The sequence below is a fragment of the Lontra canadensis genome, unplaced genomic scaffold (assembly GCF_010015895.1).
Source record: "Lontra canadensis isolate GAN:19392208 unplaced genomic scaffold, GSC_riverotter_1.0 scaffold71, whole genome shotgun sequence".
NCBI lineage: Eukaryota > Metazoa > Chordata > Mammalia > Carnivora > Mustelidae > Lontra > Lontra canadensis.
This window is the reverse complement of record NW_022631065.1, coordinates 2,683,821-2,755,909: the sequence shown is the minus strand read 5'-3', so window position 1 is coordinate 2,755,909 and position 72,089 is coordinate 2,683,821.

Here is a 72,089-nt window from a genome sequence, read left to right as displayed (position 1 = left end):
CCATTATTTATTTTGTACATCTGGATGGTAAATGCAAGTATCTATAGCCTGGGTTTCTCCAGGCTGTCTTCAAACAGGTTTAATAGAGGATTAGGAGTTTAAATAGGTTTCCAACTGTTAAAAGTAGTTTTCTCATTTTTCATGTTGACATTCTCAAAACCAATTTATCTTCTTGACCTTCTGGCTTGCTGCTCCCTCTGGAGTGGGAGGCTGGCTCCAACCGGAAGGAAGAAGAGACTGTATGCCACTCTGTGATCTCCAGAACATTGACCCGCCGGATACTTATTAAATACCTACTACATACACAGAGCTGGGATAGGCACTAAAGAAAATTCAAAGAGTGTTGTCATTTTGTTGGGAAAAAAAAAATTCCATGTGACATAATTGAGCTTCATTAGAGGAAACAAAGTAAGAGAAATCAAAATGTTTTGTAAGATATTGTGGGAGAGAGAAGAATGTGGAAGTTAGCCAAAGGAGAAAAATGTGAAAAACTATAAGTGGTTCTCAACCCGGGCTCCCCATTTCAATCACCCAGAAAGTTCTTAAAACTTTCCATACCCGGACCATACTCCAAACCAATTAAATCAGAATTTCTAGCAATGGGACTTTTCCATAAATACATATGTTTTAAATCTCCCAAGATGGTTCCATTGTGCAGCCAAGATGAAGAACTACTAGTGCAGAGCAAAGATAAAAGATCCCCTGAAGGTCTGGAGTTACGACCATTAAGTGAGGCAGGGTTGGGGGTGGAGGGAGGGAAGAACAATCCTGATCTGAATACTAAATGCATTTTATTATTCTGACAGTGAAAAATCATTCCCTATAGATCAGGAAATACAGGTAACTTCTTGGGTTGAAGAGCCCTGCAGAAAATACCTGGATTCCCATGATTACAGAGTAAGGCTGATACCATGGTAACAAACATTTCTAATGCACTGTTCACAGTTGGATACATGTCTACAGAACTTAACCATTCCTGGTACTCCAAAAGTTGTCTTCAGGGAGAGTTACTGCTGGGGATTCAGTACACCTGTGACCATCTGAACAGAATCAAAGAAGAAACCTCATGGCAGTTTAATAGATGCAGGGAAGAGAAGGTATAAGGGCTTGTCGATCACCGTGGTAGAAGATGCTTATAGTGAGACCGTGGAGAATTAAAGGAATGCTCGTGTCACAGGAATTCATCTGCCCATCAACGCCTCCTACCTTCCCTTCTCCACTACCTAAAATGCCACCACTCAGAGTGTTCCTCTTCTCTTTATATACTCATGGAAAAAGCCACAGATTGTTATAATTGGAAAACAAGTTGGCAATATCTGATAAAGGCACATATCCTGTGATTTAGAAATTCCACTAAAATACACACACTAGAAATAAGTAAGTAGCAATATTCTGGGTATACACTCTACATTATATGTGATAGTAAAGAATGGGGTGGTGGGTTTCCACTCTTTGAGATACATAACACAGTATATTTGTACATGGAATAATATGTAGCTCTTATAAATAGATAATATGGATAAATTTCAAAAATATAATTTTAATTGAAAAAGGTGAGTAGCAAATAATATGTGCAAGGTATACTATTTAAGTTTTAAAAACATACAAAGTAATACAATCTAAATGTTTATGACTTAATATGTACATAGCAAATGCATTAAATATTTTATAGCAAATGAGAGAGAAAAATGTAATTAGGTTGAATATGAAGGAAGTTCTAATTACAACTTGTAAGATACTGGTTCTTAAAAAACTAATCTGCAGCAAATATGATAAAATGTTAACCACTATCACATCTGGAAGATGGGTATGTACTTAACACATTTAATATTTAACAGTAAATAAATGATTAGGGAAAGTCTCAGTATAATTTCTAGTAACTCAAACCAGCAATCCAAAACTAACACATAATATTTCCTATGTGCTGTCTGCTGCCAGTTGTGCATTCAACACATTTTGTACAGCACTTTGGGTACTCTTGCTAATTTTGCATTGTGAGTACAATTGGATGGATACCATAATGCACATTTCACAGTGAAAAAAAATGAAGCTCATGAAAAGCAAAGGACTTTTTCTAGGTCTGGGTGCTGGGAACCAAAAGGTATCTTCTGACTATTCCTTCTTCCGGAAAGTTCCTTAGGAAACTGCTGCTGGAGCATGAGGAATGCCTTTTTACATAGAAACAATGTCATCAGTGGTGAGGTTTCTGAAGAAGCCCATTTACCTCTGGCTTAGAGAGAAGGGCAGTGACCACCCAAGAGCAGTGTTCTCCAGAGTGTGGATGCTCATGGGTTGATTTTATGGCATGTGGCTAAGGAACTAGACACCCTCTTACTCCCACTGTCAGAGTCATTCTTTCTCAATTTACATCTGAGTTTTCCGATCATTTATAAGAGAAAGTATTAATTTAGTACATATATGTTCTTGACACCTTCTGAGACTTGCCAAATTATCTTTTTAACTAAGAGGGCTTAGGTCTCAGACTTTGAATTTCAGCAGGCAGCAGTGTCCAGGTTGAAATTAGCAATAAGGTTCGGTTTCCAAGGTTTATTTTTATCCTTATTTTCTGATTTTTTGGCAAGACATACTGGTTTTCCATTATGGTAGCAAATACACAGGTTTTTTAATTAATGTTTTTTAAAAGTACGTAAATTAAAAAACATTAATAGCACACAAGTGGTACATAATAAAAATGTTTAAGTAGTACTTGAAGCTTGAACATCACTGTCCTAAGTAATGTACATCCTCTTCTTGGTTCCCTCTCTATGCTTTACTCCCATCCCTGTGTTGTCCCTTCCTCAATCCCCGGGGCCTACCAACATATGGATGTTGAGGGATGGCAGTCTACCAGCAGCCATCACTATCCTAAAAATACTCAATTTCTTGTCTCCTTTCCCTCCTTCTTTACCTCCAAATCCCCAACTAAATCTCTAATTTCTTCAGTGGAGTTGGACTATTTCATAAGTAGATGTGAATTTAATCACTCATTAATTCACTCATCTATTTATTCAAATAAGTAACTCCTGAGCCCTTACAGCTTTGTTGGGTATAATGACAAATGGGAAACACTGAATGAAAAGCTGATTAGTTAAATAAGATGAGGCTATATGCATTGTTAATAGGTATTTGAGCAAAGTACTATGGGGGGAGGAGGGAGTAATTCTGCTTAGTATGGGAAGGAAAAGAGTAGGGATGTTACAGGGGAGGTTGTATTTGAAAGGACGTTTTCAGGCAAAGACTAGAAAAGGTAAGTTGAACAGTAGGCGCAGGATATGCAAAGGCCGTGCTTTGAAAGGGTTCAACATGCTTAAAGGATAAAGAAGAGTTTACAGTGCAAGGACACAGAAGATGAATGGGAGGGGGCGGAAGGCTAAGCCTGAGGCTTGCGTGCAGGGCCAGGCAGGTGGAGAACCTCATGGTCCTGCTTCTTACAGCACTGGGCAGCCCTTGCAAGTTTTTGAAGAAATAAGTCGCATCATCTGACTTGTGCTCTGGAAAGGTAACAATGTGGATCAGAAACATGAGTAATTAGAGATGGAAGTACTGGTGAATAGTTGGACTGACCGTGACTTTTCCACGACATAGTTCTTCCATGGAAATCAAGGGAGCATTAGGGCTCATTGAAATTGACAATGAGTTTTGCTCTTCTCCGTGCGCCTCCATGGGCCAAATCTATGCTACAGTCAAAATCCCTTTGGTGCTACTAGATCAGGAACAGCCTTCATGGCTGTAATTCATGAGACGGCCACTGACAGGTTCTTCACCCGTGTGCAACCTCTTGATCCATTCTCCACTGTTCCCTGTCCTGCTCTGTGCCAAGGGAACAGACATCTACAAGTCTGTATCACCTGGCTTTCATTTGACTTTTTTTCTGTAAGAGGTCCAGCTAGGAGATCAGAGAGGAGGAAAAGAGAGGTTGGGTATTTATTTTCCTGACTCTCAGACTGTCTGTGGTTTGGCAGCAGCTGTATCCCCCTCCATAAATCCATACTTCCTCTTGAATGGCCCCTCTTCAGTGGCTATAACTCTCCCTAGATGCCAAGAAAAGCTCCTTATGGGTCGTGCTTAAAATGTGTTTGGAACTTGTTTTAAGCAGGTATTATAAGACATGTGGACATGGAAATAACTGTCCACATATATAATATATATAATATAATAACGGGGAAGTTTATGCTCACAGGTCCTTAGAAACAGAAGGCAATGCACACCACATAGGGCCATATAGGGAAAGAACCAGAATAGGTCAGCAGGCAGAGGAGAGGGAAGGCAGATAAGATGGCGCAGAAACTTTACTGGGGTTTTCACGGGAAGCTGGAAGCTTGAATTTGAACTTGAATAATTTCAACATGTTCGAAGCTATAGGGGTAGTCCTTAGTTGTTTATTACCTGGCCCTGGAATGGGGTGGATTTCAGGGAGGGGAAATATGGCTTGCTGGAAAAAAATGGCTTGCTAAGTAAGAATTTAAGTTGATGGTTGTATACAAACTGGATTGGTTTGTGTGCATATCAAAGGCAGGAGAGTCTTTTGCTGTCTCTACAAATTAGCCCTTGGAGGTGCAGTCTCTACAGGATCAAGGTCCCAGATGCCAGAACATCAAGAATACAGAAAATATAGTCAGGTCTCTGTGTGGCACTAATTTCCCATTAGTCCTTAGGTATGTCACCATCTGCCCATCTCTTGTGGGTTTCCTTAACCCTGTGCGCACCCGTATAAATAATTCTTTCAATAAACTCCTGAGTTAGCCTTCCAAGTGGACTGTCTGTTTCCCACCAGGACCCTGACTACAACTGCTAATCCCCACTGCACGTTAGGCCACATAGATACTATTATGACACTTAATTTCTCAGATCATAAAACTGTTCTCATTACAATACTACAGTTTTTTTGACATGATACAGCAGTATTTTCATTTAGGATGCTAATCCCACTCTGTTTATTAAAGTTAGTTATGAAAAATGCAATCAGCCATAACTAATTTTTTAGTATTTTCAGTGTAGTCCCTTGGTCTTTTTTTTTTTTTAAGATTTTATTTGCTTATTTGAGAGAGAGTGAGAGAGAGAGAGAGACAGAGAGAGCATGAACAGGGGGGAGAGGGAGAAGCAGGCTCCCTGGTGAGTGGGGAGCCCAATGTGGGGTTCCATCCCAGGACCCTGGGACCATAACCTGAGTCGAAGGCAGACGCTTAACCAACTGAGCTGCCCAGGTACCCCCTTTGTCTTACTTTTAAACACCCCAAGAGTCAACAATATAATAAAAACTAGTGTTCTATGATTGAAAATTTGAAGCTTTTTTTTTTCCTTCCTGGAAATTCTGTCAAATTTTTTATTGACAGTTCATTGCATGGATTCCAATCAGAAAGGAGAATAATCATCTCAGCTCAACCTCATGCTAGGAGGATGGGAGCCTCTGAGAACCCCAAGGCCATGTCTTTCCCCTGCCCTCACCAAATTTCAGCCTCACTAGGCTTGTTTCAATTTCTCAGATAGGATAATCTCTGTTTCAGCTTTGGAATGAGCTAGTTGCTCTGCCTAGAATGTTCTTCACCCAAGTTCTCAATCCCCTTACTCAGTAACTCCTACTTATTCTTCAGTTCTCAACTTAGACATCATTTTCTCAGAGAGGGTGCTGATGAAATCACGGGTCCTGCTCAGATTGATCTGTTCTTTTTCTTCCTCACACTGCTTCTTAGTTCTGTCTGCAGTCTACTCCTGTAGTTATTTGAATGGTCACTGTTTCCCCCACAAAAGCATGAGCTCACAGGGCAGAAACCACCATCTGTTGTCCTACCACTGCTTCCATGGGCTCAACACAGGGGTCAAAGTCTGAATTCCCAGTGAATAGAAGTGGAATGGATACTGAAGCATTAACAGTTCCCTTCAAAGATGGCTCTATGTTTTACCAGCTGCAGGGCAATATTTTGGGGAGGGGGGGTAAAATCCTTTGTTTATGGATTTCTCTTCACACTGAAAGGTATATTAATTAACCAAAGATTATGACCTTCAGTAAGTTGCTTAATTTCTCTGGGCCCATTTTGGGAACTGAGGTAATATCTGGCTTTTTTCTATTTCTCTTAGATTGTGGTAAAGGTCAAATGCCATGATAGATGTATAATCACTCCACAAATGTAATGGGATGCAGTAATTATTTTTAATTATCTGGACAGCGAACTCCACTATTTAGCTCTGAAACTCAGCCTGCCAATCCTAGGAACCCATGAGATGAACTTCCAAGTCAGGCACCCTCAGAATGTGAAAGAGCTTCCATCCTCATGTATTTGTTTATTGATTCATTTACTAAGCACCTCCAATGGGGTAGACTCTGTGAGAAATGTTGAGACTATAAGATAAAGGCTCACAGTCTTTGAGAATTTGAGAGGGAGAAAAGGTTAGTGCTCTAAAGTCCTCCAGGCACTACACAGAGGGCACAGTGGGGTCCTGTACTCCTGTAAGACATATGCAAAGAGAACTTCTAACAATGAAACCATTTGCAGAGTTTGGGGCAGGGTTAAGAACATCTACAAGGAATGTTGAGGGACCCAGGACTAGCAAAGTTACCACTGTAGGTTTAGAGAATCAAGGGGAGGAAACAATATTATTAGACCCCAAGTGGGAGCTAGATCCATGGAAGAAGGACCAACTGACAAAAGCTATGGTTGTAAAGGAGGATATCACAGTAAAAACTTCAGAGCAGCATGAAGGGAGCCAGAGGAAGAAATTCCCCAATGCCTTCCTCTTTCTTCCTCTTGAATCTCCTGATAGACCTCCCATTGACCAACCCAAGTGGCAGCCAGAGAGCAAAGGAGTTAGGTGATACCAGTCATAGATGTTGGCATCTCAAGAGATAAAACAGAGCACAGAGGTGCAGAGAATAATGCGGATCGATGTAAGGAATAGATGGGGGACCCTCCACCAGAGTCCACAGTGGGAGCCTCAATTCCAAGATGAGGTGCAAAGTATACGTTTTCCTGAGCTTAGGGAGAAATACTTTGATTTTAAAATGTTGAACTGTAGGCTGACCTGCAGCACCCAGAGAAAAGACGTACCCCTGAGTACAGTGGGAAAGCTGGCACATCCCAGAGGCTGATCAAAGATAACAGCACTGGATCAGGGTAAGATCTCAGCAAGCACAGAGAAAAGTACTGATGGTTCTCCTCAGATTCATTCTCATGACCAACCCTACAGCACAATGCAATAAGAACAAAACCATATTAAATTTTTCAGGCTACATTTTCCTAGTGATGGTTAGATGGAAGGTATGAGGTTGAACATAAGCCAAAGTATTTAGTGCATTTGTTAGAATTACAGCACAAATACATTTCCCAGTGTCTAGTGGAGTGTGTCCATAGAAGAGCATGACATTTAGCCAGTTTCCAAACTGTGTACCTTGGAGACTTGGCCATGGCCTGGGAGGCAGAAGAGAGTAGAAGAAAGTATGCACAGATGATCAAGGGGAGAGGTGGGCTTCCATGTAAAACTGTGTGTTAACAAAGCACTACAATGACACTTATGTAGAGAGTGAGTCACCAAAGACGGTTCTACTATAACCTCTGTCACTAGAAATTCTGTAACCACAGATGACTCACTTTACTTCTTTATGATGCTCAGATTTCATGTAGAAAGGGGGAGGATTGGACAGTTATAAAAAAAAAAAAAAGACTCTGTAAATATAACAGCATTACCTAAAGATAAAATGTTGTCAACATTAGCATCGTCAACATCATCATCATCATTACCATAACCATTGACTCAATTTGGCATTTAAGACTTACTTTTCTTTGGCTGCCTTTCCTAATTTCACTATTTCATTTTCCATTACTCCCTTTATCCATAAGTTTGGTTTCCATGCACATAACTATAGATCATTTACAGATCCACTTTCATATCTGTTTGCTGGCTTATCTAAAGTTTGTCACTAGACCACAGTACCCAGAACTCTGCTGGTTTTGTTCACTGCTGCATACCCAGTTTCATAATGCCAAGAACAGAGTAGATGCTAAGCAAGTATTTACTGAATAAGTGAATAAACAAGTGAATCTAGTATGGTCTGGAAGTGGGTGATTTATAACCAGTTTCTAGGTTAGTGATCTTAGAAATCAAACCACAAGAAACTTAATTGAGTTTCTGATACTCTGAATGGCACTTTGATATCTTGAAAGGCCTTTGATCATCAAAATAAATAACCACAAGTGCCAGCACTAATAGTTAGGGTCTCCTAACTGGTTTCCCAGTATCCAATCCTCTCCTCTGCCACTAGAGATGATCTCCCAAGGGAAAAATTTGTATATGTGCCAGTCCCCTTTTTAAAAATCCTATGTTCCAAGCACTAATTTACATATTTATTAATTTATTCATTCATAAGAGAGAAAGAGAGAAAGGAAGGGAGAAAAGGAGGAATGGAGGAAGGAAAGAAGGAAGGGAGGGAAAGAGAACTTTTTAAAGTGTTAGAGATATGTGGATGACAGACTGTCAGACTAACCAGCTTGGTTAGACAGTGTCATTGAGGTAAAACTTTAGGAAAGAAGCCATGAAATGAATGAGTACATCCAGACAAGGCCACAGGAGGTTAGCTCTCCTGGCAGGTAGGCCAGCTGAAAGAACTGTAGCCTGATTCCACAATGCAGGGGAGGAACCCAAAAGGTATTTTTCATGAAGGACCATCACTTGTAGAATTTTCAAAACTCTTGAATGTGAATAACTCACATATCTGGCAGTTAGCTTTCAGAGCAGTCTTTGTGTTTTTCCATGTTTGAATGAATGAATTAATGAATAAAATGCTGGCTGTGGTGAAGAAAATACAAACAGAGGATAAAGGGCTCATCAGAATTAAATAAAAAACCAGATCTAAAAATAGAAATCAAAAGGGCAAAGAAGTAAGAAATTGTGTGAGGGGAGGGGATAAAATAAAATATGAAGCCAGAAATCCTCATTTTAGATGATTCACTTACCAGCGGAGTGACCTTGGATATATGGCCAAACTTGGAACTTGGGTTTCCCTTCTGCACACTAGTGGAGGTGATCCCATGTCCCTACCATGCACTGTTGTGGTTGTTTGAGGAAATGATGAGATAATGTATATAAAAGCCCTTTGCAAACACTTCTCATTTTACCTTTTGAACATCTTTATTGAAGTATCTTTTACATATATGATTGACCTATTTAAAGTATACAGTTTAATAATTTTTGCATATTCACAGAGTTGTACAACCATCATCATGATCAATTTTAGATTTTCATCACCCCAAAAATGCCCTATAACTATTATCAGTCATTCTCCCATTCTCCTCCACCAGCCTCCCACCCCCACCCACCCACACAAACCCCAATACCACCACCCTAGCCCTAGGCAGCCGCTATCCTACTTTCTGTCTCTGGAGATTTTTTTCATTCTGAACATTTCATATAAGTGGATTCATATAATATGTGGTCTTTTGTGACTGGCTCCTTTCACTTAGCATAGTTTCCAAGGTTCATCCATGTTCTAGCATGCATTAGTACTTCATTCTTATCTAATTTATTATCTAATAATATTCTTTCCAGGGATATACCACATTTTCTTTAGCCATTCATGAGGTGATGGACATTTGGATCATCAGCACTTTTTGCTGTTATGAACAATGCTGCTATGAGTATCTATGTACAAGTTTTTTGTGTGGACTTACGTTTTAATTTCTCTTGGTTGCATACCTAGGAGTGGAATTATTGGGTCACATGGTAATTCTCTTTGACATTTTGAAGAACTTTCAATTTCATTTTCAGGCAGCCTCACCATTTTACAATTTATATTCAGAGTGCCCTTGAGGAATACCTCAAAGGCCAGTGTTCCTGGACAGAGTGGGCAGTGGGGGAGTAGAATCTGAGAAAGTCCCATAACAGGGGTCAGATAATGTAGGTCATTGCAGACCATTGGGATAATTTTATTTAGATGGTAAACTCCAGGCTTTGGGGAGCTACATGAGGGTACCAGGTACTCGAGATATGTGCTGGGGGAGGGGGACAGAGCAGGAGGAAGTGCTAACAGAATGAGCATTTATATAGAGATATTTGAAGCAAGCTTGGGTTCACTTGGGAAACTTGGAAGTTACCAGACTGACAGCCTCGTTATATCTACAAAAAGGATGAGGTCCAAAAAACAGAATTTTCCAAAACTCCAAGGTTAGTAGCTAAGCCTGGGCCAGAATGTGATCCAGTCTCTTTCCACTCTCACCACATGGAATAGGAGGTCAACCTCTCAAAGAAGGAACAAGCCAACAGGAAGTCAAGAAGCAACAAGGGTATTTGTCTCCATTCCATTGTTTCCTGGTTGAGGAGAGAGTCAAATACCTCAGGTTCCCTACATCTCCACAAGGTGCTGGATTGAAAAGAGAGAGAAGAGAGGAGGGAGGGAGGGAGTAAAGTACACTTGAGCCATCAATTACTTCCCCTTCTATAATTATTGGATCTTGAAAAATCTACCTACTTCCCCATGCCTCCCCTATTACCACCTTAAAAATAGAAGATCCCTTTAACTTGGAGACTACATCCAGCTGACACATATATTTTGATTTGCTGTGTTTGAAAACAATTTTAATTATTTGACAACATTTAGAAATCATGAAAGCTCATGTAAAATTTGGATTTCTGGGTTCCCTTGAGAAATGTGAAGATCTTGCAGCACTGGGCCAACTTGCTGCATGGTACCAATTATCTCTGTGGGGGTTACCACTCACCATCTGCCATCATCCTTATTTATTCACTTCTTCACATTGCCCACCTTGCCCCCAAGGGCTTCTCTAACATCATCTCTCACAGTTTCCCCATCTCTGAGGTTCTGTGAATTTGTGATGCTCTGATTCTCAGCATGGTCTTGGCAAATACACCTCAAGTAAGGTTAATCCACAAATCTGTCCCTCCAAATATCTCCTCCTCTATGTTAATTCAGGTCTAGCTGGTTTCTCCATTTTCCTATTGTCTTTGCACACCTCCTCTTCCTGAAGCCCTGGCTACTGGGTCTTCACAGTGCAATTCCAGAGCCTTTGCCAGTCACTTGAATGTTCTCTAGTTCTCCTAAGCTAAGTGGCCTGGCTTCTGGGTTCTGCTCAGTGTGGTTTGGGAAGGAGGAAGTAACAGACCTGGCTTCCCTGGCTCCCTGGCTCCCCCCTTCACTCCACAAACTCCAGGGTAGCAAATGAGTCAGCTACAGAGGGTGGCCATTGTATATCTAAGGAAAGGAGACCATGACACTAGTGGCTCAGCCTGCTACAGGGTCCTACAGTAGTGATGAGCCCATAAGCAGGGAATACATTCTAGTGCAAACAGAGGTTGGTGTCATCTGACAGAGCCCCAGGAACAGCCCTGCCCAGGGTATGGCATTTCACAGCAGTCTGAGAAAGTGTAAGGATCTGAAGAACATCCAGGCAAAGATAGGCAGACAAAAACACATCAGGAGTGTCAGGCTGAAGTAATTATCACAGTAAGAGAAAATTAGGTAATTGAGTTGAGTCCAGGATGATTAATTGATTATGAGAAACAAATCTTAGCTGTGAGGCCAAGGTACAAGGAGAAGTAGGCATATTTTGGGGTCACCTAGAAAACAGGTTGAGCTTACGCTTAGAGCCCAGCTGCCCTCTCAATGGGGAATTGGAAGACAGACCTGGCTAATGGTCTAATCTTCAAAAAAGCTTAAATCCAGTGAGAAGAAGGGCTTAGACACATTGCCTTTGTGGGACTGGGTATATGGGCAGGTTTGGAGCCTGCTTCACTTCTATGTCTTCAGTCATTAGGCACAAAGCATCCAAGACTAGACTTTGTATAGACACAACTTGCTATGTCCAACCAAGGTGCTGCTAGCATTAGGGTCAGGCTGGGTTTGTTTTGCTTTGGGGATTTAGGGCACTCCTCTTTGGGTAATCTTCATGAAAGCCAGGTGGAACTAGGGAAGACTGGGACTCCCAACTAGTAGTTCACTGAAGTCCTAAGTCAAAATTGTGTAAGGGGAAGATAAAAATCAAAACCACTAAACTACAACCATCTAGTCATGGGTATTGGCAGGCTGAGTCTCTGTAGGCCAGGTTCAGGAGAGGCCTTGCCTGATAGCCATGAGCTCTCCAGACCCCTCTGCTCCTAAGGGCTCTGTCCCTGTGTGAGCTAACAAACACACTGCACCAGGGAACTGGAAATAAGGGAGTGAATGTCAATGAACTGGCGGAATGTTGTTTTCTACACTAAAACTCCTCTTAGGTTCCCTCCTAACCTCTCTGAGAAGCAGTCTTGGGCTCTGGACCACCGTGCTCCACCCCTTCCCAGGGATACAGCCACCAGTAGATGAGCAGAATCAAGGTGTAACTCTCCCTTGCCTCATTTGGAAAGCTATGAATGGATCTTATGTGAGCACAGAATGTCAGGTAAAAAAAAGATTCAAGGGACAAACATTTATTGCATGCCCTTTAGGGGTCAGGCTCTGTTGGGAGCTGAGGTTACAAGGTACTGAATGAGATACAGATTCCCTGCCCTCAAGTTCGCAGGATGTCAGGTGAACCACTGTGTGCGCGTGTAATGACAATTCACTGGGATGAGGACTAATGGAAAGATAGGACTTAGCTTTTCTAGGGCAAGGATGAGGGGGAGTGAACCATGATGGGGAGAAGGTGAGTGGACAACAGAAGTCTTCATAGAGAAGGCAGCATTTGAGATGACCCTAAAACAGAAGTACAAGCTTTTCTGTGGAGGATGGAAGGAGAGGAAAATGAAGCATTCCAAAGAGACACAACAAAGGTGTGAAAACAAAGAAACAGAATTCTGAAGACAGTCCTATATCACTTGGATACTGTGGCTAAGCTCTGCATGAATTCTGTGACTTCTTAAACTTACCATGTTTCTAAACTAATCTCATATACATTCCTCCCCAGAACTGTTCCTTCCAGTGTGTTCTCCTCATGAATGGTATCCTCATCTTCCAGCTGCCTAACAGGACCATGGTTTGCCCTGATATTCCTTTTCATTTACCATAATATCCCCAACTTGTGCAAGTTTTCCCTTACTTGTATCTATCAAATCTGTTCCTCCTTTCCATAGTCTCTATTGTTATGAATTCAGTTTCAAGTTTCATCATTCCTTGTGTGAATTCCTCCATTAATATTCTGTGCCAGAATCTGCGCCAAATGCAGCCTGCCCTCCACACAGAAGCCTGAGTGAACTTTCTGAGATAAAAACCTAGTGTATTAGACCCTTGGCCTAAAACCCTTCCAGGCCCCACCCTGGTTTTTAGGAGAAGTAACCATTTGACTCCCTGCACCTGGAGCCTCTTTTTCAACTACTCTCCCATTTTCTTCTAATGGTACAAAATTGCTGGAACTCTAGGGTCCAGAGCCCTTCTTACTGCTATGCCTCCAAATGAAACACCTTCCATCCTTCACCATCGAGATGGCTCTTAACTTTTCTTCCAAAAGCTGCTCAGATTTCTCCATCATTAGGAACTCATTCCTGAAACCCCAGCCTGTGTTGGATGCCTTTAACACTTGGCCACGTTGTCCTATAATCAGTGTCTTCATTACTTGACTATCTTCCCCACAAGAATAGACAGTAGATAGTGCAGGTATGGTCATTTATCAAAATGGATGTCCTCTGTACCTATCACAGTATCTGGGTAGAGTAGGGCATAATTGTTGAATGAATGAATGAATAAAATGTCTGAATAAATGAATGGTTCAATCACCCCATCATCAGTCAATCTACTACTCCCCAAAGTCTCAAGCCTGCCACTGAATTCTCCATTAGTAGAAACTTATTCTGGGACCTTTATAAGGCACTTAAGAGAGCCAGCTGAATCAAATACAATCAAATTACTAATCAATTTATTCACTTATCTGTTCTCTAAAATTAGGAGCATGGGAATGAATATGTATGAACATGAGTAATTATAGACACTTACTCACATAAATTATCTGGCATGGCTCCTGGTATTATGCTCATAGGAGCAAGATGTTTATTTTCACTTATCTTCACTGTAGAGTTGCCTCTGAAGCACCATACTCTAAAAGGAAAGTGGCTAAAGACTCCCCACTCTTATGACTTATTCATTGCCTGTTCTTTGATATTCTGCTCTCAAATGCCTCAGAATTCTCCAGTGGCATTCCTGGGTGGGCTAGACCTATGGGATTAGGGAAGATGAGATGTGATACTGATGGCTTTGAACTTTTATCACATCTCCAGGAAACTAAGTGTTCATCTCACTGGACCTCTTTTCAAAGAATTAGTTGATGATACTTACTGAGTTATCCATTCCTTTGATTCCTAAAAAAGAGAAAACGGGCAAAATTGGGTTTCTTCCCCCCTCCTGTTGTCACATGGAAAGTCTGGGATCGGTACATTCTATTACTAAAAATAAACTCTCAAGAAACTCACGTCATGTGCTAAATTTGAATGCTGACCCTTCATCGTGGCTCAGCAGTTCCTGGTTGCTGTGGCCTACAGACCATGGGCAACATTATGGACTAATCCATCATACTGTTGGCAGAGAGTTCGGAAAGTATGTGCCCTAGTGTTGGGGGAAGGATATCTGTCACCTTTGTAGGAGCAATAATGTGAAAAGAAGAGCTTTGAAATGAAAAGATATTTGGTTCAAATCCCCGCTCCACAACTTACTAGCTGTATAGACTTGAACAAACTTAATTAACTTTTTGAGTCTCTGTTTCCTAAACCATAAATCAGGAAAAATAATAAATATCACAGAAAATTGCTCAAAACACTAAACACAATAGCATATATAAAACATCTAGCAAAATTCCTGATGTTTAGTGCATAATTAGTAATAGTCTCTTCCTCCCTTTTTCTCAGGCAATTATTAAGTTGAAAATAGGATCTTTGGTAAGTACTTGACTACGTCCGCAATTCCTAGAATTAAGTGATTCAGTGAAAGAATATGATCCACTTTAAACTAAATTTTAGTCCTATATAGAATAACAAAGCTTCCACATAAAAAGAACTTAAGTATTGGGACACCTGGTTGGCTCAGTTAGTTAAGTGTCCAACTCTTGGTTGGATCATGATCTTATGAGGTCATGATCTTATAAGTAGTGGCATGGAGCCCCATGTCAGGCTCCAGGCTCAGCGGGGAGTCTCCTTGAAGTTTCTCTCCCTCCACCCACTTGCTCTCTCTCTTTCAAATAAACAAATGAAACTTTAAAAAAGTATATAAGTACTATTAAGCACCAGGTTGTTAGCCTACTATAGGACCCGTGACATTTTCCTCCTAGGTTTGTAAGTCTTCTTTAGTTCTGTGGTGAATGATGGACAATCTTATAGTGGACTCAAGTTTGCAATGGTGAAGAATACTTATGACTACTGACCTCCTAAGTTAGTTATTAAGCATTAGTAGAACTTGATATTCAAATGAGAAATAGGATATTATAAGATTTTACCAGCAACTGTAATTCAGTATTCTGCTAAGTTTTTGCTCAGCAATTCTTGGCTATCCAGTGGAAATCCTAATGTCAATGTATGCAAGAAGATCTTCAGTAATACTATAAGAAAACCGTCAATGCACCACAGTGCTATCTTCAGTAAGGCATGAACCTCATTTGCTGAGGTTCTTGTTTTCCAGTTTTGAAATACTATGAGTTTTTTAATCATTATCAATATTATTATCATTGGCTATTTAAAAAAATCTATCATGCAAGTTGATATACATGTTTATCAGGATTTTTAACTATATATGATGTGTATAGCTGAAATAATCAGACTTTCAGTTATATACATTAGTACCCCCCTCTTATCTGCAGGGTATATGTTCCAAGATCTCCATTGCACAGTAGTTCCAAACACTATATATACTGTTTTTCCTGTACATACATACCTATGATAAATTTTAATTTCTAACTCAGGTACAGTAAGAGATTTACACTAATAACTTCCAATAAAATGAAACAATTAGAACAATATGCTGTAAAACTTATCTGAAAATGGTCTCTCAAAATATCTTATTGTACCATACTCACCCTTCTTGTGATAATGTGAGATGATAAAATGCCCGTGTGACCAGATGAAGTGAGGTACATATATAGGCACTGTGACATAGCATTGGGCTACTATTAACCTTCTGACAGTACAATATGTCAGAAAAGGGTCATCTGCTTCCAGACCATGGTTGACCGTGGGTGACTGAAACCATAGAAGGTGAAACCACAGAGAAGGCGGGATTACTACATATTTTCCAAGTAAAAGATAATGCATCACCTTCCCTCCCATTGCTAAGAGATTGTATACATTTCCCCCAAAATTTGCTTGTACAGTGACACTCCTTTATAATTAAACAAGGGTGATTTTTTTTTGCCTCCTTTTGAAATGGAGCAAATGAAAAAGGTCTTCGCTGTATTTTGTTTCTTATAAGTGAACACTTGACAAAAAAGTTTAAGAGCTGCTGGCTTCAGGGTGCCCATCTTGTTTGGAAATATCTAGGAAATTGGCCCATTCATCTCCTCCTTCAGAATGACTTAATTTCTCATGGGCTCCTAATGAGTTTACTTTACTATTCAGGGAGCAGTTATTCTATTCAGTGATTTACAGAATCCTGCCCTGAGAACCAGAATGAGAATAGGTTATCTATGACCAGGAACTCAGAAAGGATTCTACATCCTACAGCATAAATCCAGTCAGATTTATGGTTCATCAGGTGGCCATTTTGAAACCTTGCAAGAGGCATCATGGAATTATCCCATTAGCTATGTTGCCGATATAAACTTGAGAAATTGTGGTTCCATGTCAGTCAGCTCCAGAAAAGGATACTGTGAGGTCTAACACACTTTCTAGCTTCAACCAAAATGTGCCTTATAATTTGGTATGTGGATGAACTAAGATAGGCAACTTCCTCGTAATGAAAACGTCCCTTCAAAACCACAGAATGTATTGGGTTGCCAGTGGCAAACCCCATAATAAAGATGAAAGACCTAGAGGATACTTCTTTGAGGATGTAAGGCTACTATTTTGTCATAAAATCAAGGCTGTTAGATCTGGAAGAGACTGAGAGTTTATTTAATCTAATTCTCTCTTTAAAAAAAAAAAAAGAGTACTGAGATCCAAAAAAGTGAATTAATCCAACTAATAAATCATTTCCATTAGTAAACAATCAGGCACTTTGTACATTTGTTGTTTAATATACAAAATACCACTCCGAGATCTCTTCTTAACTTTTGATAATCACATGTGGTAGGCAAGACAAGTGGAATGATCATTTTCTGGGCTGGGGAATGAAAATTTTAGGGTTGACCATAGGGAATGAACACAGGGCTTCTGACCATGATAACAATAGTTTGGCATTTTACTGCTGCTACATACCACTTCCCCTAGTTAGTCACCAATAGGATCTAGGACTCACATCTGCTAGAATTAGCTAAGTGAGAATTAGGCTGTGTTATAGGACTAAGCAACCCAACCTCCTTTTTTTCCTTTTACTTTCTTTCTTTCTTTCCTTCCTTCCTTTCCTTTCCCTTCCTTCCTTCCTTCCTTTTTTTTGGGGGGGGGGGAGGTTGCTCTCATTTGGTGTACCAGTGTTGTAATAATTCTGCTCTATTCAAATGGAAACTGAATATGGAGAAGTAGTGAAATTTAGTAGTAATAGGTAACTTTCCTCTCTTGCGGGCTATAGCAAAATTAGAGCCTCCTTTCCCCTCCCCACCCCACCTCAAAAAACGTTAAGTCCCATCAGAAACTTGATTCATGATTTACATGATTAGTGATTCTTAGGAACCAGACACATGACTTGCAGACTAGACCCTTGGGATTTACTATGCCTCTCTGGATTTCGGTTTTCTGATCTGAGAATAAGGGGGGTAGGCCAGATAGGCACTACTGCTCTTCCTATAGTTTTAGGTGATTATGCTGCACCCTAGTGGTGGAATTTATACTTACTTCCGTGCGTGTCTCTGGCCCTACTTCATAATTTGACCTCCTGAGCAGCTCATCTGCATTACCCTACGCCTCCTGCCTGCGGACAAACTGGTCTTTTGAGTAGTCAGTTTAACTAACCAGTCATGGCAGAATGTAAGCTCTTTGACAATTTAAGTGATGATTTTACATAGCTTGGTCCCACCAGCCCCCATATTTACAGAAGTTCCTGAGAGTTGTCACTTAGAATAAAATATACTTTTCCCCTATCCCTACAAGGCTGGCCACTTTTTTTTCATTTGCTTCTTCTCAACTGAAATGTCACCTCCTCAGGGAGACCACGTTTACCATCTACTCAATGACCAAATTATAATCAGGTCACATCGTATCTTAATTTTTCTGCAGAATATTTACCAGCATCAGACATTGTTCTCATTCATCAGTTTATCTGTTTACTGACTGTCTTCTCCCTGCAAAGGCAGAACAAGATCCAGGACATTGTTAGACATGTAGTAGAGACTCAAGAAATATTTGTTGGCTGGCTAGATGCATGGATATCAGTACTGAATGGGATGTTAAAGATTATCCAACCAAAACCAAAGCAATAAAAGAGCTTGTACAAGGACTCACAATAAATCATTGGCTGAACAGGACAGCAGCCAGGAACTTCTGATCCCCAGTCTGAGTATCTTTTCACTATAACTTAAAAAGGAAGAAGATCTGTTCAAGAGCCCTAAGAGATCTGTAGAGAATCTCATTTACTATATACAGAACAAAGTGAAAAGGGAGGGAGGGATTGGTCACAGAGATTTATAGGTAGAAGGCAAAAATCCTAGGATATTGCACCATTCACCGGCTTAAAAATAATTTTGGCATGAAATTATTGACAATTAGCTTTGTTTAATTTTGTGATTTTGGGTCACTTTCTGAAAATCTATCATTTTAATTATTGCTACAATGGATTTTCTTCTTTCAGGGGAATAGACACTATTTTAATTTAATTATGGCAGGAGCTGAATAAATTACATGGCAAGGGCCATGGACACAGAAACGTAAAGAATTAGTAACGATAATTCAATCCACATTCAGATTAACAATATCCCCAGGTCTCTTCTGGGCTAACTGCATATTTTGTGTGTGTGTTTACTATTGCATTTATTCATGCTGTATTATAACTGTTTTGACAGTTGGTTTTCCCAGTTAATGAAACTTAACAATTAGCATTTTAGTGGGCACAATTTGCACCAACTAGGTCATTACAATCTTTGCAGATATTATCTCCTAGGTTTGTTTCCCAACAAACTTACATACTATAGTTATCTTGAATTTACATATGGGGGAAGTTGTAATGAGGTTTGTCCAAGCTTACAAAATTTAGCCTTGAGTCTCCTGCTTCAGGCTAATTACAAAACCTCTTGACTTCTTCACTAAACTATTTTTTCTCTTATTTGATTCAAATGAGGCTTTTATCTGATTTGCCTTTCATCCACCCAATGTTTATGGCAGAGCCTGGCACATAGCAAGAATTCAGTACTTGCTAATTGATTTCATTTATACCAGCTCTAACTTGTCTTTCCAGCATTCTCTTCTGCTTCTCTTCTAGGTTGACCTACTACTACTTCAGGATGACCTACTACTGCTCAATTATCATATGTCTCTGCCCCTCTTCCTGCCATTACTAATACTCAAACATTCAGTCACTGATACTAAATCACTCGTGTAGAATTCATTCATCCATCCCTAAATGAATGTCATAGGGACAAAACCTAGGAAATCAGATTGTGAAATACATTGTTGGGCCTGGTTCTATCCATGGCAGGGGTAGGTTTAACCATAATCTCTGAGTTTCCAAGGTGCTTAGAAGCCTTTATTGAATTCAGCTTGTCTATTAAGCGACAGGGAATGATACCAGGTGAGATGCATGTTTTATTTATGTAATGATCATTCTTTCCAAGATGACATAAGGACAAGAATCACATGCCATATTTTATAAACATGGAGGTTTTTCTATAATGGAAAAAATCCCTGTGTTTAAATGATAAGATCTGTATTCTGATACCCAGTCATAATCCTAACATTGCTTCCCTTCACTAATGCCCTCCATTCTCAGTTGTGTCATCTGCTAAGCCTAAGGATCATATGCTCCCCAGTGGACAGGATTACATTCTCCATGTGAAAGTAGCTAATATGTTTGTGTAAGCATGAACATACTTGGAAAGTATAAAACTCACCAGTTATTAAAGAAGCACAAATTATAATACATGTGTATCAGTATGTATACACAGTGGTTATATAAAGTATATATATGTGTGTATAAATATCATATATATATATGGGTTATACATACAATGTATTTATATACAAGGTACCATTTATTGTCAAGTAAATTTTAAAGGAGAAAAATTCTCAATTTTAGAAAGGTTGATTATACTTATACTCTTATAATAGCTAGTACTTTTATAATGGCTAGAGGCAATGTAAACTGACACAGAATTATAAAAAGTTAATTTGTCAACATAATTCTAAGGAAATATATTATATGTATGAGGATATTCCCTAAAGAGGAAAACACAAGAAATGATCTGCACAATATTTGAAAAAGGGTGATATTAATTTGGCACATACTTAACGTGAAATATTATTCAGTAATTGAAATCACAATTCTCTATCACATGGAAGACTGTGTAGTATGTAGAAACTCCATATCCATTAACTTCAATTTTTTTTTAAGTAGGAAAAAATCCTAACTACCTATGAAATTAGGTAAAATATGTATTAGGGCAGGTGTTGTGCTATCAAAAAATAATTTTCTCCAAATCTTAGTAGCTGAAACTAATAAAGCTTAATTTCTCACTCACATCACAGTCTAGTTTAGGTCAGTGGGCAGTGGTGAGTGGGTGGTCTCTACTCCACTCAGTTATTTAGGGATCCAGGATCCTTCCCACCAGTGTTTCCATCACCTTTTGGTTGCCTCATCCTCCCTATGTGAAAGGCAGATGGAGGGAATGAGAGGTGGAGGAGGCTTACCAGCCCTTAACTATCTCCACTTGAAAGTGACAGACATGGCTTCTGCTTAAGGCCATTGGCTGGAATAAGTCACATGGTCCCTGATGTAACCTAGATGAAGGGTGCTGGAAGATGTAATGCAGGTGAGGGCTCAGGAGGAAGAGAAGGTCTGTTGAACATCTGGTCAATCTGTGCCACAATATGTATATGAGTGGATAGTAAGGATGAAAAGAGTAGGTTTACTAAGGAGGTAGATTTACTTGCTCAGTATTATTAACTTAGGAGATAGGCAGTTTTCTTTGTTATTTCTATTATGCTGTATGTACGAGACACAAATATATAAAATTAAAATCAGCTTAAAGGACTGGAATTAGCTTAAATAATATTTAAGACCAATTCCACCTCTAATATCCAGTGGTTAATAATCACAGCATATTGAGATTTTATAATCCAAATCCATTTCTGTCCATACCTGTTCATGTCTTCTAAGAACCTGGACCTCAAGAAATATGGTCTAAATTTTGCACTCCATTTAATGGGAGATCTGAAGCATGGACACTCATTAATAGGATAGAAAATTTTAATTAAGTTCCATATGCAATTATAACTTTGCTGGTTATTAACACTGATGAGAAAAATTATACAGCTATGATCACTGGCAGAGCTATTAATGGGTTTCTTGATGACATAACATTTGTTTAATGGAAGTGTTTCCTTTTATGTACAAGTGCCATTTGAGGGCAATTGTCATTGTTATTAATTTAAGATCATTTGATCTGTCACTCAATACCAGGTTCAATTAAGAGGGAGAGTATGGTATAAGCCTCCACTGAGTATGCCTGCCAGGCAGAGAGATTTAATAACAAAAATAAAATTGGGACAAACATCAAAGTCTCTTTAAAGGGTCAGGCCCCTTAGAAGACACAAAAGACCGTAAGTGCTGTACAAAGAGGAAATTGATTTTTTTTTCCTTCCAGAAAGATGAAAGCTGTTTATGCAGCTTGGGCCATTAGTGATAAAATTCTTAGCATGCAAATTAAGGTGATCATTTCTTTCTTAAAATGAAATAATGGAAGTCATTTTGGGGAGAGTCAAGCCCAGCCTTGAATGTTCTTCATATACATGCTGCTACAGGGCCTTGATCAAATGAACACATAGGAAACATTCACTTTTAAATAAATTTCATACTGCAAAAGTAATTGTATTCATTTGCTAGGACTGCCATAACAAAATACCACCAGGTGGCTAAAACAACAGAAATTCATGTTTTCATAGTTCTGGGGGCTGGAATTTCAAGACCAAGGGATCAGTAGGTTTGGTTTCTCCTGAAACTAACCTTCTCTCCACAAGGCCAGATGGTTCCTCAAGCTGTGTCCTCACATGGACATACACACACCTTGTGCCTATCTATGTTCTTATAAGGACACCAGTCATTTGGAGTAAAGCCCCACCCATATGACCTGATTTAACCTTAGTCACCTCTTTAAAGGCTCTATTTCTTGGTGCCTGCGTGGCCCTCTGGGTGGCAGGGAGTTAAGCCTTGAGCTCAGGTCATGGTCTCAGGGTCCTTGGATCAAGCCCCGCATCACATCAGGCTCTCTGCTCAGCAGGGAGCCTGCTTCCCCCTATCTTTCTGCCTCTCTCTCTCTACCTCCTTGTGAGTTCGCTCTCTCTGTCAAATAAATAAATCTTTAAATAAATAAATAAAGACCTTATTTCCCTGTACAATCATATTGGATGTTAGCAGCATATCAATTTGGGGGAGACACAATTTAGTCAATACCAGTCATCATATTCACCTTTTAGTTCCAAACACATATGAAATGAAAGAGATTTCCAAACTCCCAGGCCTCCAGCTTATTCTGAATCTAGAAAGACAGGCAGAATAAATACACCTGCCCTCTCTTGCAAGGAAGTGTGTCCTCTTAATGACGACCACTTGCCTACCATACTTTCTCCTCTCATGCCCTCCTTCGAAGTCTTAACATTATCCCCAATTTGTGGTTGAAAAGATCTAGGAGAGAGATTTGCTAACTCTTCAAGGACACACAGCCTCCAATTTTAGTTTTTCAAATTCTCTCCAATATGGTAGTCTTTGTTGAAAGAATTTAGGAATGTGGTAGAAACAGAGAAGCACATAGGAGATAGAGAAGGTGGGCTTGGATGCTAGATATATGTGCCCTGTGGTCACATTTCTGCCTGAGGAGATGGCAAAACAATTCCCAGATGGAAAGTGGGAGTCTAGTGTGGCAGACTGGTGGACACTGATGCAATTAGTCAGGATCTTGACACAAGAGGAATGCAGATGTCAGGGCTAAAGCAGGAGTCCAATTCCAGACATGTTGAGTGAGGCACCCATGGTTGAACCAGGAAGAAGTGCTCACATCACAGAATCAAAGAGGAACACAATTAACTGTGTGCATCATTTGGTACAGGGGAGGAAAATTTATCCTCTACCCACCGTAGGCTCTTGGCTGATGCTCTATAATAAAAGACAGATTAACAAGAGAAAAACAAACAACTTTGTTAACATGTATATCTCGTATATACCTGGGAGAAACTCAGAGAAGAGTAACTCAAAGAGGCAGCTTAGAATTCAGGCTTAAATAGTATCTTCAACAAAAAAACAATAAATCTGTAGAGTAACAATAAGACAAAGGGAACAGTTTCTAGGCTTTCAAGGATGGCAAACTGTAGGAAGGTAAATATGTGGGAAACTGATAAAGGCTAATTAGTGAAGTTTATTATTCCTTTGCTTCCCATCTCCAGATTGATATAAACCCAAAGTTGTCTCATCTGATAATTTACTTTTGTCCTTCCTGGTAGACAAAAGAGGAGGGACACATTTGAAAATGTATGTCTCATTTTTAGGCACAAAGAGGGAGGACAGGGAGCTTTCCTTGAATCTGCTTCTTCTCAATGGCCTTCAGATCAATACATTCTTTATGCCATATTGGCATATTTTGCAGTGACATATTAGACTTTCCTTCTAGGGATCTAGAAGCTGGAGACAGGATAGGAATAATCACAGAGGAAAGTAAAGAGGGTAAAGAAGAGGGGGCAGTATACTGAGAAAAGGTATTTGGGTTGTACCTCCTTCTACCTTTCATGAGAGGTGGCATGGCCTATGTATAAGAATAAATGTCAGATGCAGACCGCCTGGGGCAGAGTTTTGGCTCAGCCACTTCCTAATGGGGAGAGGCTAAAAAATTTTTAAATTAAAAAAAAATTACCTTGACATCCTGTGGACTTGGTTTTGTCCTTCTCCTATGCCTTTTATTAAAGAAAAAGAGAAAGGAAAGAAAGAAAGAAAAAGAAAAAGAAAGAAAAGACTAATAGTATCTCTTCATAAGATTGTTGAAAGAATTAAGAGAAATAATTTAGAAGACATTAGGTAAATGTCTTCTACTTAGAACTAGCTTCCTACAACTGGGCAAGTGACTTAATCTGTTTCAAGTTCTTCATTTGTAAAATGGGGATAATAATCCTTAGAAAAATATAAATATTTTTTATTTATATAACTTTATTCATATATTTCCTTACTTAGTATAAATATATGATCTGCATAGAAATAGAATATTAACATATAGTATATAATATATATTATATACTGACAGCAAGTAATTTTATTTTTATATACATTTAATTTATCACTTTGGTGATATACTTTAAAGCAACAACAGTAATCTACCAAGTGGCAGCATGTGAATGGGACAGGATGAGAGAAAATCCTTACATAATAATAAAGCCACCACAAGTCAGTCTGCTTTCTCTTCTCACGAGGCCTGTGCACTGCTCACTGTGGTCAGTGATAAGCTGCCCCTCCCCTAGGCAGCAGACCACCTTCCCCCATATCATCACCGACACATGCTCCCGCCCCTGCTCCCTCTTAAGAGATGCTCTATACAGATTTGTTTCTCTAGTCAGTGGTAGGAGCAAAGAAGACCCTGGATAAGTATTAGCTTAACAAATATCAAATCTAATTTTGTATGTGGGGGTACTTGGTTTTAAAATGCACTCAGACACATTTACTCCTTTGGTAGTGTCAGGGCTGAGCCGCCCTGACTGAGATACATCCCAAGCTCACTGCACGCTCCCTTTCTGTTAGTACTTAGCACTGGCTGCCATGTGAATTTCCTGGAGAGCTGTTCAATAGATCAATGCCTGTGCCTCACTTTGGGCCAATTAAATAGGAATTTGGGGTTGGGAGGGGGGTGCCCTGTCACTGGTTCCTCAAGCAGTTCTACCCAGCGTTGAGAAGAGATGAGCCAGATGATATGGCAAGATGGTTGGGTGCTTAGTCCCTGGCATTGGACTCACAGGTATCTCTCCATACCTCATTGTTCTCATCTATTAAAAGAGGATAAAAGAACCCACATCAATGGGTTGTGGTCAGGTGTAAATGAGCTAATCCATGTAATGCATTTAGAACAGTTCCTGGCACACAATGATTCATAAATGTAGCCTTTTATGATGATAGCAGCACCTCTGCACGTGAATCTGGCAGGGTGCCATCACTGTCCATTACATTGATGAGGAAACAGGTGCAGAGAACATAGTTGCTGGGCCAGCCACAGAGTTTATGAGTGAGAAAGCAAGAAATCAATTATAGACTTAGGGTTATAATACCAATTTACCTTGAGATATATTAAATACCTACCTGGTATTGAGTTGAGGATATGCCTATCAAGCCTTCTATTGCATCTGAACCATTATTTGCCTATTATACATTTCCGGCCAGTATCACTTTAGACCCGGGCCAGCAGGATTCAGCTCTGCCCCCTCCCAGCACCTCTGTGTTTTGGAGCATCTTCCTCTATATTTCCCAAGTCCCTTTCTGGTAAGTGGGACTGGGAGAACCAGATCAGGGCAGCTAGATGGGGTACACTGGGTCTGATGGACTCCCATCCGAACTCCAGTTCCCTTTGGGACCAGAGTATTCCCACTCTACAAGGTAGTTTTCCTTTAATGGAATTGCAGAAGACTGAGCTGCAAGAATGGAGCTGACATGCGGATGTGGGGTGACTCCAAGTGTTTATACAGTCAGGAGCCCCACAAGAAATATTTTCAGCTCCACACACCTGCGAGGAATCCTTGGTTCCAGTGATCATAACAGTTCATTTTACCTTTAAACAAGCAAACATCTTCACTGGAGCTATTGATCATGGCATTTTCCTAAGTCTGCATGTTTCATTTATATAAGTCAGATGAAACAATCCAGTAAACATTATGCATATTCAGAAGCAAGGTCATAGTGCCATGCAGAAACAGCAACAGTGGGTAGTCTGGTGGGTACAAAAAGATACTCATGAATTTCATAAAACATATTCCTATAACCCATGACCACCCGGGGCCAGTGATGTAGATAAGTAAACACTGTCTGGGTGAATATCCCAGTTAATTCCACTTAATCTTTTGTTTTAAAGATTTATTTATTTATTTTGAGAGAGAGGGCAGGAGCAGGGGGAGGATCAGAGGGAGAGGGAGAGAATCTCAAGCAGACTCCCAGCTTCTGTGCTGAGCCTGACACAGGTCTCAGGACCCTGAGATCATGACCAGAGCTGAAATCGAGAGTGGGACCCTATACCCTCTACCCACTTAATCTTTAAAACTCAGTTTACTTATCTGTAAAATATGACTTAAAACAGTACCCACCTGATACAATTTTCGAGGGGAATAAATGAGATAAATAGGTAGTAAATAGTTTAGTTAACCAACATTAGTAACATTGTAATACTAATAGTTACAGGAATAACAACCTAAATGCCCACGAAATGCTGACCTCAGAGCAGCTTGTAACAAGTAGGATGATGAAGACCAACCATCTGTGCTGAGAAGGAGAGAAAGGCAATTGCCCCTGGGAGAACATGTTTTATAGGCTGGTCTCAGAAGGAAAAGCACAGTACTTCCATAGGATGAATGAGGATTTGGGAGTGGGGTGAGGAAGAGAAAAGAGAAGGTCCACAGAGACTGCCGCAAGCGAAGTTAGGAAGTGTTGGCCAACAGGACTGAGTGAAGGCTGTAAGGGTCAGGTCACTAGGTAAGCCTAAAAACCTACCAGTAAAATCCACAGACAAGCATGTCAACCCTTCCCTGACAAGTCTGCAATGACCCCAGAAGGCAAGGTGACTGCCTGATGACATTTGACACTTGCCATGTGTGTGATGAGCTCAGGATCATACTTCTGACACCTGAGACGGACATTACCACCCAAAAGGCAGTCTAGCTTCCAGATGACAGATTATGTAATAACTAGGAAACAAGGTAAAAGAAGGAAAAAGGAGCCCACTAAGTTGAGGCCCAAGAGCTAGTGAAATCTAGGTCTTTGTTACCTTCTGGTGCCTTTTCCAGCTCCTATAGTTTGTTGCCCTCTGCAGCAGGCCAGATCTGGCCTTGTCACAACAGTCTCAAATATAATGTGGTGAGCAGCAACCACAGGATCAGATGACTCTGAGAATCAAACCAGGGCCCTAAGGTTAGCCTCAGTTCCTGGGCTCTTAGGTTGATACCTGTCTTGAAGGACCAGCTAAGGCCAGGCTGTCCACTCACGAGGTGTGTTCACCTGCCCCGTGTGCCCTCTTGAATCATCCTGGGTGCATAGCTTCTGCACTGGGCCTCTTCCTCTCTAATATGGTGATCCTGCTCTTATTCTGTTTGCACTTTGTTTTTTGGGTTTTTTGTTTGTTTGGGGTTTTTTTTTGTTTTTAATTTAAATTTGTGTGTGTGTGTTCCCAAATTCATTGTTTATGCACCTCACCCAGTGCTCCATATAATACATGCCCTCCTTAATACCCACCACCAGGCTCACCCAACCCCCCACCCCCTGCCCCTCCATTTGTTTCTCAGAGTCCACAGTCTCTCATGGTTAGTCTCCCCCTCCAATTTCCCCCATCTCACTTCTCCTCCCCATCTCCCAATGTCCTCTGTGTTATCCCTTATGCTTCACAAATAAGTGAAACCATATGATAATTAACTCTCTCTCTTGACTTATCTCACTCAGCATAATCTCTTCCAGTCCCACCCATGTTGATACAAAAGTTGGGTATTCATCCTTTCTGAGGGAGGCATAATACTCCATTGTATATATGGACCATATCTCCTTTATCCATTCGTCTGTTGAAGGGCATCTTGGTTCTTTCCACAGTTCCGCGACTGTGGCCATTGCTGCTATGAACATTGGGGTACAGATGGCCCTTCTGTTTGCACTTTGGACATGAAGTGCCACCATCTCTGGGGAGCGGTCCCCCCACCTTAAAAGTAGCTCCCATCATATATGGACAGGTACCACTTACTCATGACCTCCAGAGTATTCAACTCTCCTCTCGATTTGCTTTTACTGTGCCTTGGTTAGATTTTCTGGAGCTGACCTTCCTTGCCTTTTGGTCTTTGTACTTTGAGCCTTCACTGTGACCCTCCTATGCAGCCCAGTTGCTTTCTTTTGGTTTTCTTGTCTCATGCATCCCACAACCACCCTTCTCACCCAGCCTAGTGGGGCTGAGTTTCCTGCCCACTTACCTGTGACTAACCAGATCTGACTAGAAGTTGCTAAAGCCAAAGCAGCAAAAGAAAAAGAAGATCAGCGTGTACATCTCAAGTAGCCTTCTCTGCTATAAGTTACTCAGCCTAATTTGGGCCACAGGTGGAGATTCGACAGGAGGTGCCAAATAATTATGACATGATACAGCAAGAATCTCTGATTATCACCAGGAGGATTCATCCCAGGTAGAGCTACAGATCAGATGCTACATCTCAGCATCTTGGTCCCCATTTCCAGCTGAGACTATCATTGTTTAGCAGGTCCTGCCAGTGATTAAATCACAGTCAGTGGCCACTGACCTTGCTTATACATGGAATCACTTGGGGAGATTTTAAATCTGCGTGCCCAGACCAGTTACGGTAGACACCCTCAGGGGATGGAGAAATGGAGGCCCAAGGCTCTGCAGTCTCTAAGCTGCCTGGGTGATTCACATGCAGCCAACATTGAGAACCACTGTCTGAGGTGGAAGAGAGAGCAGCCTCTGGAAACAACATTCTGTCTACAAGCCCTGACACCCCTAACCAGAGACTCTAAGCCTACCTGTCATACCTTGGCGGGGGGGGTGGAATAAACCCGTACCCCTCAAAAATGATCCTGAGACAAGAAACCAGATGAATGCTGCTCACTGAAGGAGAATTAGATGGGAACAGAGTCTTTGTTAGCAAAGAATGTGCCAGCCTCCGGGGCTTCAAAGGGGAGGCTCAGGCAGCTGCATGGGTGCACGTAGAGGAGAGACGTAGGGAGGCAACATGAACTTTGTTTCTTTCACACAGAGCCCCATATTCTTAGAGAAGGCAGCCAACCCACTACAGTCTTTGGAGAGGCACCTCAGTTTGAGCAGGACACCCCTCACTGGGAGTCCACAGACCCAAGGCTGTCCCTTAACAATGGTGTCATCTTGTGTAAGCCACTTCCCAAAAAGCATATTTATTGAAATGTTATACAAGTAAAAGGGTGAACAACTTGTAAGTGTGCAGCTCAAATAATTATTACAAAGTGAACACATGTGCATAACCACATGCAGATCCAGAAAGAGAACAATGACTGAGTCAGTCTTTTGTCTTTTTTTTTAATTGAAGTGTAATTAACATACAGTGTTATATTAGTTTCAGGTGTACAATATAATGATTCAACAATTCTATCAAGGCCAGGTCAGTTTTCATATACCCCAAGCATCCCTTTTGCTCTGGGGACCCATAAGGGGCTGCACACGCACAGGCAATGACACAGAAGGTCTCGGCCCTAAATGAGCTTCTGCTCTAGAGGGAGACCAATACATCAGCCGCACAACTTTACAATAAATACTGTTCAGGATACAAATGAGATTTAGAGAGTTCCCATGAGGGAATTATCTGTGTTTAGGTTTATTCTATAGAGAGCCTAAACTGTGTAGGAACGCCCCTTTGAGTATAGTAGGTAAGGCCATAGCTTAGAAGATGATGGTGGATCCAACTGATAGAAATGAAGAGGAATTAGGGGATCTTGAAAAGGAGAGGAGAGGGGGGATGGGAAAGGAAAAGAGAAAGGCAAAGAAATATGGGAGATGGTTCACTCTGCTGGAAAGTGACCAGTCAGAAATTCCCAGTGACAAGGTAACTGAAGAGCTTTTTAGAACAAGGACATCTCATAACCCACTTAAATTTATTTATGTTACTATAAATTATCTTCTCTCCTCTGCAGTGCTTCCATAAAATCTGCGACATTTTTAAATGCTTTGTATGCATGATTTGAGGGGAAGGCAAGGGGAAAGCACTGAGCTTTAGAGTTGGATAAGCATAAAACAGAAAAAACAGAACAGAGAAATGAGACTGAAGAAGGGTGAGGGCTCAGGGGCACAGGTGCTCTGATTCAAGAGTGCCCATGACGAAGGAACTCCCAGGAATTCACAGAAATCTTAGGTAGGGCACTGCATTTCCTACAGGATATTCAATGGGTGTCATCAGCTGACAACTGCTTGCCAGGGAATATCCTTGGATGACATATTTGTGTCCCCTGCCCCCCTGCCCGCCGTCCCGAATGTATCTGAAATGCATGCCATTTACTCTAGTTACAGTAAGTTTAGAATACATGAAATGCTGTAAGTACATATATTTCCAAGGCCTCTTTGAGATGCAAATAAGCCCTGAAATTTCCAGGTCTCCTCTGAGTCCGGTTCACAGTTGGCCATTCACCTGCTTCTACACAAAAATGGAAGCCTGCTTCTTCATGCCAAAGATCTCTGGTTTCCTGCCATCTACAATGCTTTTGGATTGTAGACAGGCAGGCAGACACAGGATAATCACAAGGCCCTTCCTGGACGTCTCACCAGGTGTGTTCCTCACAGCCTCCCCTCAAAGCATGGCATTCTCCAATTCCAAAAGGTGAGCAGAAAACTCATCAAGCTCAGCAGAAAACCCATCAAGCTCAGCAGAATAGGCTCTCCCTGGTGTACTGAGCAGGTTTCCAGGTGTCAGTGATCTGCATTGGCTGCCACTTTCTCAAACACAGAGGCCATGTAGCCATCCATTTGAAATATACATTAAAAGAATGTCAAGGGCAAATGTGAAGGAGGAAAAAGTCTAAGAAAGGCAGTATTTATTTTTGTTTGTAAGGGAGGTCATGGTCTGAATCTCAGCTGACTGAGACATATGCTGCTTCCCAGCAAAAGAAAAACAGAAAAATAGAATAAGAAAAAAAAAAAGCTGTTAGAATGGTTTATTCTATATAGTGCCAGAACAGAGGCCAACAGGAAGCATCTTTGGACTCAATTTAAGAATATTATAGTGGCTGCATCTGACCTAAGTAGGAAGACTTTCTTTATGAAGTCGTGGGAAGCTGGAGACTTGTGGGAATTCAGGAGTCTGAATTGCTATTTTTCAGATGTTCTCTGGGGAGGAGTTGGCCAGTGGCAGATACAAATCAGAAAGATGCAGGGGAACCTCCCATCACAGTATGAAGCAACTCTAACATTTTCTGAGCACAAGTCCCATCTTGGTCAACAGGATGGTCCTGAGGCAATAAATCCCATGGGATAAATCGAAGTGTTCTGCGGCTGTCTTAAAAGAGAAAATTAAGTTACTATGAACTGATTGTTCACAACGTGAGCCATGAAGAAACCGTGAGAAACACAACTGACTCGACTCCAGAGCTCTATGAGAAGCCTAAGATTAACTCTTAGCATTATCCTCCCAGGGAATCTTCTGCTCCAGGGACTCTGTGCCTTAACTGGAATCAAAGTTAAGCCAACGGGGGGAGATTCAGGGTAGGATAGCAGCCATCGTTTCCTAGGCACCCTTGAAATCACAAAACATTGACAACTCCTATGTGAGTGGCACAGGCAAATGACAGAGTAAGAAGTAACAAGGTTCAACCTGGCAGCTGATGATAGAGTAATAATAAAAATCTAGGCATGCCTATCCCAAAATCACTTTTTAACATCTTATATGTCAACTTTGTCAAATGTTAACTTTAAATGCTTTTAAGTAAAATATGCAAAGAGAGCCAAATTAAGGAGACAATATGCAGCAAAAAAATTCACCTCTAATTAGATTCTTCTCGTTCAATAGACTTGCCCTATTTCACCCTATTAACTTCATTGATTTTACTTTTAGAAAAGGAACAAAGACCCCCAAATATCTAAAATACTTTTGACTTGATTAAGAAGAACAGATCAAACTGCTGAGAAAAATGAGTCCAAAGGGAAGATTGATTTTTCCTCTAGCTTATAGCAAATCTATTAGCACTAACTTGGTGAAAGATTCCAAGACAAATACACACCCTGGAACCTTCATGATGCTCATTGAGTTCTGTTTGCTAGTGTTAGGGGTTCAATTGTGTCCTCCCAAAATGCATATATTGAAACCCTAACCCCCAGAATCTCAGAACGTGACTGTATTTGGAAATAGGGTTTTTAGAGAGGTGACAAAGGTTAAATGAGGTCAGCAACTGGGCCTAATCCCACGTGACCAGTCTCCTTAGAGGAAGAAGAGATTAGGACAGAGACACACACAGAAGGAATACCATGTGAAGACATAGGGAGAAGATAGCCTCTATGAGCCAAGGACAGAGGCCTCAGAAAAAAAACCAACCCTGCTTGGATCTTGAACTTCTAGCTTCCAGAATGATGAGAAAATAAACTTCTGTTGCATATGCCCCCCAGTCTGTTGGATCTGCAGCAGCTCCAGCAGACTAAGACAGGCAGTATTCCAGAAAAATCTATATTGTCATCTCTCTCCACTTGAAAAGAAGTCTCCAGATGTTGGCATACTATCAGGAGGAAAATGAATATTGTAAAACACCTGTTTCATTCATTACTATTTAATTCAATACATACATATTAAGCACCACTGTATGCTCACTATCAGTACTCTGTGAGGTGTCTCTGTTGGGTAGGAAAACAGAGAAATTTAAAACCAGTCTCTACCCTCAAAGACTTTACAACCCAAAAGGGGGAGACCTGTAAAAACTCAGATAGATCAACATTTAAGCCATGACACACCAAGGTGAGCTTGAACAAGGTAAGTCTCTAAGCCTCAGATTTCTCCTTTATAGATGGGACAATAATAACAACACATAGACATACTGTGGAGATAAATTAGATCATGTATGTAATACATAGTGCCAGGTGCATATTAAAGGCTCAAGCAATATTAACTATTGCTAGTGTAATAATTATAATTATTTTAGTAATGAGAAGTATAAACCAGGGCCAAAGAGTGGTCTAGGAATGAGACATTAATTAATGTGGGCTTGAGTCATGGGGCCATCCCCAAGGAAAGGTACTGTTCAGAAAAGAGACCTTCCAGTCCTTTTCAGGAGCGAAGACTTGGAGAAGGACAGAAAAGATGGTCGGGATGGACAGCAGAAGGCTCAAGAAGAGGAGGCCCTGGAAGCTTAATGCTGGGAGCAGACTGGAGCTGAGTGATCCTCGGGTTCCTGTGGGCCTGGATTAGGCTTAGGACAGAAGCTTTTGGCATCAGCACAGCGGTCCTGGACTTGATTATGTCTTCAGTTATGTCTTTTTCAATGTTTTCATCAATTCCCAGCTGTGCACATCAACTGCATGAATGACATTAGGCTGAAAGAAAATTAATTTCTTGTAATCCAGTTTCAAATGTCTCTTAACAGGCTAGGGTGATGAGCTGAATCTTACAAGATGTCATTTTTACAAAGATAAATGTAAATTCCTACAGTTGGCTCTACATAGTCTACTGTGCAAACAGGCTGGGGTAAGAATATGGCCCAGCAACAGCTAAAGAGAAAGGACCCAGAAGTTTTAGGGGATGGAGACCTCACTGTGGCTTATGGCTGCCATCTTCAATGGCATCAAGAGAAACACAATATTGAAAATTGGGAAATAATTGTTTTATTTTTAGCTAACATTGATTTGACCACATCTGATGTACTGTGTTAAATTTGAGCATCACACTTCAAGAAGGAAATAAACAAACAAGAACATAGTCAGAAAAAGATAACTAGACCTGAAGGAACATCAATTTGTATGCTTAGAAGAAGAAAAGGTAGAGAAGGCAGAATGTGAGCGGGATTGGTGAGATTAGACAGGAAAGGAAAAATGGGGGGAAAAGTTTGGAAATAAGGATGTATAAAGAATGTTCTTGGGCTTGTGAGAAATTTGGTCTAATTAGTGTGGATATTTAAAAAGCAGCTGTATCTTTTTTTTTCCTCTTCTATGGATATGCAATGGGTTATGCCTCTAGCACTTGAAGATAAATTTTGACCCCACTTCTAGATCCACCGAGCCCACATAACAACAATTTAAGAACCACCACATCAGTCAACTCACCAAGTAATGGAAAGATGTGAGAGACTCATTTTTGTTCTGTGAAAAGAAAAAAATCATTGTATCATCCAACATCTCTTAAGTTATTTGTGTGTGTGTACTGGAGCCCCCTTCCCTCAGATGAGCTGGTAATAAATGGACTATTCATTGGGAACCTCAGCTCTGGCCCTTCCACACTGGGTTTCTCTCCCCAGCCTCTTGCACTGACAAACCAATATTGGTGAATAACCCAACAGTGTAAGATCAAGATTGTCAACAAAGATCTGTGATGATTTTCCCAAGCCCCCTTCTCCTTCATAACCTTCTCCTTTCCAAGCAACACCAAGACAGAACCAAACAGGGAGTGTGTTGAGGTGCTTTCTGTAGTTCCCAGAGCCCCTAGCGGTGGCTGTACAGCACACGGTCCCCTCGTAGGCATGTCCAGAATCTTTCCTGGCTCCCGTCCCTTTGTCAGAAGTGGCCTGTCCTATTAAAACACCTACAAGAGAGGAAATGTTATTAACTCATCCGTGACAGAGGTGACAACAGCCAAATAAAGGTTTGATATATTCTGCAACTCAGTCTCATCTAAGGACAAAGGGTCCTTTATGCCAAACTCAAAGCTGGGAGCCTCTTTTCCCATTTCAGCAGACACGCGTACCTTGAGTCTGGACTCGAGTTCTTCAGGTGCCTCCGTCCCTGGGCACACAGAGGGTAGAAGCTTTTCAGCCAGTGCCTGAATCATCCTGACAGACAGGTCTCTCACACCACTGAAGCTTTAGACAAAGCATAAAATAATCTGAAACATAGCAGAAGCTACAAACTCTGGGCTAAAAGTTGTCAGGAAATATTCACTTGTTTTCCTCAGGCCACACCAAGAGGGAAAAAAGGTCACAGACCAAACAGATAAATAAGAATGATAAACCAAGGAACCAAAGGGTACTAAAAACAAGGCTATTTTTGCAAAGCTCATAAGCTCACCTTATGGCGCGAAGCCCATCAAAACAGATGACACCCCTATAAACTCCCACATAAAGGAGCAGAAAACCAAGATTAAGCCAAGACTGTGATGGGCACCTAGGGACTCCTGGGTTTCATGAAAGGCAGAAGTCAGGCAGTACCCTCAACTGCCTTCCAGAAAGAGTCATGTTTGGGCTGAGTTCAAAAAGTCAGGGTAGATTTTTCCTTTCTTCCCAGTGAGTCAGAAACTCTGCAGCAAATGTTAACTGTTTGCTGTCTGATAGCTGAGCCTAGGACTTCTGGGACTATGATAAATAACAGTGGTGAGAGTGGGCATCCGTGTTGTGTTCTTAACCTGAGGGGAAAAGCTCTCAGTTCTTCCCCATTGAGGATGATATTTGCCGCAGGTTTTTCGTATGTGGCTTTTATGACAGATGAATGGATAAAGAAGATGCTGTGTGTGTGTGTGTGTGTGTGTGTGTGTGTGTGTGTGTACACAGATATACACAATGGAATATTACTTGGCCATCAAAAAGAATGATACTTTGCCATTTGCAATGACATGGATGAAACTGGAGAGATAAGATTATGCTAAGTGAAATAAGTCAGTCAGAAAAAGACAACAATCATATGACTTCACTCATGTGGAATTTAAGAGACAAAACAGATGAACATAGGGGAAGGGAAGGAAAAATGAAATAAGAAAAATTGAGAGGCAGACAAATCATAAGAGATGCTGAACTTTAGGAAACAGACTGAGGCTTGCTGGAGGGGAGGGGGGGTGGTGGGTGGCATAATTGGGTGATGGGCATTAAGGAGGGCATATGATGTAATGAGCACTGGGCGTTAAATGGAGCTGATTAATCACTAAATTCTATCTCCACAGCTAATTAAAAAAAAAAAAAAATGTTAACTGTTTGCCCTGATTCTTGCTGTGCTTCCTTTGCATATAAAGGAATTCCGAAGCCCCAAGATTTAGGAATTAGGTGGATGCTAAGCATTCTTCCAGCAACCCCTGGGGCATTCTTCAACTTTTTGGAGGATTAGAGACCACTCCCTTTTATTCCTGCTGAAAACACTGGCCTCCCCCCTGCTCCTCAGCTCCATTCCTCTCATCCTTATGGAACAACACATAACCACCTTTTCTGCCAACAACATGCAATAATGGCAAGCAGAAAAAAGTACCACCTCCTGTCACCACCATATGACACTGTCCCCACCAACCGTGGCTAACACTTACAGGCACTTACCCTGTGCCAGACAACATTCTATTCGTGTTAAATGTAGCATCTCATTTAAAATCCACAGCAGTCCTACTTTGCAGGTGAGGCAAGTGAGGTACAAAAGGGTAACGTGCTTTGCCCCAAGTCGAATGACTAATAAATGGAGAAGCAAGGCCTCCTTTCAGCCAAGAAGCTCTGCTGGCTCCTGGTAGCTACACAAGCCGGTATCAGCACCAACCCCTCCTTTTGGCCTCTCTCTGTGCCATACATTCCTCTCCCCATCGTCCCCTTTCCGCCAATGTTCTCCTGTACCCCCAAGACATAGAGATAACACACTATGCTAGCGCTGTTATAGTGAAACAGTACTTTCACATTTTGCTGGTTGTGGTAAAAAATATATACATATAATCTTCTCCATGGTGAATGTAAATTAAGTCCTAATAAAATTAAGACTATGTAAGTTTGTGTCTGTAAATCACTTCCTATCAAAATTCATACCACTTTACCTGGTAATTTGATTTCAATAAATCTATACTAAGCAAATAGTCCCCTGAAGTGTTGTCCCACCCCTCTAAACCTACTGAAATCTATACATCTCTCAAGGCCCAGAACAATTTCCTCCACCTTTATGAAACTTTTAAGGCCACAAAGAGCTCTCTCGCCTTTGAATTTCTAATGCACTTGGTGTCTTTGTCTGTCCTGCCTGGCATTACTAGTTAGCAATGTGTTCAAATTCAGCCAGCTTTTATGATACCAGCAATGGACTGGGATCTATGTTAGTACTGGGAAGATAAAGCTAAGAAGACATGAACTATGATCTTGCTAGATCACCTCTTATCCTTTCTCCTTCACAGGGCTAGGGAATCCTTGAATGCAAAGACCATTGCCTATTTATTTTTTATATCTGAAGTACCTAATATAGAGTCTTGCAAAAATGCAGTAGGCACTCAGTTACTTAATAAACTTTTTGCTAAGAGAACCATTTAATGATACAGTGTGGTGTCATCAGTCCCAGAATCCTTATTGCAAAAGGTTCTCTCATGGTAGGCTAACGTTAGCTGAGGTTGTCCCAACCCTGGATAGTCTGGCCTTAATTGATGGATACTTGAGGAAGAACTTAATTTTCAGTATAAATATTAATCCATACTTCCTCTTCCTCTGTATATAAAATGAAGTCCCCCCAAATTTTTTTTCACTAAGGAAAATATATCTCTACATATCTAAAATCTAATTAAACCACAAATAATAATAGAGATGTTTATCCTATATTAAGGGCATATAGCCCTTTATAGATAAGTCTACGAAACCCCAGAGAAGTTAACAAATAATGAATCTAGTAAGTAGTGGATCACAAATTTATCCCCAGTCTCTTCCCACTACACTGTATTCTATTTCCCTAATATATATATACCTCTAGGTATATATATTTTATATATTATGTATGTATTTTAGCAATATTTTAGCAATAGACCTTCCGAGGGAAAATTTTTTCTGTGTATCTCAAAATGCACCCCCACCAAGGACATGGCAAGTCACTCAGAAACTTTTCGCTAGGAGCTTACCCTTTCTGTCATCTCCAGTCCTGCCCACATCCACTCCCACCCCATCATTCACATCGCATGTACTTTTTCTAGCCCTCATATGGCCTGGGTTTTCTTTCTAGGTTCACTGTACTTATTTTTACTTTACCAAATGTACAAAATGTACTATACAAAATAGAAAGGATAAGCCAGAGAGAGGCAGGTGTGTGGAGCACGGACCTTTCAAGGTGCACAGACTCTGTAAGGATCCCCATAGATGATGGTGACCCAGTTGGAAACAAAAGACACACTCAGATTCAGATAATTTAAGAAGAGTTGAATAAAGGGATTGTTTACAAATTAGGTGCTTCCTTTGTCAATAGGAGGGTGTCTGCGTGGCTCAGGGGGGTGGGGGGCACCTGGGTGGTTCAGTCAGTTAAGAATGACTTCAGCTCAGGTCATGATCTGCTCAGGTCACTTCCACTCAGGTCTGACCTCTCAGGATCCTGGGGTCATCTCCTGTTGAGCCCCCTGCAGCCCAACTCCCCTCTAGGCAGGGACTCTTCTTCTCCCTCTCCCTCTGCTCCTCCCCCTGCATGTGCATGCGTGCTCTCTATCTCAAATAAATAAATAAAACCTTAAAAAAAAAAGGAGTATCTTCTTTGTAAATAGTTGTTACTTCCCTTAAACTTAATGGGACATGGAAAAGATGCAGGAAGGAGAGGAGCAGTGGGGTCAGTCCAAGATGATCTCACAGAGGTGGGGCCCCAGGCTTTTTCCCCTTCCTCTGATCGCCTGCAGGGATCCCCCTTGGCCAAATCCAACAGGACACCTCCTCCTGAGAGCCCTGAGGGCCCACTGATGGAGTTCCTGCAGGTCATCCTCTCCAGGCAGGGGCAGGGTAGCAACGCGTGAAATGTGAAGAGTGGATGGTGTGGCATAAACGAGAGATATGTGGAATAGGTAGTGATTGTCATTCTCAAAGATTTGCCAGGTATCTCACCTTTCCTACAGAGGAGAGAAGTTTTAAGTAAGCAAGGTTGGGGTGCCTGGGTGGCTCATAAGTTTAAGCATCTGCCTTTGGCTCAAGTCATGATCCCAGGCCCCCTGCTCAGTGGGGAGTCTGCTTCTCCTTCTCCCTTGGCCCCTCCCCGTGCTTGTGTTCTCTCTTGCTCCTGTGCACATGGGCTCTCACTGTCTCTCTGTCAAATAAATAAAATCTTTTTTTAAAATAAGCAAGGTTGGTACTGTGAAGGAATATTGGACTCAAAATGAGAAATACCTCATATATGGTGTACCCTAATAAAATACACATTTGGTTAGAGGGATATTAACAAATATTTTATTATGCAGAATGAACCTATATTAGCCAGTCTCTACTTTCATTTCCTTATCATTAGAAATGTACACAATGCTCCCCATCAGGACCAAGGCGTTGCCAACAATGGCATACACAGGAGTAGCATCTATTTTATGTTATTAACATCTTGGAAGAACTCAACTTCTAGTGGGAGACTTTGTAGTGGGAGACTTTGTAGTGTGTGGATAGAAGCCTGTGTCCCAAGCATGATGAGAACAGAGCACCAGATCTGGGAAGGGAAAGTCCAGCTGTCACACCATGGATCTCAGAGTCATCACCAGTGAAATGGGAGAAATATACTCTCTACTGTTGTTGATTTAAGATTTTATTTATTTATTTGACAGACAGAGACCACAAGTAGGCAGAGAGGGAAGCAGAGAGGGGGCGGGGAAGCAGGCTCCCTGCTGAGCAGAGAGCCCAATGATGTGGGGCTCAATCCCAGGATCCTGAGATCATGACCTGAGCCGAAGGCAGAGGCTTAACCCACTGAGCCACCCAGGTGCCCCTAGAGAGTGTTTTTGCAGTGGACACATGGAAGTCCTTGAGCACCTATATATGCCCTTTACTATTGTCTCATATAGACATATCAGATTTTCTCAGTAAACTGAAAACTTCTTCAGGACAGAGACCACTCATTTTCTACAGTATCTACCACAGAACCTGGCATATAGTAGATGCTCAATGAATAGTTTGAGGATACATAGATACAAGTCAGCGCTTGCCAATATTTATGGGATTCAGTCATGCCATCATCCCTAAGCAGAGGGATTTTCTATAGAGAAACAAAGGTACAAAGTTCAGGAATTTTCATGAAATTATTATAATGTTATTAGGGCATGCCAGAGCTTTTACAGAGCAGGAACTCTTTGTGGAAAATCCACGGGTGGAAAGGACGACCCAGAGGAGGGGCCCGTGTATGGAACTCACTACCCGAAGAAAGGTATATCAGCTGAAATGTCAGGAGGAGGTAGCAGCCGTCCCAATCCAGGTTCTCAGCACAAACACAGCTCCAGATGTACTTCTGCCCCAAGCCCAGCCTCCCTCCAGAGATCTCCCCACCCAGAGAGCAACCCACCTTCCCCAGCCAGCCGTGCCCTTGCAAATTTTCTCGACATTACTCCTCGCATCCAGGACTCTTTTGTTGCTGGCTGTTAAAATTGAAACCTTTTATGGTGTATATAAGCCAGAGGTGACACAATTAAATGAAACTATTTGTCATATAAAATTTACATCAGCAGGAATTAAACGTCAAATAACTTAGGATTGACAGCCTCGACTGAGTCATAAAGACTCTAAATTAGTCCTGTGAAGGGTATGTCTCATACAGTCCCTGATAAACTCCACTCCACCTAAGACCAACTTTCCAAAAGTGCTGAAAGGAGAATATCAATGATGAGGTTGCCTGATCGCGCACCAAAAAAAAAAAAAGAATGGAGATTAAAATTCATCCTGTACTAACTATGGAAAGTGCGGCATAAGAAACCTTGAATCCCATCTAGGACAGATTTCGCTGTGTGACCTTGGACCATTCACACACTACCATTCACTAGCCCTCACTGCTTCATGAAGCCATTTTTTTAATTAGCAGAGATGATTTCTCAGAGCAGTGTTGGTTTAGAGAACAACTGAACAGCAAGTAGAGTTCCCACATACCCCTACCTTCCCCACCCTCCGTTTCTCCTGTGATTAATGTCTTGCATTCATGTACCACATTTGTTACAAACGATGCCTCATTATTGGTATGTTATTATTAAGTAATGTTCATAGTTTACATTAGGGTTCACTCTTGGTGTTGTAGTCTATGACTTTTGACAAATGTCTAATACCATGTATCCACCATTGTGGATCATAAGGAATAGTTTCACTGCCCTAATTTAGGGACTTAAGGATTAAGTGAAATAATTAAGGAGTATTTTTTTTTTTTGACCTATGGATGTCTAGGTTAAGTGTTAGCTTATAGCAATGACAGGTTTCCTTCCTTCATTTTATTTAACATAATACTAAGTACTGGAGACATAAAAAGGAATAAGACACAGTTCATATCTGTAGGTACTGGGAATTGTGCACATTAAGGACAACCACGGGTTATGATCTTCATGGTAGAGATTTCTAAAGTCCTCATTTAGAAGGCTAACATGCATCAAGGATTGATTCTGCACCAGGAAAGCTTACACGTTTCCAAACATTTTCTATCATTGATCTCCTACAGCCACCTAGGTGGTTGCTACTAACCTCATTCACCTTTTACGTAGGAAGGCCTGAGAGAGGCATAGAGACCCTCTGTATGGGAGAACATGGGAGCTCCAGAAAAGAGGTGACTGAGCCCAGCTTGTAAAGCAATCTGGAGTTACTAGGCATATAGCAGGGGAAGGTGCATCAGAGCAGAAGGAGGAGCAATGGGAAGGAGGGCACAATACAGTCATGGCGCAAGCATGGGCTCAGATGCCTGAGTAAGGCCATGTGCTCAGACAACAGGCAAGAAGGAGGCTGCAGTGAGAGATGAGCCTGGACAACAAGGCAAAAACCAATGAGTGGGAAGTCGTGGGCATGTGCTCAGAAGTTGTGCCTTTATACTTATAGGCACTGGGATGCATGGAAGGTTTTGATGGGATTTATTTAAGCTTTTGGAAAGATTATTCTAGAGCAGGCTTTAGAACAGGTTGGAGAATGGGAAGAAGACAGATTATGAGGCTCAGTTTGGTGGGCAGTCCATGGTAAACATACACAATGTCCCAGGACTGCCCAAAGTACTTTGTGATGTGCCTCACTTATTTATGTCCCCAACTGGGGCCAGGCAGGAGAAGTTGGAACTCTGCACCAGTGGGTGCGGGGATGACAAAATACATTTTATTTTTATTTTTTAAAAGATTTTATTTATTTATTTGAGAGAGAGAGAGCACAAATGCGGGAGCTAACAGAAGGAGAGGGAAAAGCAGACTTCCCACTGAGCAGGGAGCCAGAGGCTTAGGGGTAAGTGAAAGCCACAAGAATTCATGACTAATCTTCAGGGCAGAAAGCTGGAAATATAGGGCAGAAACAAAAGCAAAGCATGGTTATGCTCAAGTCTTGAGAGATGTGGAGAACTCAGGACTGGAGTGGCTTTCATGCCAACAGGTTCAGCAGAAAGGACTTAGCCAGACATGGGTGACCTCAGTTTTGGGTACCAGTTGGGAATGCTGGTGGACACCAACTTCAGAGCCAGTCTGTGGGGGAGCAGCCAGCAGCAGTATGGTCAGTAATAAGAACAGCCAAGTAGGGGGGACACTGACAGATAAGATGGGGGGAGATAATATTTTTAAATCTTTCCCAATTTATTTTTTACTTCTCAGGGATATTTTATCATAATCATATCACCATCATCATTATCATCATCAATTTCCTCCTTCCAGTATTAAATATAGAGCAATAAGATGTGCCTAATTACTTCAAAGAAGATACAACAATCAAGCCACAGGTATTCTTTTGTAAATCTATAGCACAGCCAAATGTGTGTACACACATACGTACACACACACACACACACACACACACATACAGGTCTCTTAAAAGTCAGGCTTTCAAGAGATTAAACCAGGTGCTTAATTGAGGGTGATATTTTCATTATGATAAAAATCCTTACTGAATAAAATAACCATTACCTCATGGAAAAGTTCTAATATTTCTAGGTAAATCATATATTGAGAAGAGAAAACAGAATGTGTAATAGTTAGATAGCTCACCCAAAGTCTCAAAGGTTTTCCCAGCTGCTACACAGGCTTATCCTTTCAGGAGAATGTAACTGCACAAGACTAGGTGCTCTGAAAAATTAATGACCCCTGGAAGACCTTTGGTCAAAACCAGTGAGAGACAGTGTGTAAATATCCTTCAACCACCCTCCCCCTGGGATAACTCAAAGCACATATTCTATGCTGACTCCCAGAGTACCCAGTGGGATTCAACTTGTAACTTACAGAGGAAATGAGCTTGATAACACAGCTTTTATTGGCTGTCTTCCCTTTTTGTCTTCACACTCTCCTACTGATGTTTCCTGGGATCAACTCCCAAATAAACTACACCCACTGGAATCACTGATTTGGAGAGAATTCAAACAAAGACACCTTTGTGACATGAATCACATGAATAAATCTATAGCAGCAAGGGGAGAAAGACGGGAGAGTTCATGGCTAACGGTCTTACCTTTTTCTGTGATAAGAGAAAGCAAGGCCTTCTTTGTGGAATAAATCTGAGGAGTGGACGGCGTTGTATAAGAGCTGCTGTGATGAACAGATGAGGATACCAACTGGGACCTTATAGGAAGATCACAGAGCAGCACTGAGAATCTAGCTAAAGTTGGAAACCACACCTGTACCCTCATGTGCTTTTCCCCTATCTACAGCACCCAGCCATCTGGGAACTGGAACAGAGAAGCAGATGGTAAAATTGATCAAAAGTGGGAAATGTATGGGGAAGTTGCAGCAAAAGGCCCATGGAGTGAGATAATGGGCACAGTCATGGCAAGGCAGTGACTAAAGTGATAGACCATAGCCCAGGAAAGACTGAAACGCTATGACTGGAGGGATGGAGGAGGGAGCAGAGGTTGGGTTGAAGAGTAAGTGTGATGAGAGAAAACAAGCAAGGGGATAGAGAGACAAGGAGATTTGTTCAGACAGGTAAAGCTGTACATAAAATTTTAGATATGGATCAGTGCTGAGGGATGCCCCAGAACGCAACAACCCAACATGTGTGGTCTGATGGCCATGAATTAAAGCTGATCTTGGTCCATAGATACACTCTAAAACTACTTGGGATTTGCCAATAGTTTTCTAACTTTCCACTCTCCTTGAGCCTTCAGAGAGGAGGAAGGATGTCAGTTTTTCCTCTTTCATTTTTCTTTGCCCCCCTCTCTGTCTTCTCTCAAAAAGTGAGGAACTGGGCTTAGGTGCAGAGACCCATTGCTCTATTGGTTTAACCATGACAGGAAAAATATGAGTAAACATTCAGGAGTCATCAACAGTAAAGGATTCCCATCCAGAGGATAAGACAACATGAGCCCTAAGACTCCTACCATCTCTGATTGCCTGAGCCTCAGGGAACCCAGGGAACCCCAGTCCCCATCAACTGAGTGTAAAGTATCTGAACTCGTGAGCCATGTCCTGTTGTGTCACCTGCACACAGGGAATGCTCAGTAAATTCCTATCATTGGAGTGAACAAAAGTTCTTAAAAGCCACTAGGCTTGCAGAAACCAAGGGCAGCTCACAATCTGGGAACCTGCACACACATTTTAAACAGAGAAATGTTCCCTCCAGCTCCCTCTTCTGCTTCAGCCTGTGGAGCTTTGAATTAATTGGAGGATCCAGCTGACGCCTGTCCCTTGTTGGATGGCTGCAAGCAGCCACATCACCGATGCCACAAAGGCTCTCCCTTCCCACTCGACTATGCAGCATTTTGTAACAATAAATATTGCTAAAAGAACAAAAGTCCCATTGACACCCCCGTGGCTGACAAGACCTTGATTTGTTTGTGTTAATGTGGGGCTAGACTCCCTCTTCATTAATTACACATCAATGACACATTTGCCTGTGTGGCGTGGCTCTGGGGGCCGATGACTGAGCTGTGACAAGAGCCAGGGAGGTGGTCTCTTAACGACTTTGGCATGCCTGGCCCTGGGGACACCCAAGAGCCTAGGTGGGGGTAATTATAAATACAAACACTGCAGCAGGCTCGGCTAGACTGAGAGAGAAAATGTAATCTCCGCTACAAAGGGAGAAAGCTGCTGATGTTGTGTATTCAACATGCTGCTGGGGAGAGGCTGGGAGATAAATAGCTGTCTGAGAACATAAGAAGTTGAATTATCAATATAATGTGATCATCATGATCGCCATTTACATGTCTATTACGTCTTAAAGTTTATGGGATATTTGTTATCTAATATCTTATTTGATCCCCTCTATTAGGTCAGGAACTGCCTAAGTGCCACACACATAGCAGATACCATTCAATAGTGTATGAAAAAATAAATGAACTAATATAAGGATCATAAAGTAAGACCAGCATTACCACTGTACCTATTTCTCAGATAAAGCAATTGAGGTGCATTTTAGGGGTTTGCTCAGAATCACACATCTATTGGGAGGCGGGGCCAGGATTCCATCCCAGGCTTTCTGCTTCTCAGCCCCACTACACTGAGTTATGAGGGAGTTTTGCGCGCATGTGATGATTAAGGGTACACATGGCACAAAACTTCTTCAATGACTATCTTCTCATCATCAGTAGTGCATTCTTTAGAAGGAAGCATGCAAAGTACTGAACTCTGCGGACCTCAACGAATGGGAGAGTTTCGTTCAGTCCTCATTGCCAGCAGATGATGTAGTGATTTTCTGTTGGCTGAAGACTGTGAGGACCTACCTCCCAGGATTGCCATGGACAGAGCTGGGTTTCCTCTCTGAAGCCTCAGGTAGCACCAAAGTAATGGGGCTCCCAAGGCTTTGTTAGATACAGCATGTAAGAACCAGCTGGCTCCTTTGATGGTTCCTTTCTTAGCCCAACCTCATCCTATCCTATTATGGTTCTAACCAACTCCTGCAACATGTGATGCTCTAGAATTCCCCCACTTCCTCTGAATAGCCCTTTCAGCAACCCCAAATGTAGTCAGGAGCTACATGTCATACCCCAAAGTCCATCAGATTCTTATGGCTCGCCTGGGGTCCATTTACCATTTGGGCTCTAGGGATACTACTAGTCTCCATTCCTTAAGATGTGGATTGTTGAACATCCATAGTCACATATCCTGGTCCTTTCTGGAACATGTGTGTTTACATTAAATGTGAGAGAGATGCCAAAGAATCCTGGATGTTTTTCCTTCCAGCCTCAGAGATTCTGAATCCCGGGTCTGGGGTCAAAATTAATGTATTCATCACATTCTTCCCACTGGAAGTTGACACCAGATCTTTTAGTCATGTGTCGGAATCTGTATGAGTAACCACAGTCCATTGCCAGAGAGATGTAGAGAAGGGAATTCACTGGTGGCTTCTAACAAAGTTCTTGCAGTTGAGGGAAGGGGTTGCTCTTACAGAACTACTCGAGGCTGCCTATGGCCCTGGATTATCTAGGCTCTACCTGCTCCCCCTGAGGTCTCCAAAGAGCTCTTGCACTTCTAATGTTTTATGATCTCAACATGCATTTCCCTTCTGGAAATAGCACTTGGATTCTACTGGGAAGGGGTTCCCCCATTCACTGGTCATCTTGTTTGGATGGAACTTAACCCCTCCCCCAGAGCTCCAGGTGTGTGACCGGTCAGAATTTTCCATCCCCTGGCGCAGTGACTGCATCAGGGATGGGCATGTGACCCAGGTTGGTCAAATCAGACTCAATGTCTAGGCACTTGCTGGAACTTCTGAGAAAAAGTAAGCCATTTTCACTTTGATGGAGAAGAAGTCTAGAACTCCTAGTGGCCATATTGCCTTTGGCAAGGAAGAGCCTGACTGAAAATTAAATTAGAGTAGAATAAAGCAAAGCCAAAGATGCAAAAACAATCCTAATGCTGAGGGATTCTTTAACCTGGTTTTATAATGACAACAGATGACTCAAGAATGACTGAACCACCCTGTGGAACAGAAGCTACACACTATTCACTATTCAATTAACGTAATACAATTATATTCAACAAACTCTATGTTCCATGGCTGTGCTACTGCTCCAATGCAGGAGTTATTAGCCACATGTGCCTCCTGAGCACTTGAAATGTGGCTGGTACTTGAGATGAGCGGCCAGTAAAAAATGCACTCTTAGGGTGTGAAAAAGAATGTAAAATGTCTTCTTCATATGCTAATGAATGAGAAGTTAAATAAAATTTTGGGGGGAAAAGTCTCATTAATAATTTTATGTTGACTGCAGGTTGAAAAGATAATATCTTTGATATATTGGGTTAAATACCATATATTATTAGAATTAACATCATCTATTTGTTTTTTAGTAGGACTCCTAGGAAATTTAAAATTACCTACATGACGTGGGTTGTACTTCTATTGAACAGTACTAATCTAAGGAGTGGGATTTTGATACTCATTTACAATTCATCCCCTACAAGCTCTATGATAGTTCTTAGACATTTGCTAAGAGGAGAGTGACATTACAATTTACCACTGAAAGCAGGACAATTTAAGAGTGTAAGAGGACACTGAAAGTGATTATCTCAAAACAACATGTATATACTAAGACAGTTATATACCAGGCAAACCAAGATACATAGTTAGCAGTTAATATTCCTCTTTTTCTAAAGTCTAGATTCTTCTGACCCTCCCTTGTAAGCCCCACACAATTATCACCCTATGTTAGTCTAAGTTGGCATTTTGCTTTCGGAAATTCTCTATTTCTTCTTATACAACTGTTAAATTTTGCTTTTCAGATCCTTTATCAAATACATTATTAAAAACATTTTGTTTCTTGTATTCCTTTAATTGTTACTTATTATTTTTACCAAATATGAATGAGTTTCCTGTGATGTTTCAGATATTTTATATTCTAAAGATGTCTGTCCCTTCTGGGGGCATGGTATTGGTTCTATCTATCTTTTCTGCACCTGGATACTATGTGCCTTAATTCCTTCTGTACTCTGTAGGCTGTCAATCTTAGGTGATAGGAACTGCTCCAAAGATTTTTTTTTTTTAAGATTTTATTTATTTGTCAGAGAGAGAGGGAGAGAGAGCAAGCACAGGCAGACAGCATGGCAGGCAGAGGCAGAGGGAGAAGCAGGCTCCCCGCCGAGCAAGGAGCCCGATGTGGGACTCGATCCCAGGATGCTGGGATCATGACCTGAGCCAATGCTTAACCAACTGAGCCACCTAGGCATCCCGGCTCCAAAGATTTTTGAACTGGAAGCAGATTGTCTCTTTACATAGAAATTTGGACACCAGGATATTTCCCGGGTACCTCACTAAACCTCCTCCTAAGAGCAGTATGTGGTAACTGCCATTCTTCGTTATATCATGGAGGTTCTGCGTGGACCCTTGTGTACCGCTTTTGGTCCACATGGACCTGAAACATATACAGGTAAGGAAATATAAAGATCAACTTTCCAGCCCCTGATGCTAGATTATAAAACACTACAACAGGAACAGCAAATACTGGAGTCCCTGGTGATCCCCACTTACTGGGAGAATAACAAAGTCCAGAAAAGCATAACTGTACCTCACAGAGGATCACAGAGGGCCTAACAGTAATTTTGTAAAAAGTTCAGTACATGACTCTAAAAAACAACACAAATCAACAAACGAACAAACAAACAAACAAACAAAAGAAGCTGACTCCAAAATACAGAGAATGAACAGGTGGTTACCAGAGGGAAGAATGAATGAACAAAATAGGAATGAACAAAGTAGGTGAAGGAGATTAAGAGATGCAAACTTCCAGTTAGAAGATAAAAAAATATATACAGGGATGAAAAGTTCAGCATAGGAAATATAGTCAATAATATTGTAATAACTTGGTCTGGGTGATAGATGATAACTACACTTTGCATGGCAAGCATTGCATAAAGTATATAATCATCCAGTAACTATGTTGTACACCTGAAACTAATATAACATGCTATGTCATCTATACTTCAATAATGTATAATAATAATAATAATAATATACAATAATAATTTATACATTTAAAAATTTCAGTTACTGAAAATTACAGAGATTAGTCAGCCAGTGATCAATACCTGTTCACAGTCTTTGTACTAATACAACATAGGAAAACTGCTCCAGGCCAAGAATTTAAACTACTTTATTTAAAAAACATAACAAAACAGTAAATTGGGAATAAACAGATTCCACCGGTGTTACACTGAAATACTGACTCCTCCGCTGTGAAGTAGCATCAGATAGTAGGAATCTCTACTACTGATCTAATCCTGGTCTACCAGCTAGAGCATTCGTGGTTAAACATGGTCTCTGGGCTCCAGGGGTCCAGTGTACACACTTCAGTTTCTGCACTTGCAAATAGGGACCCCAAATAAATTGGCTTTAGGTAATCATGAATATGATGACCAAAAGTATGACTACATTGACTCTGTTGATAAACATTTCTGATAGGGGTTAGGTATGCTCAAATGTAAATAAATAAAAAATACATACCTACATACATACATACTTTTTTTTCACATCTGACCATTCATATGTTAACACTGAATTCTCTTGTCAATTATCCAGGCAACACTGTTCCATATAGGTATCAAGTGAAAGACACTTCCATAAAATAAGACTTTAATTTCTTAAGTTATTTACTAAACTAATTGTATCCATTATCTATTGCTGCAGAACACATTACTCCACAACTTAGCAGCTTAAAACAACACCAATTTCTCATGTCACAGTTTCTGCGAGTCAGGAATCTGGGCACATCTCAGTTGGATCCTCTGCTTTAGGTCACAGTCAAGGTGTTAGCTGGCCTGTGGTCATTCCAAGCCTCAAGTGGGGAAGGGGTCCACTTTCAAAATCACATGGTCATTGGCAAGATTCAGTTATCTATGCACTGTTGGGCTGAAGATGTCAGTTCCTAACTGGCAGGCCACCCCTCATTTCCTTGCCATGTAGAGCTCTCCACAATGGCAGCTTGCTTTCTCAAAGCAGGCAACCAAAAAGGCAAAAGAGAGAGTGTGCTAGCAACATGAAGTCACATGGGAAGGGACATCCCAAGATCCTCACTGTATTCTGTTGGTTAGAAGCAAGTCCCCAGGTCCAACACATGATCAAGGGGAGGTGATCACGTGAAGATGTGAACACCAAGATAATGGGATGATGAGGGCCATCTTAGAAGTCTGCCTACCACTTTTGTCCAAATACCATGAAAATAAAAATGTGCCTGAGTATAATTTTTAATTGTTGTGGCTTACAAAAAATGAACAGAACAGTTTTGATGTGAAAAGGAGGCACTTGAGCCAAGTGGAGACCCAACGTATTCTATACACCAAGGTTTCGCAGTAGCTCAAACACAATAAATTGGAGAATTAAATCTTCACACAGCACAATAGAAAAGGCTTCCCAAGTCAAATTATCAACCAGGACCATAGCCATCAGTGTCATATTCACCTTACAGTGGGACATTGGTTTCAGGAAAACATTATCAGCCATGTTAAATTAGTGGTATTCTTTGGAATGTTGTTAGAGCATCAGTTGAATGGCTGGTATGAAATTGATACATTCTTTCCATTTACTAGTTCTTATAGTATCAAGAGTTATAAACTCAAGAAGTTTGCACTTAGGGTATATGTGTGCCTGCATGTTTAAGTAACACTGTAACAGAAACATGTCACACATTACTCTAGCTTTAGAAACACCATTCTGCCTTTTTTGGAGGGCAAGATGCCTCCGCATTTAGAGAAGCCTATAGATTGTTTCAGAAATCTGAGAGGTGACCAATTAGCATGTGGTTATTTCATAAACTCTGTTTCAATAATAATATATTGAGATATTAAACTGAAATGTCCTCCATTCCCTGTGAATGTCATTGCCCAGCATTCCCCACTACACTGAATCAGTAGAGGGAGGATCCAACCTAAAATGAAGGGGTCATTGCTCAGTGCTGAGTTTCAAATTGGGTTTTTTGAATCAAGGGTAAAACAATAATCTTAAAATCCTAGCTGTGTCGAGGGAGCAAATGGTTTTCCAAACTCCCAAAGCTTCCCTCTACATATCAAACAAAACTTGAGTCTAGGAATAGAGTTATGGGTGCAGAGGGTTGAGGACAGAAAGCCAGGCTACTCGGGAAGGGGAGAGTCATTTCACTTCTGGGAGAGAGTCAGAGACTCAGAGGGACCAGCAAGAGCTGAAGGTCAGCATGTCCTCTCTCTTTGCAACCAAAAGCTCAAAAAGCTGTTTACGTATTGTAAACAGCACAATCCAGGATCCAGAAGAAACTGTTAGCACTGTATTACAAGAGGTAAAAGGGGGAAAGTTTTGATGTTTATTTTGGGGAAGACTCCATTTGCATTTTGTAGATTCTTAGCAGTTTTCAATAAATAGAACTTGCCAGGGGAGCTTAAAGTCTCTAGATATATTGTCACCCTCAACATCTCAGGCATCTAGGGGCACCTGGGTGGCTCAGTTGGTTAAATGTCTGCCTTCAGCTCAGGTCATGATCCCAATGTCCTGGGATCGAGCCCCACATCGGGCTCCTTGCTAAGCAAGAAGCCTGCTGCTCCCCCTGCTGTACTCACTTTCTCTCTCTCTCTAAAAAATAAATAGAATCTTTAAGGAAAAAAAAAAACAAACAAACAACTCAGCCACCTGATCTATCACTTACATCTATGGGTGTACCCCCCATGGCCTGGTAGATCCACATCCAATTTAAATAAGCCACAGGAAGACAATGTCCTTACCAAATAGGGGGAAATGAAGGATACTATCCCTAAACAACTAATAAAAAATGAAGCTATAAAATGTGGTAAGAAGAAAGGGACATGACCCTCCCTAGCTTTTATGGGCCTCAGTATCAGAAATTCTAGTCTGTAAAAAATCTTACACAGAAGGCCTCATGCACTCCCTGGCCAGAATGTGACCAAAAGAATCTCGGCGCTGTGGTGGGAAGAGGAAAACATGAGACTTCGGTCCCCCGATCCTAGTCATGTACTCTTTAACTACTGTCATCCACCTTCATCTCAAACATCTCAGACCCCCAAACGAAACCCACTGGGAGCCCCACACTTCCACGAACAAGTCATGGAAGTGTTCCTAGTCCAAGAGGAACAAAGAAATGGGGACAGGACTTGTGTGAGACCATCTCCTCCTTCCACAGGTAGGTTCGGGGAGCCACTCTCTAAGATGAGCTATTCCTATACAAACACGCTGCTGTACCCGTATATAGTACAGGTCATTTGTCCATTTTCTTCTCGGCCCTTTTAAATCACAACAAGCAACTAACATCACAACAATGTTCTACCCAGATCTGCAAAGGAATTTTGTGGACACCCTTAACGCTGAAGCTTTGGTCATACAGACCCCAAGTGGACGTTGTCAGGAGCAGCAGGAAAGACAAAGAAAACAGGAGAGATGGAAAGATGGTAGTAAGGGCTGAGACCAAGACGTGGGAGCCAGCGCCTCTTGCTGAAGCTCAGCACTTGCCTCCTGTGTCATGCTGGGACTTGTCCTCTAGGGATGGAGAAGCAGGGAAAAGCCTCAGGCGCTCAGGGGGGAAATGAGTGAGCCAAAGCTGACTCACAGTTAACACGGGAGTCCATAATGCACAAGAAAAAAATGACAGCGTGGGTACTGATGGCATGTAGAGAGATGGGGGTTGAAAACAACAGGCAGTAACACTCTCATCGGCTAAACCACCACATGAGTCTGGAAGAGCCAAGGGAACTTTCAAATAGAGACACCTGCCCCACCCACCCCCCTGGAAGAGACACAAATACTGAGTGGGTCTTAGCCTCTGCCTCATGTCAGCTTGCAGCAGACAAAGTAAAGCCTTGTCTCTCTTCCACTAAACTGCTCCCAACTCAACACAGTGTGAGCAGTGAAAGAAATGTGTTGTTGTTTTGTTTTGTTTTGTTTCAGATAAAAGGCCAGGACTCCAGGAGAGCTTTGTAACTACCCAATCCTGTGACCTGCGACATGGGACTTAACCTCAAAATGGTGATAATAACATCTGCTTTCTCATGTTACTGAAACAATCAAATGGGAAGTATTCCCAGACCAATGAGCTGCCAGTCATGAGCCATCGGTCAATGTTAGTTCCTCTGCTCCTTCTCCTGCTCGTCAAGACTAAGCCTTTCTTGGAGTCACCTGGATGCTAAGGAGCTGAGTCCTCTAACCTAAAAAGAACTTCTTTCCCAAAGGACAATAGATGGAGAAAGCACTGAGCCTGAAGTCCCACAGATGTGCGGCTATGCCTCTGGTTTGCAAATATTTCTTTTTTAAAGATTTTATTTATTTGAGACAGAGAGAGAGCACAAGCAGGGAGGAGAGTCAGAGGGAAAGAGACAAGCAGACTCCCCGCTGAGCAAGGAGCCTGATGTGGGGCTCAATCCCAGGACCCTGAGATCCTGACCTGAGCCGAAGCAGCCACTTAACTCACTGAGCCACCCAGGTGCCCTGGTTTGCAAATATTTTTAAGCAGCTTCACTCTTTCTTTTTTTTAAGATTTATTTATTTGAAAGAGAGAGAGAGCACATGAGCAAGAGGGCCAGAGAGAGAACATGGAGCGCAGCATGGAGGTTGATCTCACAACACTGAGATCATGACCCTGAGATCACCACCTGAGCCACAAAAAGAGTTGGATGCTTTAAGCAGCTGAACTCTTTCTTAAAAGAAATGGTATTTTACATACACATACATGCACATGAATCTAAGCTGAAATCTGATTATTTGCCTTCTACTCCTCTGCATCCAACCCCACCAAGGAAATCCCCAAGCAGGGTTCAAAAACCTTGGACCTGATGGTCTCTACTTGCCCTCCTTAACCTAATGAATACCATTGACCTGTTTTGTACATGTTTTGGGTTTCTTAAAAATATGAGTCACTCTCTACTAGTAACTGTAATTTTAATAAACCCTCAGCCCTTGGACAAAACTCAGAAACACTTGTTACAAGGTCTAGAATTCTACCATTTGAAATTCAATCCTTTATATCTTGAAGTATTTTTGGTTATTAAATATCATCTATAAATTAGAAATTCCCTCAGAGGATTGATGCCATTTCCATTTTAATCATAGCATTTTTTACCAGTTTGTGAAGACAAGGCCCAGCCTGCCCAAGTAAACAGTAAACACTCAAGAGGGAAGAAGGAGAAGCCAAGAGTGGCAGAGAAAGAGAGCTAGAAGAAAAATTCCCTTAGCCCCGGCGTAAACTGTGTCCTTTCCTCTCTCTCTCAGACTTTTCTATTATTGTCTAAAGGGACTAAGTTTCATTATTTGATGTATAAAACAAAGCTTATTCTAAAACTTGCATTGCTTTACTATGTAAGGAAAAGATGAGTTTCAGGTGTTATTTCAAAACTAAAAAGGGTGTTTATTATTTATGGTCTTGATGCTGCTTAGAGTAAATTTGTAAGCATCACTTATTATTGTGGAATTTTGTCATATATGGATTATTTATAAAGAAACAACTCCAGTCCATATTTCGGAGACATAAGCTAGGTAATCAAGAACCCTCAATGGGAATGTTCCATGGAGGAATTTGTGGCAGGCCGGTAGAAGCAGAAAAGGGTCATCTCTCTCTTCCCCACCATGTGGAAGGAAGAGAAAAGGTCCGTAAAGACAAGAGAAGACATGTTACACAGAGTAGGAGTAATTTCACAGTCATTTCATGTGCAGATGTATAGATTTTCTTCCCCCAAACCGTCCCTGTATTGTTCCCTCTTGATAACAGTCTTTATTAGTTATTATGCAATGTGGGTTCCTGGGATGATGAGTCAGGTAAGAGTTGTGTCCCCCTTCTCCTCCCTTTCAGCAATCTTGACCAAGAATCCCAAAATTTAAATTGCAAAAGTACGGTCAATTCTGCTATAATTTAAGTGTGCGTTCCTAAAAACCACCATGCTGTGCAATATTGTGCAATATAAAGTATGGGGCTTATGGGGGAAATGGGGTTGGAGGCACCACATTCAAAAACTTTGTCAGGGGACACATAAACAGAAGCTAGGAAACAGAAATGGCAACACAGCTGTACACAACTTACATGGTTAATTAAGAACGTCCTGAAGTTTGCCTGAGTATGTGGGTGTTGGAGGGTTGTACCTGTGAGTCATTGTGCAATGATGGAGGAGGCTACCAGAAATCAGACCAAGTATTGAAAGGCCAGGTGTGGAAGGATGTGGTTCCTATGACAGGCAGTGAATGCAGGAAGCCAAAAGGTGTGCTTGTGTAGACTTTCCTTGTGTATTCCCCAGGGCTCAGTTTCCGCACTCACTTCATGTTTGCTGTGGACAGAACTGTGCATAAGCAAACACTAAATTCCCAATCTGCTCAAGCCCTTCTCTAATACTTCAAGCATGTGGAAACAAATTTGTGTTTTTGAAGCAAGCGTTATAACACAACTGACTGTATCTAAAAATTTCAGGTTTTTATCTCTCATCGTCACCCTCCATTCCACTTGCAGAATAAATTATCCTAGACACAGATCTCATTTTTTGCTTAGGATCTCACAGAAAAAACAAAAAACAAAAAACAAAAAAACAAAACAAATAAACAAACCAAAAAAACAGGCAGCCTAGAAGAATGTTTCCAGTGATCGATGAGGTGGGATTTTAAAGGAGATTATGGTTTATTCAGGGCCTGTCAATGTTCCCTTGCTGAAATATAATTGAGCCTGACATCGAGGAAGAGTAGAATTTGGAAAGATGTCCAACAGTAGACAATCAGGGATAGTATAAGAGCCAAAGAACAACCCAAACTTAGGACCAGGCTCTGGACCTCAGCAAGAGTCTTATCTCTGGGAGGGGTCAAAGCATCAAGCATGGAGGCGAGAGGCACCAAGAGGTGTCCTGACACTGACTGAAAGACTTTAGGCACATGCCCCAGCTCTCCCTATCTGTCCTTTTTAAGTTGTTAGAATGCCATCTGTGAATCTGCTTAAACCTTCCTTTTAAGTCTCCAGCTATCTTAAGGAACACTGTCATGCGAGCCAGGCGAGAGCCAGGAACACAGTAATTGGGGCATTTGCTCACCACATATTTAATTGAGCAATCACTGTGTGCACTGCCACCTAGGAGAGTCTAAAACCCATTCTCAATCTGGCAGCCTGACTGTAAGCCTCTCTGCAGCTCAGAGCTGGCGCAGATCACAGAACTTCCGCACTCAACAGCTGACAGCTGCCTCTCCCAGCTTTCTCAGTTACTGGTATCTGGAACGGCACCGTCCTCTACTGGTCAGGACCATCCTGGGCATGGCAAGACCATTAGCATCCCCAGTAAACACTTGCCAAATGCCACCAGTGTACCCAGTCACTGTGAACATCCAAAATGTCCCCCTCAAGTATTCAAATACATCTGGCAGGGAGCAGCACACCCCCCTGGATGAAAGCTGGCCTCTCCCTCAGCTTCATACCTTCTTTCTCGAAAGGTTCAGGCCCGCCCACTTCATGACACAGGTACTCTTGCTGTGTTCATTCAGGTAACTTTGGAGAAAACACAACCCACAACCAAAGAGGTAGGGCAGGAGACACAAGAGCAGGGAAGGGGAGGATAGGAAAACCCTAAGGGCTCCTCACACATTTCCTCCCCCTTTATTAGCCACAAAGCATCAATATCCTGTGATTCCCAGAAGAGTCTGAGAAAACTGGTTTTGATAAGGAAACTGATATAGAGACATGTCCTTGATCAGGCTGCTGGTTTGGGGTTGGAATCAAGTCATCCCGGTTTTTATTTCACCACAGCTCACTGCTGTTCCCTGATGCTGGGCAAAAGAGCTTGAAATGCTTTTCACTAGCAGCTGACTTTCCTGGTGGAGGTTCCATGGTAGTTTGAGTTTGTCACTTCCGCCGTTCACCAAGTATTTCCAGCTCCCTACCTTCAGGGGAACGTGGGGATATTGTACTTCCAGCCTGTCTCTGGTTCTTCAAGGACACATGACTGGTTCTGGTCAGTTGGTTGTGGAGCCTTCCATGGCCAGTTCAAGAAACTCTGTTTTCCTTCTGCTACAATCACTTACAGCATTCAAAATCATGGCCGCTCTGTAAGGGGGAATCCCAAAGTAAGGAAGTGTTGCAGAAGAAGCCACAGCAGACCCGAAGGGGACAATCAGTGTGAGCAAGAACGTCATCTGTTGTAATAAACAGTGAAGATGTAGGAGTTGTCATTGCCACATGCTGTATCCTCTCCTGCCTAATCGCCCTTGTGCCCGTGAGTCCATTCCCAGACATTCTGATGGAAAGAACTCCTAAGATCTGTCCCGTGAAACATGCGCATGCACGGGAACAGCACAGAGTGCACACAGCCTATACACACACACTATACACACGGCACACAGACACGCGTGCACGGCACAGAGCCCAGGTTCTTTGCCACCCCGTGCATCCTCTATATCTCGCCCCTCTGATTTGAATGTGGATCATTTCACCTCTCACACTCTTCTCCCCTTTAACGACAAGCTCATGTGCCTCATTCAACTCCATCTCCCACAGAACCCAGAGAAAACAGGACATAAATATTTGTTAAATAACCGACCTTCACAATCTAGTGCCAAAAGCAAAAATGGGAGAGAAATTATCCAGGAAAATTCATTTTTCCTCCCAAAAAATGCTGGGAAGAATAAGGAATGAGCATATGCAAGGTGAAAGGGACTATTTATGAAGATACAATGCATTCACAAAGCTTAGAGAGTAGGAGGGGGTTATCAACATACAAGCAATCACTACCACAATAGAGAAGGGCTCTTTTCTTTATCATGAGGAAAACTTCTCATTAATTACAACACGTGCCATAAGTTATACTTTATCAGCTATCAAATAAAAGACTTTTTATCTCCTTCTGGGTCTATGGTCAACAAAACTTCGGCTTCTAGTTAATATCTGATGAATCCCGGGATGACTCCGGAGGGAACCCGCTCAATAATCCGATAGTTCATTTAACTCTCATCCCACTCAGCTATCCCAGACATCCACTGCCGACAAAGTGAAATATGATATTGATCTAGCACCGCATTGTTCAGTCTCCGTGAATCTTTGGGGGTCATTTGCTGGCTGATAGATTAACACAAGGGTGATAATCACTTTGGAAGTAAACTGTCAAGTGTGTGTGCTATGTTCGATGCTGTACTGAGAACCCCAGGAAATTAGTTTCTCCCTAGGGGGTGTGTCATATAATCACGTTTAATAAAACTCATACAAATGCTGGAGAAGCAGACAGATTATTGCCAAAACACACGACTGTCTGTGTCCTCAGGGGTGAGAACCATCCTCTCCCGGCCTCTCAGCGTCAGCGATCTTATTCTCCCCCTTCCGGGGGATACTCTGAACCATAACAAGAATTTAACATGAGACAAAAGGAATAGTAATAGTAGTGCAAAGGGAGAATTGGGCCAGTACCCATATCACACAACTTTACGTGCGTTACTGTGGAAAGGCGGCACCATGATTGAGTAGACTCAATAGCTACTTGGCCAGACTTCAATCCTAGCTTTCTCCTCATTAGCTGAGTGAGCTACTTAACCTCTCTGTGCCTATTTCTTCATGTGTGAAGCTATCTTACACACAGATTTGTTGGAAGATTAAATAAGTTAATTTATGGGAAATATTTAGAAGAGTGTCTGCTGTGGAAGTGCGCCTCAAGTATGATTTTATGGCTCTTTAGAAAGAGAAAGATATGGAAAGAGAAAGAGATACCTATGAGAGTAGGTATGTGGAGGTATATATATTTACATATGCTCAATGAAAGAAGCATGGTCAGTATACCCATTTCACAGGACAGTACCTGAGAATTAGTGAGATGACGGGAATAACAAGCTTGAGGTGAAACCAACAATCGAAACTGCGACATTTTTATGCTAAGGAACATATTCTTAAATAGCTGGGCTGCTACAAACAGATACTTATTGGTCATCAAATATTTATTGAGTATCTACTTTGTGCCAGGCACTTTGCTATGCAGAGTCACGGGGCTCTGACACTCACAGCAAAAATCTGGGCAAAATGATGAAAAAAATACCTTACAGTTATTTTTTGTGTTCTTTCAATAATGTTTCATCAACCAAAGCTACATTCTTGTACATCCCCCCTTCTCCCACTGCGTGCCCTTGGTCTTATACTTCACTCAGGTAGATACTCCCTGGGCAACATTCTAGAAGCCCTTCCCTAGTCTCATACCTATTGCCTTGATTCCCATTCCCTGAGGGAACCTCCCCTTTGTTAAGTGATAGCAAGCTGCTCTGGTTAACTTGGATGGCAATTAGTTCCCCTCATGAAGAAAAATAGATTGGAAATCAGTAGGCATCTCCTAGGCAAGTTGAAACTAAGGCTTTATGGGACAGTGAAAGACTTTTCCAAACTGGATCACAGATTTAACTAAAGGAAATCTTCCCAATCTAAGCTAATACAATTCAGTAGGTTAACATCACATTCTTGGAATCGGCTTTCATGGTGGGATTTCTTGTATTATAGCCCCATTGGAAGGAGAATGCACTAGACAGAACTGACCTCAGGGGTTACCGATGTTCAAGGTCCCTTTGTCAGCCATGACAACCCAGTACCTCACAGGGTGGCCCATTTGAACTTGACAACATCAGCTACTTAGTGTTGCTCTATGTTGTTCTGGTACCATAAGAAGAGAATCTCTCTGAAATATACGTGATCCCTCTTCCAACTCCTAGACCATAAAATTGGAAAATCAGCCGATGAGTCCGAGGACAGGAATGCAATTCACACAGTCAAGTGCAGCCAATTTTAACTAAGTAACCTTATCATTTTGCTCCAGATAGTCCAATGGCCCAATCCTCACCCATAATGCCCTATAATTTTCAAATTGATCTCCTAGTTCCTCCAAGGATGTCTCTTCCTGTTCCCTTCTCTTCACACTAGTAGATAAAGGCACAGACTTATTGTCTCCCTTGCTTGCCTTCCTTTACCCTCTGCTCTTCAACTGATGGCTAGATCTGTCTGACACTCTCACTTCTAGCCCCTGAGTGTGTCCAATGAGTAATTTTAGACTGCTGCTCTGCTATCCTATGGAAAACATACTCTCATCCCTTCTCTGAGCCCTTTAAAAGCCCACTTCTTTTGTTTATGACTCCAGGACTGAATGTATCCCCATCAGCCCAGAGATAGCGCTCTTCAAGTTTCCATCATAGAGTTTGGCTACAAATGAAAGCAGAAAAATAGAATATTAGCTGGAGGGTTAAGTGGAGACTATAACTTTTTGAAAAAGAGATGTGAGATATTTTAGCATCTTTGCTGTTGGAAAGAATCCATCAGAAAATGAGAAAATTAATAATTAATTATTAACAATTAATAAAATAAAAAATTGCTTGAACAAGCAAATTCTTCACAAAGGCAAGAATTCATTAAAAACAACCAGTTAAGGGAGAAAGTTTAACTTTTCCCAGAAAAATGGAAAATCTTAACCTGAAAGCTTCTGATCTCCTGAGTCATCTTTTAAGAACGTTACATGTTCACCAACATTCTTTAATTCTTACCGAAGTTTCTTTCAAGGCGTTTGTAACACTAAGCCGGCCAACCAAGCCATCAAGTCCTCACAAAATGATTGATTTCAAACTGGGAAGAGTAAAGTTTTCTCTTGACTCCCAAACACTGACTCATAACAAAACAGAGTGAGGCAAGACTTCTAAACCTTCAGGTTTCCTGCCATTTTCCATGAATTCTGGTGGCAGAATTCCCCCATACCCCTCCTGCGCCCAGGAGAAATCAGATCATTGATTCTTATCTTTTGCCTCTGTCATAACCACTAGTGTGTATTTTCAAACATACATTCTGGAACTTCACCACAGTCCTGATGAATCTGAGTCTCTTGGGGAGAAGGGACACAGAAGGGCAGGATACAAGGGTACAGTCTTCCTTTTTTTTTTTTTTTTTTTTTTTTTTTGCAAACATTCCCAGCTATTCTTGGATACACTGAAACTCAGGTCCTAAATAGAGAAGCCCATAAAATGGTTGTTATTTTCATTTGTTTTCATTCTTGTGTTCAATAAGCTCTTATTATATACCTATCATGTGCCAGGCTCTGTGCTTGGGGTCAAGTATACAAGGTTAAAAGAAGATGGTGCATGCCCTCAAGTTTATTATCTAAAGGGGGAAAGAAGAAGAGCTATCCAAGGTCAACTCAGCAGCGTGAAGTCTTGTGACCAAGATGGTCTAAATGTGCTGACATTTAGTGACATCCAGTCCTGGCTTAGTTGGGGTCAGGGCACAAGAGGGCCACAAAGGCCAGGCATACTCTGGAGGTGAACTCTGAAGGATGAGAGAGAGCCAAAGAAGAAATGTCATGCAAAAATAGAAATGTTTCCAGTTCTCAAAAGACTTTATTTGTAACTCTTCAATTAACGAGCAAAGTCTATGTGAGTTCTCATCTTCAAATTGTCTTTATCCAAGAAACCACTTTGATATCCTTTTACCAGTCCAGAATAACTGAGAGCCTCTTCCATTCCAAGAGATGCGAGACATCAAAACACTTGTAGGACACACTCCCGGTCCTTATACATAGGAAGGAAGCCTTCAGAGAAGTGGGGGAATTTCAGGTCCACAGGAAAGGAGCTTTCAGTTGGAGCATCAAGGACAGGATGGAGGGGGAGGCGAGGTCAGGAAAGGCAAAATTTACATCTCAAGTGGAAATATCTTATTCTGCCTCATGGAGGTAATAAGATAAAAGTTAAATAAAACAGAAAAGAAAAAAATAGCTTCTTTTGAAACACTTAAAAATTCACAGAATTTTGAATCAAGACAAACTCTTCTGTAAATCCCCATGCACACATCTCAAGGGGCCCTGGCTGTCCTGGTAATTGGGGTGAGTTTCCCCCAGTGGAACCGACCCTGCATTACAAATATGTCATGCATCTCCAAGTCCAACTTGAGTTTTCCAGGACAGACTTGGCTTTGTGGTAAAGCAGAGAAAATGGATTATAACAAACTGTATCACAATGGAGATTTTTGCCAACAAAGCTATTTTCACAGGTCAGTGTTGGCTAACTGTAGTAACAAAATTGTGTTAATCTAGTTGCAAACAATTCCTCTCTACGAAAACATTAATTGTGCCTTAATAGAAACCTGGCTTAAAGGCTAACGGGAGTGAGGTCCCACTCTCTTCTGCAATGATTAGACCACTTTTGAAGTCCTATGGGCAATTCTGGCTTCTCATTTTGAGGAAAGCTGAGAAACTGCCCCAGCTTGGCAACAAACAGAGGTGCCCTCAGGAAATGTGGGGCACACTCAGAACAGAGTCCTTGCTCCACCCAATGCCTTCCACTGGCCATGCGGGAAATCACTGAGCAAGCAAACCTACAAACATCATGCCATATATGTCAATTTTTGTGGGGTTAAGCAGGTGGGAAGGGGTAGAGGATAAACACGAGGAGCCAACAGGGAGTACCCACATAGGATCAAAAGCTGACTGTTGGCCAGACATGAACACTGTTTTTCAGTATTTGAAATCCATACAATCATATCCCAAATTTAGTCACCCATAAACCTCCAACTGTACCATTTAATTGGCTTTTATGATCTCACCCAGACTTCCAACACCTGGCAGTACCTTCGTTAAAAATCTTCCAACAGGAGATCTCACAGTCGACACAAAGATATTCAGACTCCTCATTGATCACATGCCCAGTGAGCCCATCTACATTTCTAATTATTTCCCACTACTTCTCTGTGCATGCCGAGACTGGGTAAACTGGATTTTTCACTTCCGAAGTCATAAGTTCACTCATGGTGTTCCCTTGCCATTCAAAATCCAATTTCACGTTTAAGACACTGTCTGAATTCTACCTTCATGAAGCCTATCCTAATTGTGTAAGCCAGCTGTAATCTCTCTCTCCTCTTTCCGTTGCCCTGTAGTTAAATATCTCTTGCAGAATTTACCTTAGAAACTTACTTATCTTAACTCCATACCCAATTCTAAGCTACTTGAGATATAATGAATGTCTCTCACCCTTGTACCTCTGTCCCAAACCTGATGGCTTCTACATCATAGGCAACCATGAAAGCCTCCCTGAACTGCATTAATGTTCAGTGATTCATTGATTTGTTATAGATTTGAAAGAGTTTCTTTTATTTTCTCCAACAAGAGAATATAATCAAGATTTTAAAGTTACAAGTAGTAATATTTTGGCTGAACATAAGATTTTATAGTAACTAACCACTGGGTGGGTTTGGTTTTTTTTTATTTTAAAGATTTTATTTACTTATTTGAGGGAGAGAGTTAGAGAGAAAGCGCACAAGCAAGGGGCCAGGGTAGAGGGAGAAGCAGGCTCCCTGCTGAGCAGGGAGCCTGACTCGAGACTCTATCCCAGGACCCTGGAATCATGACCTGAGCTGAAGGCAGAAGCTTAACCAATTGAGCCACCCAGGTGCCCCCCACATTGGAAGGTTTTGCCCTCAGCTCTTGCTGAACAGGAACATGATTTCAGATCATATATTTACAGAGCAAAATTAGGCCAAATCACAACCAAAATGTAGCTAACTGGTAACATCAGATATCAGGGGAATTATGTAACCCAGAAGGTAGCATTGATTTTGCTTTAGAATATATATTTATATATTTGCATAATGGGGATGAGTTCAAGGGGACTTATTAGGTTACCTGACCATTATTTCTTTGCCGGGAAAATTCTTATTCAGAAAAGGGGGCAAGAGACCTTCACAGAATCAGGACCTATCTCTAAGTGCCAGAATTTATTATTAGACTCTGTCCCACTAGATCATCTGTGATTCTTGGCAGGCAAGTGTTATACTGAAGTCTTTTCGATTACAATGACGAAAGGAAAATTTTTTTTGTAAGATTTAATAAGCACACCAGCTTCTTTAATGGTTTTTTATATGTGCTTAGGCAGTGCAGAAACTGCCATCACAGCATAAAATTCCATACTCTTTTGAATATATTTCATGCTTCTTTTTAATGACCTCATTAGACAAATCAGTTTTTTGGCAAACCAAGTCTAAAAAAATTAATCTTACAGTGATTTGTGACATCCAGGGATCAGACAATACGGACTACATGCTTCTAGAATTGCCAACCTATTCCAATAATGAGAGAAGAGGGGCAGAGAGAATAAAAGTCAGAAATTTACCTTACCCTTGAGGAGTTTATCATCTAGATGTACAGACAGTGGGAGCCCAGACTATACCATGAATGACATGTAACGACTTCATGGCTCGTAAGCAAAAAGCACTGACATTGGGAAGGTGGGAGGAGGAATGATAGGTTAGCGTTGGAAAGTTGGAGTCCCGGTTATGCATCTTACTCGGCTGTGCATCTCCAAAACAGGGGCCTAATCTCTCTGAGCTTCAGAGTTTTCTTCTGCAATAACTGCCTTACGGACGGGGCGCCTGGGGGGCTCAGTCGGTTAAGCAGCTGCCTTCAGCTCAGGTCATGATCCCAGGGTCCTGGGATCAAGTCCTGCATCAGGCTCCTTGCTCAGTGGGGAGACTGCTTCTCCTTCTGCCTGCTGCTCCCCTTGCTTGTTGCTCATGCCCTCACACACACACACTCTCTCTCTCTCTGACAAATAAATAAATAAATAAAATCTTTAAAAAAATAAAAATAATTGCCTTACAGGGACATTTTGAGGATTGAACAGGAAAATTAACGTGTGTGAAAGAAAACTTGATAAGCTGTAAACCTCTGTACTTATCTGTCCAGTCACTGCGGACATTTACCGGAAACCCACTACATGCCAAGTTCAACCCCCAGCACTACCAGGGATACAAGGATGCAAAGCTACAGTTTTTTCCCCCAGAGAAGTCGACTAAAGCATAGTCCTCCAGGCTCCCTTCAGAGGAAGGACTGAGAGCCATGAGCGCTGGGGTAGTGAGGGAAATCAAGAAAGGAGGGTAAGGCCTGAATGTTCTAGGTCCTACAGAATGTGCGGTGTATAGATAGGGGAAAAGAAGGGATTTTGCAGGCAAAGAAGCAGTCTCTCCTAGAGATGGGCAAGTGTGGACTTTTTTGAGTGCAGGTAACTCCTGCAAGAAAGGCAATCAACTCTGTCTCTACTCCAAGACCAGGCTTACACTGAACCCCACCTGTGCAAACCATAGTCATTGAGCAAGTGTTAATTAAATCAATAGTAACACTTCAAGCTAAATGCATGTTATGGAAAAGCGTCTGCTGACTATGCTCAGATTTGAAGAGGTCCCTATTTATTTAGGCAGAAGGAGTTAATCTCAGAAATGTGAGCGGGTAGTAAGAAGTTAGTAAAAAAGGGAGATTTAGAGGACATCCGCGGCTCCGTCCAGCGAAGCTGGCAAACGGACTTCATCTCAACTGCCATTTCCCTTCAGCAGGTACTGCCTGCCTGGAGCAGCCCTTCTGGAAGAATCTAAGGCTGTGTCTGAGCTCAGTGATAAAATATTGATGGTTGCCTTGGGCACTGGATGGCAAAGCAGCTACTGGAGCCTTCTCTCTGCCAGCCCAGCTTACTCCGGCCCTGGCTCTCTCCTGAGGCCTGAACGTGGAGAAATGAGGTTCAGAATAAGGGCTCTGAGAGTTCTCACTGTCAGTCTCACCAGGCAAAGCTCCGATAAAGCGGGAAAGCCCTCCTGTCACCTGCAGCAGTCACTAAAACGGGAAGGTTTTCAACTTGGCTTTTAGCAAAGCAAACCACTGCTTTCATTAGAACCTTCTCGCAGTCCAGCAAAAAAACAAAGGTTTTGCTTTGAGGCGGATCTGAAGACACATCTGCAGACACAGGAGAAGGGAAGCTCCCAGCCTTGAATCGCTCACTCTTCTGCTAGAAGCAAGAAAACAACTAAACAATGCGTTACATAACGAGATTTTCCAGAGCAGGGCCCTTCTCTTATTTTGCTTAGGTTAATTTGAAGGACATTGGCACAGAAAGGAAACACCAAACCCATTTCCTCATCTCCAGACAGATGCCACATACAAACCTGTTTTCTAATGGGGCCTGGTGTGGCTGTCGGTTAATCAGCAGGAGTCCTTCCCTTTTCTGTTGGTCCAACTCACACTCTTGTCAGCGAGGCCAGAGCACCCTGGAAACTCTCGCACAACCTCAGCTCCAGACAGAATGAGATCAGATAACTCACGGCCCTGTATGAACCCCTCAGATATTAAATATTTATGAAAATGTTACCCTGAAAGAAGCAGCAGGGTAGGGATAGAGATAAGTTTTAAAAGGCAATGTCCGGGATGCCTGGGTGGCTCAGTGGGTTAAGCCTCTGCCTTCAGCTCAGGTCATGATCTCAGGGTCCTGGGATCAAGCCCCACATTGGGCTCTCTGCTCAGCAGGAAGTATGCTTCCCCTCTCTCTGCCTGCCTCTCTGCCTACTTGTGATCTCTGTCAAATACATAAATAAATAAATAAAATCTTTTAAAAAAATAAATAAATAAAAGGCAATATCCAAATAGACCCCATCTTTCTTCAGAATCACAGAGGCAAAATTTCCAGGGACCTAAAAAGCCCCCACTGTGGGCAGGTGTCTTCTGATTCAGGGTGACCAACGCTGATACATGGAGCTGGGGCGGTGCAGGACAACAGACACAGGGCAGGTGGGGCTGAAGGACAGGGAGAGAAACAGACAAGGGCTGACCCGGTTGCACTACAACTGCCAGCCCCGCCACGCTCCCCAGGGTCTTGAGGCCACTATGACTGAGTGGGGAGCAGCAGGAGACCAGCTACAGCAGCTGCAGCTTCCCAGCCTCTGGCTGACACCAGCTTGGGGGAGGTGTTTGGGGGGGCTGGGTGCTGCTTGCAGAGAGGACTGTCTCATGCAAAGGACAAAGAAGGACCCCAGTGGCAATGCCTAGAGCACAGTCCTCAGAAGATCTCCTCGTGCTCTGTCAGAAATAAATTAAACATCACATGCCCAAGGGCTGGAAAGGTTTCCTGCCCTTCAGGAAGGAGAGAAAAGGCAAGAACTTGGAGAAAAATTCCCTCCCTAACACAAGGCACGAGGGAAGGAGAAACAAACACGAGACACCGCCACTTGTTACTGGCCATCTACCATGTGCCAAGCATTTTGCCAGGAGCTTTATATGGGTTATGGTCCCTGTTCGCATGTGTGCTGAACTGTTCTTTGTCCATGAGGGGATAGAAGGTGAGAGAGGGTACATCGCTGGGCAACTAGCATTGTCAATAATGACTGATTTGGGATTTCAGCCTAAGAGATTTCCGTCAGTGTTTTTGGTCTGCCCTTGATGAATTCTCTAAGTTTTTTTTAGTATCAAAATCTCCATTTCTGATTCCTTTGTGAACAATTGTTTTACTAGATCTAAAACTCATGGTCAACAGTCTTGTTTCTGCAGCAGGGACTATATTCTAGACAACTTGGTCACAGCACATAATCTCCGTTGTCAGTACTTTGTTGAGGATTTTTGTGCTTATATTCATAAGATATGTTATCCTGTAGTTTTCTTTTCTTTTAGGGTTTTTATGTGGTTTTGCTATCAGGGTAATTCCAGCCTCATAGAATGAGTCACAAAATGTTCCTCCTCTTCTACTTTTTGGTAGAGTTTATGAAGAATTGGTATTAATTCTTCTTTAAATGTGTGGTAGATTTTACCAGTGAAGTCATCCAGTCCCAGGTTTTCCTCTGTGGGAAAATTTTTATTACTACTGCAGCCTCTTTTTTTTTTTTTTAAGATTTTATTTATTTATTTGACAGAAAGAGAGATCACAAGTAGGCAGAGAGGCAGGCAGAGAGAGAGGGGGAAGCAGGCTCCCTGCTGAGCAGAGAGCCTGATGCAGGACTCGATCCCAGGACCCTGAGATCATGATCTGAGCTGAAGACAGAGGCTCAACCCACTGAGCCACCCAGGCACCCACTACTGCAACCTCTTTTTAGATCCAGACTCTATTTCTTAGTGGCAAGTTTAGATAGTGTCTTTCTCTCTAGGAACTTGTCCATTATGTCTGAGTCATCAAGTCATTGGCAGATGGCTGTTCACAGCCCTCCCCTGTCATTCTCAATACTTCAGTAAGTTTGGTAGTAATGCTTCCTCTTTCACTTTTTATTTTAGTAATTTGATTGCTCTCGCTTTTTTCTAGGTCAGCCTAGCTAAATATTTGTATTTTTTTATTGTTCTTTTTGAAAAACCTACTTTTGGTTAAGCTAATGTTCTCCATTACTTTTCTATTCTCCATTTCATTTATTTCTGTTGTGATCATCCTTGTTCTTTCTCCTGCTTCCATGGGTTTCATTTTCTTTTCTTTGTATACTTTCTTAAGAAGGAAGTTCGAGTTATTGATTTTAGATCTTTCTTCTTTTCTGATATAGATGCACGCCCCTATACATTTCCCTCTAAGCACCATTTTATTTAGATATAGCCCGTAAGTTTGGGTGTGTTGTGTCTTCATTTTCATTCATTTCAAATGTGTTCTCTAATTCAGCTTGCCATTCCTCATAGACCCATTGTTCATTTCCACATATTTGTGAATTTCCCAGGTTTTTTTCTGTTATTGATTTCCAACTTCAATCCATTGTGATCAGAAAACACACTTTGTATGATCACAGTGCTTTTAAATATTTTGACCCTTCTTTTATGGTGTAGCAGTTGGGTCTGTCCTAGAGAATGTTCCACATGGACATGAGATAGAAGCATATAATATGGATGGATGGAATGTTCTAGAGCTGTCTGTTGGGTCTACTTTGTCTATAGTGTTGCCGGGCTTTCTATTTCTGCCTCATTTTCTATTCATTATTGAAGTCAATTATTGAAATCTCTGACTACTATTGTTAATTCTCTATTTCTTCGCTCAATTCAATTGGCTATTGCTTCACATATTTTGTTAGAGGCTTCTATGGTTTATGATCATTATAACTTCCTGATGGATTGAAACTTTTATCATTATAAGATGCTCCTCTTTATCTCTAGTAACATTCTTTTTATTTTAAACTCTATTTTGTCTGATATTAATATAGGCACTCTAGTTTACTTATGGTTGTTGCTTGCAAGATATAGTCTTTTCCATCCTTTTGCTTTAAATCTATTTATATCTTCGGATCTAAAGTGTTTCCTTTGTAGAGAACATATGGTTGGATCATGTTTATTTATCCAGAAACCAGCAATCTCTGCATTATGAGCATATTGCTTAATTCCTTCATATTTATTGTTATTATTGATATAACTGGATTTATATCTGCCATTTTACTTTTTGCTTTCTATGTGTCCTGGGTTCTCTTTTTGTTCCCGTTTCTCCTTCACTGTGTCCTTTCTCAAGTGAATATGTTCTGGTGGACTGTTTTAATTCCTTGAATGATTTTTTTCAAGTCATTTTCTTGATGATTGCTCCAGGGCTCATCACAGACATTTTAACTTACCAAATCTACTTCAGCTTTACACTAACTGAATTCCAGTGAGATACAGAAATGCAACTCCTATACAACTCTATTCCCCTTTTACCTTTTTTGTGCTATGATTGCTATGCGTATTGTTTCTGTGTACCTTACACACCCATCAACATGTTGTTAGAATTCCTACTTTATACAATTTCATATCTATTTGAGACAGAAAAGAAAGAGTTTGTTTTTTTTATGTATTTATAGTGTTTGTCAGATACCTTTTAATTTAGCTTTTCTCAATCTTTGGGTTTGTTCCTCTGGGTTTGAGTTACCATCTGGTGTTACTTCTTTACTCCTGAGGTACAGCCTCTATCCCTGTACTTAGGGGCTAGAGGGAGATAGGGTGCCCCTGACCTCTAGGCCACACTCAGCAGGAACTTGACCTCTTTAACTTGGAGCTGGAAGGGATGAAAAATAGTGATAGTTTGCCATTTTTAGTTGGACAAAGGAAGCTTTTATTGAGAGTTGAGGGGAGAGGATGCCCCATCTTCTTGGCTACCCCCAGCCAGGACAGAACTTTCATCAGGCTAAGCTGGGTATGGGTGATGAGGGAGAGGGCCCTGGTTCAGATGCCACAGACTCTTACCATTCTTATAAAGTTTTAGTAGATTTTCTGGAGTAAACAATGTCTTCATTGTATGTTGTATGCCTGTAGGATTATTCACAGAGACATTAAACTTTTTTTTTTTTTTAATAGCTTTCCCTGGCTTTGCTTATGTTGCTAAGAAACGTGACTGTGGAGTTTCATGTGCTCTCATTCCAAAGTAAATCCTGCCCTCTTTTAATGTATTCTTTACCTTCAGATAAGTCCTTTTATGTTCTTAATCTTTTTGTCATTCATTTATTGCTTTTTGGCTTGATCATGTAGACAAAATTTTGACAACTCCATTCATTATTTCCACAAAAAAAAAATTCTACTTTGCCTAAACATCTTCTGCATTTTATTTTCCATTTTGGGAATGTCTGCATTTGTCTATACTGATTTCTTTCAACATACGTCTATATTAATATGTCCCTCCACATTCTTTAGATTTAGTTTGTTATCCTGTTTTAGTTTCTTGAGTTGGAATCTTCGCTCAGTGATTTTCAATCTTTGTTTTCTAAAAACTGAATTAAAAACTATCAATTTTTCCTTGAGTAATCAATTGACTTGATTCCATAGGTTTTTAATGTATAAAGTTCTTTTTTTAAAAAAAGATTTTATTTATTTATTTGACAGAGAGAGACACAAGCAGGGGGAGTGGGAAAGGGAGGAGCAGGCTTCCCACTGAGCAGGGGGCCCGCTGCAGGGCTTAATCCCAGGACTTGAGCAGAAGGCAGAGTCATCCAGGCACCCTTTATATATAAAGTTCTTATCCTACTTTGGTATTAAGCAATTCATAAATTCCACTTTAATTTACCTTTAAATCATATGATGTTCACAAGCTTTTGTTTCATATTGTTTTTTCTTAGGTGAGTTGACAAAGCTCTCTTATTTTAAATGTTAATGCATTTTATTTATTTATTTATAATTTTTACTTAAGTCCCAATTAGTTAACATACAGTATAATATTAATGATCCTAAGCTTATAATTTCTGCTTTGTAGAATTTGTTGTGATTTTATTTGTGAGTGTCTACATGGCTGTGTTTCATAAATTCAAGGTGCAGACAGACTATGAAGATTTAATTTTAGTAAAATTGACTTCTCCTGGGGAGGAGCCCCTTTATGAGTTTCTTATGATGTACTATGGATATAAACATTTTCAGTCTTTAGAGCCTTTACCATTCTCAGGTGTAGATCAAAACTGACTCTATTTGTAGCCCCTATGTTGCTGCTTTCCATCTCATTCGCCTTTTTTATAGCATAGCACACACACACACACACACACACACACACATCTCTATATCAGTGTTCTGTTTCCTTCTCTGAAAAAGACCCATTGTTCCTGTTTACAGTGAGACTTATAAAAGAAAGATAAAAACCTTGATTGTTTGTCATAGAGATTATAAGGATGAAACTACAAAACATTAAGTGGAATGGCTAGGCATACACTGACCCAAGGACTTCTGATGTAGGATCTGGGGTTCAGAATAAGTAGAAAATTCCCCCATGCATTGTTCCACATGCCTAAGAGCAAGGCTCACATCCCTTTCCACAAATAAGAAGTAGAAAGTAAAGGAGTGTATTAATCACGAAAATAATACCTCCTGGCTCTGTTTAAGTAGTTGTTTAAGTTTCCTTAGAAACCAGTAAGCTGTCCACCCTAGAAATCAATCTCTTTGGCTTATCTTTCCCTTTACTTAAAAATGATTATGATATAAGGAGCAGCACCGAAGGTATTTATACTCAATGCAAAAAAAAAAAAGGTATAGATGTAAATATTTTAAAATTTAAATCATATTCCTAAGGGTGGGCAGACAATTACTATGACATCCAAAGGTTTATAAAAAGTCCCTGAGTAAAGTTGCATCAGGAGAAACATGAATCTAAACAGCAAGGGTTGGGGGCTTTCCCCCAGGACTTCCCTCCTGGGGTGCATTAGAGGAGAGCCCAGGGTTCTCAAGAACCAAGAGAGTGACTTGTGAACAGGAATAGTCCTACACAGATCCTAGACTTCTCAGGACTCCCTTTTAAACATATGCTCATCCGGCTGGATCCCAGGCAGTTACTTTCACCGCCTAATGTAGCTTACCGCCAACCAAGCTGAAGGGCCAAGGGGCCTTTCCTAGGAGAAAGTGAGCATGGCTTCCCACTCTGACGTACTCCTGGCCTTTGGCCCAGCCCTCAGGATGCTGTTCGCACCTGGTGAGTGACCAAGATACGTTTTAGAGGGCCAAGAATAACTAGACACCCTAGAGAGCATAAACACTTGACATGTTAACACAGAATTCCCAGAAGTAGAGTATATGATCTCAAATGAATGTCTAAGGTTAGGATTTGGAACACCAAAGCATTTCTCCTT